Here is a 72,089-nt window from a genome sequence, read left to right as displayed (position 1 = left end):
AAAAAATATTTAAAAGTCATTCTGATATTTCGTGGATGTATGATACCATATAAATTTATATAAATTAATTTAATTTCAATTTTGATTTTAATAATTTATTAACATAATTAGATATTAGATTAGTTAATTATATATAGTACTTAGTTACTAATTAACCACATATATTATTTTTATTTATTAAAAATTTAATCAATAATATTTAACAATAATAAGATTCATCTATATAATTTTGAGTTGTATGAATAAGTAAATATTATTTGTGAATTTATTAACAATTTAAATTAAATGAAAAAAGTATACAATTAATAAATTATTTAAAATAATACCCGATTAATTGTCTATAATTAAAAGATATACCATAATAGTAGAATACTATAATAGTATTCTAGCAAAATTCAAAATGATTTAAATATTTTATCAATTTTATTCTTTTAATAAAAAGTTTCAAATATTTTATCAAGATGTGGGATATGCGGAGAATTTGGGACAATAAAATTACCTGCAATCAATTGAATATTGGCATAATGGCGGACATGGAAATAAATCCTACAAAATAAGAAAGAGAATATTTTCCAAATAATTTCAATGAAAATTGATTTTGCTAATAATTAACAAACAAAGCAATACCCATCATTTGCCTAACTTTTTGAAGAGTATATATCATTTTCACCAAATATTTTATGCATATGAAATAAATTTCTAGTATAAAACTAGTTAATATTTGAGGAAATAAATATTTTAGCCACCAAAAAAATTGGGAAAATTCTAAATAAACCAACCACGTTTTAGCTTAATTAACTAATAGAATTAATTCAGTGAAGTAATTATATTTTCGTGATATTATATATTTTTTATAAATTAGAAAAAATTAACAGATAATCAGTTATTTTTTATTTTAAATTAAACAGATAAAGTTTAATAAATTTATAAATCAATAAAAATACTTTTATTTTAAATAGATTAATAATAAAAGGAAAAAAATACTTTTATAATTCAAGGTAAAATCAATGTGGGGGCCAGGATTCTCTATTAAGACGTAAATATCCTATAGCGCTAGGAAAAAGATACTGCTGTCTATAAGAGAAGCCACTAAATACATTATTTGGAAGGCACTTTGCATGCCATAGAGGTTAAATACATTTTCTTTTTTCTTGGGTACAATACAGAGACTAAATTCAATTGGTCAACATGTTCAATGCTTCACATGCAAAGATTTAGCAATGTATATAGATTGCTAAATTTGGTTACTCTTTGTAATCATCTCTCCTTCTTGCTGTCATTTTGGAGAACCCTTCAATCCCATGACATATATAAACACTTGACCTAGATCGTATATCCTTTAAAAGACCAAAGCCCTAAAACATTCTCTCAAGAAAAGAGAAAAATGAAAAATAACCCATGTTTCGTTCTTGTTTTCTTTCTTATTGTTTCTTGTTTCATAGATGAAAGCCATGGTAAGAGACAAGGGGATGCACTTAATAAACTCTTCAAAGCAAAGTTTTCTGGTAACTCAAACATTGACACAAGCTCTTATGAGGTATTTGACCAATTCCAGGCCGAGAAAATTAGAGGGTTAAACAAGACAAGTATTAACACTGTTATTGCATCATCAGAAACAGGATCAAAAGAAGCAGATAGGATTGTAAGATTGCCTGGACAGCCTCAGGTTAAGTTTTCACAATATGGTGGTTATATTACTGTTGATAAAGTAGCAGGCAGGGCTTATTACTATTATTTTGTTGAAGCTGAAATTTCCAAATCATTGCCTCTTCTTCTATGGCTTAATGGAGGTATATTTATCATTTTACAGTACTCTTTTTTCTCGAATTCTTGTAATTCCTTTATGTCAAAGATTTGTTTCATATGATCTCTATTTGGAAAATGGAACGATGTATGTGAAAGAAATGTTAAAAATTTGAATCCTTAACAGCAAGATTTGATATTTTAATTATTATACACGAAAGATGATACTTGGTTTTGTTAATTGTAATTCTAATTTAAGTTCTTAGAAAATGGTTAATTGTAGCATTTAAAAGTCAAAAAAACTTGTGTAAGTTTTTTATTATCATCAATGTGTGTCAGCTGTTAGTTAAAAGATCAATCATAATTACAATAATGATGAATATATGTTGGGGATAATAATTGATTTGATATATTTGTTAGGGCCTGGCTGTTCATCACTGGCATATGGGGCAATGCAAGAGCTTGGTCCATTTAGAGTACATAGTGATGGCAAAACACTTTACAGCAACCAATTTGCATGGAATAATGGTATGTCTTTCTTTTACAGTTTCTTTAAGATTTTAGATTTTGTTATGAAATAATTCTCAAAACTTCAATTATTATAATTAAATAATTCAGTAGTTTCTAATATCAATTCTCAATTTCTGGGTTAATTACTTCTTTTTCTTTTGATTTACCCTCTTATTTTTTTTATACATATAATTAAAACTTTTGCAGTTGCAAATGTTTTATTTCTGGAGTCTCCTGCTGGGGTAGGATTCTCATACTCAAATAGGACATCAGATTACAATAATTCTGGTGATAGACACACAGCTGCAGATAATTATATGTTCTTGTTAAGATGGCTTGAAAGATTTCCTGAATACAAAGACAGAGATTTCTACATTTCTGGGGAAAGTTATGCAGGGCATTATGTGCCTCAGCTTGCACATAACATTCTTTATCATAACAGAAAGGCTGGAAAAAACATTATCAACCTCAAAGGAATTGCAGTATGTCCCTTCTCTCTCTCTCTCTCTCTCTCTCTCTTATAAGAAATGGCTCAGCCCTGTCCAACTTCGGTTCTATAATAATAAATTATTGATATTGTGAAATCATTTTTCTTATAGCTCAGACCAACTTCATTACCCATTAATAAAATTTAGATGGGTCATAAAGTTTCCTTTATAAATATAAGTTTATAAACTGTTTCGGTAATTGAGTAACCGACACTGAAAAATAAATCTTTTAAAAATAATAAGCAAACAATTTTTATATTTATGAGCCAAAGTTATAATGACACGTACGGAAAAAATTTAATATATAGGACTAAATTAGGACGTCAAGGTTTCAAATTAATATCAAATCCAACAATTTTCATTCTTATTTAGGTTTGGTGTATGTTTCCAACTATTCACCAAATCGATAGATAATTGACATATTTTTATTAATTTTAAATAATAAAATGTGTCAATCATCTAATACTAAAATATAAAATATTCATACATGTATATCATTCTCCTATTAGTTACGGTGTATGCAATAAGTCTAGTCCAATTGCAAGATTTTAGTAGACTTAATGAGTGAATTTTCCTTTTATTAATCTACTAATTAACATTCCATATTTTTGTGAAAAATGCAGATAGGAAATGCTGTGATCAACGATGAAACAGATAGTATAGGGATGTATGACTACTTCGCAACTCATGCTTTAACTTCACCAGAGAATGTGCAGAACATCAAACAACACTGCAATTTCTCACCACAGTTTAAAAACAACCAGTCTAGTGAATGCCTTGCAGCTACTAGAAAGTCTGATAGAGATACTGTCAATATTGATATTTATAATATCTATGCTCCCTTATGCCACAACTCAAATCTCGCTGCCAAGCCAAAGAGAGCTTCAGTAAGTTTGTTACCCAGTTCCTATTTATTGTCAAGCATTTTATTCTTTTTCATGCATACATTTTAGGCTACAAGTACTGCAGTCATCTTCAGAACTGTGAAACTGCAACTTAAAACCCAATTGAGTATTATGCTTAAAAAGATTTTTAGAAAATTTTTGAATAGGTCTGGTGTATGTTTCCATTTATATATAAAACTGGTAGATAATTGACATATATTTATTAGTTTTAAATTATATAGTATGCGTCAATCATCCAATATCAAAGTAGAAAATACTCATACATATGTATATTCTCCTATTAGTTGTGGTGTATACTATGTCTAGACAAGAATTTTCCAAAATTTTTAGTTGATGTAGTAGGTAGAAATCCCTATGTGTGTATATATAATGTAGCATGAGAGTAACATAAAATTGGTTGGTGTGGTTTTGCAGTTGACGGAATTTGATCCATGCAGTGATTATTATTCGTTTGCATATTTCAATAGAGCTGATGTTCAAGAAGCAATGCATGCCAATGTCACAAAACTTAATCATGTTTGGGACCTCTGCAGTGTTGTCCTTGGTGACTGGAAAGATAGTCCCTCAACCATTCTTCCCTTACTCCAAGAGTTCATGTCAAGTGGACTCAGAGTCTGGGTATATAGGTAAGTTTTACACTCATTATTCTCCTTAAAACTATCATCATTAGCATCATAGTTATTATTTATCTTAGTAGTATAGTGACCCAAATTACTTTCCAAAAGTCTTCCATATTTAATATATGAATGTATACCAATCACTTGCATACAAAGATCCCTCACCTGGTTGTTCCTGGAAAAACAGTGAAACCAATTTTATTACTTACAATTACTACTTTCTATATAATTATAATTTTTTGTTACTTAGGGGACACTTGTTTACTTTTATAGGTATAAGTAATTGTTAAGCGACTATATTGAACATTAAGAAAGTGATACGTTTCTGTTTATATTAAAAAATCTCAAGACATTTTTAATTCTCATAAAGTCAAAATATCAATCAAATCACTCCTAATAGACGCAAAAACAACAATTTTAAACTGTTGTTATAGAGTTTTATAACTAAAACATATTCCATTCGCTTCACATTAAAATAGTTTTTGGTATTTTCTAATAAGGACATCAATTTAGATGACATTTTCTTTTCTCAATAGTGATTTCGACACAAATAGATCATGTACCTTAGGCATACCTGGTTGTATAGACCTAATGCAGATCTCCTTTTACAATCCCACGCAGTGGTGACACAGATGGAAGGGTACCTGTTACATCTACTCAGTACTCAATAAACAAGATGAATCTTCCTACCAAAACTCCATGGTATCCTTGGGCTCTTGATGGAGAGGTAATTAGTTAAAGAGGTCTACATAGAAACCTTCATCTATCAGAATTATACAGAAAGTGAGAGTTTTACTTATTTATTTATTTCTCTTCGGATGCTGCTTGTATTTCAGGTTGGTGGGTATGCACAAGTTTATAAGGGAGACTTGACATTTGCTACAGTAAGAGGAGCTGGACATGAAGTACCTGCTTACCAGCCTGCAAGAGCACTTTCTTTGATCAAGAACTTCCTTTCTGGCCAACCTCTCCCACAGGCTGCATTTTAGTAATTAAAAAAAAAAAATCCTCATCAATTCTGTTGGCATTTTTATTGATCTATTATGAAACTATCCATGTTAGATTTTAGATGATTGTATTAAATAATTTGTAAATGCCTTCCATGTAAAGAAAGAAAAAAACAAAAGGCTAATTCTACGGTACACCCAGTTTATCTATAAGCTTGACCCTTTAGGCTTTATCTTTAGTATTAGGTAAAAGTTTTAACTTGGTAAGAAGGATGCTTTAGATTACTTATTTGATGTGGATCCCGCTGTTAATTTATTTTACTTTTGTTATATTTAGTTAGTGTAGGTTTCACTTAATATTCTAATTAATTATTTATTAGAATTAAGTGCGCTAAATTATGTAATAATATGGAATTCATGAAACTAGTGTGGACTAATATTAATAGTGTTGTAATAAATTATTTAGGTTTGAAGTTTATTTATTTATTTGTAGTTAATTAGCATAATACAAAATAAAATTCAGATTGTAAATAACATATATCGTCAAATTAGAGCTATAGAAAATTAAAAATATCGCAGGAAGATGAAATATAATTGTAAAACTCAAAAAAAATATAAAAACTATATTTATTCACTACAACATCAAATGGAATTTATATATATATATATATGAGCTCATTAAAAAAAATATTTCATAAATAAATAATAAAAAATAAATAATAGTTTGAATATGATATTACAAAGTGTACTTGATAACTGTCATGAATTGGCTATCAATATAGATTTGTTTATCTAATTCTAGCTCCAGAGTATTTGCAAAAAAAGTTAGAAAGTGCTAGATGAGATCATCCGACCACTCACTCTGATTGCTAAATCAGTAAAAGTATTAAGGTTACAGAAAAGTATCTTAGTTGTAAAAGATTGTGTGTATCTAATATGTTGTATCTCAATCCCTTATACAGTAAAGTCTCGATAAATTAATATTCGATAAATTAATAACCTCGAGTAAATAATAATTTTGCTAAATTTATAATAAATAATTTTTAAAAAAAAATTTAAAGCCTATTGAAAATATAAAATAATAATTCATAAAATACATATAAAAATTACATATACTGTTTAAATTCATAAAATAAAATACTTTCTATATAATTTCTATTTTTAAATTTTATTCTTTCATAAAATATGTAAGTCAATTGTTTCTTCTTTACAAGTGAATTTAGTTCAATTTCATTTTTAACCTTTTGCAAAGCATAAACCATACATGGTATATTTTTCTCATGTTGAAGCAAGTAATTTTTCAAGATCTCCACCGCAAGAAAAGCCTCTTTTGGAGAAACATGTGGTAAAATATTACTATCATCTGGATCTTGATCGTCATTAGCTGGCACACCCCATTAATCCTTCAATAATTTCTTCATTTGTTAATGATTCTATTAAAGCTTCATTTTTATTAGGATAATTCAAAATCTGCTCAATGTTCATAGCATATCTATAGTGCATATTAGAAATAACTTATTCAAGTCCATGAATCCCTTCAACGTCACCAATTTTTTGTTCTAGAGGCATACTTTCCTCGGATTGAATTTTATAATATTTGAAACAATTTGTAATAGTTGTTGTCTTCACATCAATATTCCAAGCAACATTAATAAAATTGATAACATCTAGCACATTAATTTTTTTAGGATTTATTGCTCCCATCTCATAGCCTTCCAAAATGCTAAAATAAAAACGATGCCAATAATAAACCTTAAATATTCGAATAATTCCAGCATCACATGGTTGAATTTTTGATATTGTATTTGGAGGCAAAAAGAATAATTCAACATTTTTCAAGCCTTTGATAACCTTGGAATGGACTGGGCAATTATCTACGATAAGCAGCACCTTTCTACCGATCATTCTATTGTCAAACCAACGAACAAATTCTTGAAAAAGTAATCCAGTCATCTATACTTTCTTGTTGACTCGATAATGACAATTAAGATTGATAATATTCACATTCTTAAAATATCTAGTATTACAAACTTACCAATAATCCACATAGGTACTTTATCTGAACCATCCCTGTAACACCCCCATCACATGTTAACCAATAAACATTAGCCAGGAAGCATACAAGCGTCGTAGAATATATACTACAGGTAGATAGGTCAATATGTAGGTTGTTAAGAATCCAGACACAAGGTTATTAACATATAAACATATGATTATACTTAAACATCATTTAACAAGTATTACAAACATCTTCTTATGCCTTATAAGGCATACTTCCATATATATCACATAACTGCATACAAATATGCATCAGGAGGAGACTTCACAAAACTGGCCCAACTTGACAGAACTGTTAAAAGCTAGAGTTCGCATACAACCAACGGATGCACTACTATTTACAAACCTGAAAAGAAAAATTTTGGAGAAGGGTGAGCCTCCAACTCAGTAAATAAATAATCAACATAATCTATATCACATACACTTAATACAATTTCCACCCAATCACATAACTTTTCATGATATTCATAGTTTAGGTATAAAGTCATATCATTCTACTCAATTCATTACAACCATCATAGAACAAATACAATTCAACAATTATGGTTAGTTCTCACGGCTTGTGGATCCCCTTTAATGTGCTGCTCCACCTCATCCTCACATATCACACACGTAAGCTGCTCCGCCTCATCTCACATTATACACTTTTATAGTCTCTCTAGGCTTTAGCCTCCCAAGGCTATATATATATATATCTTTTTTTTTCATAGGGGAATCCACCATTCACATGCACATATGCACTTAACATCACAATTCAATCATTTCACTTATATCATATTTCAGCAATAACAATTGTTCCACTCAACACCAATCATTTCCATCTCAGTCATTCAAACATAAACAATATTAAGCAAACGCAACCATTTGCGGAACATTTGATTAAATATATGAACATAGCAAATATTAACTATTTACTTACTCAAAATATACTTATTCCTTTAGCATATAAGAACCTCCTTTCTCCACAACTTCCTTTCCAGGCCTTTGAGTACCTGTCAACACATTCATCAATTCACATTTCATGCATATTACAAATATTCATGTAAATGCGAGTTCTAATGCATTACAAGATCATCCCCTCTCTAATTCATAGGTCTAACTCTTCCTCTAAGACTCTCAATTACTGTTTTAATATTCTATAAACATTTTCCATCTAGTTAAATACCAATTTAACTCAAATTAACATCAATAAATTGCATAAAACTAATCTCCAACATTTCTGTTTTCTAGACAGAATTTAGTACCAAGGTATATTTATTGCTGGGCAAAATTGGCTTAATACAAAAATCTCATATTAAATAGAAATATCCATTTATGCATCTAGTTTCATCTCCAAGAAGAATTACTTAATTCCGACTTCTATAGATTTAATTATTTTCAAATTACTGAGCAAGGGTCATACAGCTAGTTATACCCGAGCAGCAATCTGTTTGCTCAATTTAAGCAACCAAAACGGCAAAAATAGCAAAATCACAAAACTACAAAGTTATAGAGGACTCTTTAAAATTTCCATAGACACCAATTAAGCTTAATTTGGACTTATATAGCCCATGTTATGCCTAAAATACAGAACATCAAGGTTGCTGGAATTTTGACAATTTTCTATCTTAACATACTTAAACTTAAATCAAGCTTAATCTTTATGCAATCATTCAATACTCTACTAATTCATGATAATCAGACCTTTAATTAATCAATGAGAGCATCAAATGAAGTTTTTCCAATTTGTAATCATGAACCCTAATGACAAATTAATAACACTCAAGTAACAACTTACCAATTTCAGCTTTTAGGTTGCTAATATGCTTAAATCCTTTAGCTTTAGCTTGGCTCCTTCAATAGTTGGCAAAAACCTATCTTAATCTTAAGTTTTTCTAGGTATTCCACTCCTCTCTCTTATTCCAAATTTTGTGTTTTTGGCCATGAACGAATTTTAAAGAAATGAAGAGGTAAAATGAGCTTACTCATGGTTCCAATTTCCAATATTCCTCTCTTAATGCCACCACCTACTAACTTTTAATTGTATCTTTTAAGTCCAATCTATTTACCCAACCTTCAACTATTGGTTCAATTAAGTCTTAAGGCTTAATACACATAACCCAAGTACTTAATCAACTTATCTAAATTAATAATCTAATATCATGCTTCTTATTCTCTACTTATAATTAATATATATATATATGTTCTCATAAAATAAAAATATCATTGATATACCATAATGTGCCCAATGATTAAATGTAAATGCACATAACATGGATGATGAGAAAATGCAGGCGTTACAATCCCCATTGTAACAAACAACAACAGTAATTTTTTCCTTGTCCTTTTTCCGTCCTTCTAATTGCTTTGTAGCTAGTGAATGATCAACTTGCAAATGATAAAATAATAATGTTTCATCCATATTATAAATATCCTTCCAATGAAACTTGTCCAATTTAGCTTGAATTTCAGGTAAAGCATTTTCAATATTTCCATGACAACTGAACCACTTTCACTGAACTTTCTATAAAACTTAATCCCATGTCTCACCTTGAACCGCTCTAGCCAACCACTTAAGAAGTTAAAGTTTGAATCTGCATCACCACATATTTTCTGTAGAAACTGATATTGAAGAAACCACTCATACAATACCTTTTCTAATTCTGGATATTTAGCTGATTTATGCCTTTTAACATTGCTATTTGTTATCTTGTTTGACAAATATTTTGCTGACCTTTTGATAGTATTTGATATTGCTCATTGGCTGAGAAAGAGATCAAACTTTTGTTGAACCCATTGTTGCAAATCTTTTTTACTTGAAGATGGATGCTCATTTTTGTACTTACATAATGCTTTTCGCATCTCATCTGTTAGTGTAGATGTTTTTATACCTTTCAAATGAGAAGCCACGGAGGAGAAGATATATATGAATTCTTATATTTTGATATATGAAATTAAAGTGCATATTTCTACTTATAAATATTTTATTATGCACTTGAAACACTTCATATTCTAATGTACGTACATGCATGCATTGCATTTTAAACTACATCCTTCCCAAAATTAGCTCTGATATAATGCATCATCGTCCATCATGCATCTAGAATATCAGAGATCATTTCTAAATTCTTTAATTCTTTCATTAATTTTATACGAATTTAAAAAAAATGATGTATAAAATATTAATTATTCTCTAAAATAATAAATATTAATTTATTGATAAAATAATAACTTCTATAAGAAAATAATTTTTTCTGATCCCAAGGTTATTATTTATAGAGGTTCTACTGTATAGGGTTTGGAGGTCTTCTAGTCTTATTAGAAAAAAGACTATATAAATGTATAATCCCTTAATCCTACTAAGATTAATCTTCTTAGTCGTACAATAATGTCCTATATCAACTACTCAATTAGAATCTGACTATGACTTGGTCTTTAAGACTTGTAGTTATACTTGAACTCGGATTTAAATAATTCTATCTTTCTCAGCTATTTTTACTCGGAATCGCAGTACTAATAGTTTGACTACTCATTCTCTAGTATTTAAAACATATAAAATAAAACCGCTCTAATTGACATCAATTGTGAAGATAAAACATTAAAACTTAATAAAATTGAGATTACTTTCTTATTTAGATTAAGATAATTAATATAATTAGTTGGTTTATTAAGAAAAAAATGCAGTTTTGTTCTTGTTTCAGTAGTAATTGGTCATTAACTTATTCTTAATTATTTTATTCAAATAATTAGTATGCTTAAGAATTGTTGTTCTGAAGCGCTAAGTTTGAATTAGTGAGTTAGAAAAGAAATATGTCGAAGATTAAATGGTTATAGATTTAAAGGCCATTCAATATAGTTATAGCCAATAATGTCCATGTTAAGAAGAAAATTAAAGTTGAAGATTAATTCACAGTGATTACTTTGTCGAATTATTATATAGAAGAACTTCTTTTATCATAGAATAGGTGTGGAGTAATATAATTAATCCTTATGTATTTTCTTGTGAAACATTACAAGAAAAGTAAAAAAAAAAAAAATTATTTATTCAATAATCCAATTTTAATGTGATGGACTCGGAAGACAATAAGATATGTTTTGGTCACAAAAGACGAGATTAAATTTATGATGGTCCTTTAAAGTTAAGGACTTTTAATTTAGATTTTATGATGAGTAAATGACACTCTTAAGAAAAGAATTTAATAATTTAATAGTGTCTTAGAGATTATTTACGTGTCTAATATTTTGATCAAGTACGCATTTTTTAGACTCGTTAGTTTAGCGGTTGTTTGGTTTATAATTTTTGTTATTACTATTATTTAATTATAAATATTTTCAATTCATAAAGTTTAGATTAAACTTTTTATCTTAAAAAATATTTATACATTAACTAACACTAAATTCGATACATATAATAATAATAATAATAATAAGGCATAATCAATAATATATCGCATTAAATTGAGAAGATAAATTTTTAATTACATTTATATAAACTAATACTACAAATATACTATACTAAGAATGATTATGTTTTGTTAACAAATAGGGGATTCCGGGTTGGAGTTTTTTATTTGGTTGTGTCCAAAGACCGGATAAATTGAGATTTTTATACAAAATCTCGTTTTCCTTTTAGAAAATTTGCTAATTATTTCAAAGTAATTAATATTATGTGTGGTTAAGATATAATAAGATATATTAAAAAATTTATTTCATTTCATAAAAAATCATAAGAGATAAAGTAAAATAGAAATAATAAAGTTGAAAGAGACTTTAATGTTATGTATTATATTGACTTACTAATGTGGAATTAATTTAAAATTTTTATTTATTTTATTAGAATTTAATTTAACTATAATCAGTTATACAAAAATCTAATTATATAGAATTATAAATTAACTCTCACTTTATTGAAAGCATGTACACTTCAGATTTAAAAATAAATTTTATAAAATTTAACCAAATACGAAATAAAAATAGATTTAATGATTTATTACAATGAGTAGGAGAAAACACCCAATTAAAAAGAGAAGGAGAGTTGGGAAATATGTAATCTAACATCAAGTGAAAAAGATCAAAGATAATCAAAATGTCAAAATTTGAAACTACATACTTAAATCCATATTTAAATTTAAAATATGTGGATTAAAGTAGTAGTTGATCTTATATTTATTTGCTTTCTTTTCCTCTTTTGACTACAATGTTTCTATTCCCTAAAGAACCCGATAGAGTTGTCGAAGCCACCCAATCCGCCGCCTGATTACAAGTCCTGCTAATATGAACTACGGAGTGGGAACCAAGAGCCTTAAACTTGTCCAAAATAGCTGAGATAATAGGATCAATCTCTGAGAAAATAGAGGCTCCAACAATAAAAGAATTAGCAAGAACTAAACAATCTGTTTCAAAAATACAATTGAGGAACTTCTTAGAGGAAGCAAAAATTGTAGCATCCAAGAGGGCCAGAGCTTCGGCCACCAGAGGAGATGAGGCCGGAACAACCCTAGAGCAACTATCCACGAGATTCCCCCGATCATCTCGAGCAACAACAGCAATCCCAACCACACCTCTCTTATAATCAAATGTCGCATCAGAGTTTAGCTTGATAAACCGCAAGGGGCTTCCATGCAACCTGCACAGAACCATCATCACCTGAAACATGTACATTATTAGAAGCAGGGCAGATGGCCAAATTACATTCATATGCATAAATAGAGGCTCTCCGACAGGTTTCCTCAGGGTTAGGATTAATGCCATTAAAAACAAAATCATTTTTGGACTTCCACAAGCTCCAACAAAGACTAATAAATTTCAGGGCCCATAATTGATCTGCAGACTTTTTGAATAGTTCCAGAGCCTGTAGCCACCAATTCGCAAGGGAACAAATAGGTAGGGGTTAGGAATAAAGCCAATATTTAGTCTCATCAACGAAGCTCTGGCGTGGTCATAGAAAAAGATCACATGCTCCACAGATTCAATCTCGGGACAGCTAATAGTGATTAGGACATTAAACAGTTCTAGTTTACTACAACTCAAACTTTTCATCAACAATTCTTACAATTCTTAATTTTAAAATAAATAGACTAAAGTAAGTTAACTAATTTTTTTATTATTTTAAAAAAATTACAAATTTGATATTTTAGCTTTTCTATATTTTTGTATCTAAGCTATTTCTTTTGTTCAATTAAGTGTCTGAACCTACTAAAAAACTGAATATAGTATATCTAACCGGTTTTACAAGTTAAAAGTGCTTTATTTTAAATATATAATTTATTTAAATTCCATCATTTAAAATAATATCGTATTTTCTTTCTTTTTTTAATCTATTTTCAATATTATTTTTTAAAGATTTTGTTTGTTTCTCAAGAAATTAAAAGAGAAAATAGTAAATTTCTTTCTTTCTCTCATTCATTCAAATAAAAAGAATTTTAAAATTTAAATACTATTTTCTTATCTTTTTATTTTATGGCATTCACCTAAAAGAATAAAATATATTTTTTCGTCTAAAAATAATAAAAAAAAGAGAGGAATGTATTACGTGTTCTTTAAAAAATAATTTCTAGAAATAAGAAAATCATAAGTAAACTTTTTTTTTTAACAAAAAAGGAATAAAATAATTAAAAATTACATTAATCCAACATTTTTGTTTCTATTGCTAAAAAGTGATTTAATAAAAAATTAAAAGAATAAGAAATATAAAAAATAAGAAATAAAAAAATTGTAAATAATAATAAGTAAGGATTTTTATATCATTTATTGTGTAAACTGAGTTAAATTATTACTTTAACCTGTAAAAGACACCGTAATATATATATTAGTTTCTGATATTTAAAAACTTTTTGACATGTGTGCTTAATTTTTGACACATAGAATTTTTATTCTAACATGTGTACTTATTTTTGACACATGAGATTCAAGCTTATGTGTAATTTTATAATTTTTTATATTAATTTTATGGATTAATAAGTTATATTTCTAATTAAATACTGACTCTAATTCTAAAAAAATAACATATAAATTATATTTTAATATTATATTAACTAATAAATAGTTTCATAATCAGATAATTCTACTAATTCTATCATAAAAAATAACATATTAATTATTTTTTAATATTTTATTAACTAATAAATTAATTTTATAATTAGATAATAATTCTACCTATAGAAAATAACATCTTAAATTATATTTTTAATATTATATTTAATAATAAATTATTTCTTAATTCAATAATAAGTTTTTAATCTTAAAAATAGTAATATCAATTATATTGATAGTATTAATTTATATAATATCAAAACTAACTAATAAATCTCTTTACAGAAATTTATATTATTGCACTAATTAAGATTTTAAAATTTTTAAAAAAATAAGAAGGACATTTGAAAATAAGTAGCTTGCTACTATTTTTTAAAATATTATAAATATAATATTAAATATTAAGAATATTAGTAAATTGAATCTATCAACTTGATTATATAATCAAAATAATAATAACGGTCATGCATGGCATGAATAAACAATTAGTATACATAAATTAGTAGCTCAAATTTTGATTGAAAAAAATAATTCAAATACTGAAATAAAAAAATTAAAAAGTTAAGATATTAAATTTATAATTATCTCTATTATCTTTCAAACTTATTTATTATTCTTTAATTTCAAATTGTTACAGTTTAATTTGAACTTTTACAAAAAAAATAACAAATTAAGTTATTCCTAATATCTCTTAAAAATATTAATTTAAATTCTTTAAAAATAATTGAAATAAATATTTTTACTTTATTTATAAAATTAAAATAATATATGATACCATATTTAATATCTTTACTTATTAATATAAAATTTTTGGTAATGTACTTTAGGTTTAATATATGATTAACATAAATTATTAAAATTATATATTATATATTATTGAAAATAAGAATTTAATATGATGTTATTATCAGTAATTGAATATTTTATTAGTAACATCTAATAATAATTTATTAAATACTTAACATTAATCATCTATAAACTATTAGCTATCAATGATCATCTACTAACAATAATTGTCAGTTATCAATTACAATTTAACTAAACAAGTCCTAAGATCATATGTTTGGGGTTTAATAGAATAGCAATAGTATTATCAACATGGAGTGAAGTAGGATTATATTGAGAGAAACCAAGCTCCACTAGAAGTCAACGGAACTAAACCATCTCTGAACAAACAATAACATAGCACGATGTTGATATTTAGTTGAAGATTTAGAAACACGAGCTTGCTTTTTACTCTTCCAAGAAATCAAGAAATTGCCAATAAACATGCACCAGCCCATGACAGATCGTCGAGTATCCGGTCAGTCAACTAATCAGTGTCATTATAGGCAAAAAGATGAAGAGAAGAACCAGCTGGAAAGAATAACCCAATAGCTAAATGTAAATGACGGGGATGTTGCATGAATTGACTTACTTGTTGGACGACAAAGGAAATCTTTGGCGTCATAATAGTCAAGTAGTTTAAGTTGTCCACCAATTATTGATAAATAGTAGGATTAGAAATAAGATCCCCGTCCTCACTACGATATTTTATGTTGACTTCTAGTGGAGTATCCATGGGAGAGGCATCTTAAAGACCTGTTAATTTAAGCAAATCCTGTATGTATTTATGTTGATTCAAAAAAATACTAGAAAAATTAGAATGAACTTCCAAACCCCAGAAGTAAGTAAGAGGATCAAGATCCTTCATATGAAATGAGGCTTGAAGATGTTGTAAACGAGCAATTAAGGCAGAATCTATCCTAGTAATAACAATATCATCAATATAAACTAGAAGAAGAACAATACCGGTAGTTGTCTTGTAAAGAAATAATGATGAGTCATATTGCCTTTGCTTAAATGAAAATTGAATCAAGGTGGATCAAAATTTATCAAACCAAGCTTAGGGAGCTGGCTTCAACCTATAGAGCGATTTTTTCAACTTACAAACATCCAAATAAGAGGAGAAAGGCAAGCCAGGTGGTAAAACAATGTAAATCTCCTCTTTGAGATTATCATAAAAAAAAAAGCATCTTTAACATTCATCTGATAAAGTGGCTAGCCTTATGAGGCAACAATCTAGATAACTATATGAACCATAGTCATCTTGGCAATGGGAGCAAAAGTCTCTTCATAATTGACCCTATACTTTTGTTTATTACCAAGGGCAACTAGACGTGCCTTATAGCGATCTAGAATACCATCATAACGAAGCTTGATTAAATAGATCCATTTACAACCAATGGCTTTAACATTAGCCAGACAATGAATAATATTCCATGAGCTTGAAGTTCTTCTTTCATAGCCTCATGCCAAAAATCATATTTAGCAGCTTCTGAATAACATGAAAGAATAAAAACACTGGTTAAAGTAGTATGAAAAGATGTGTAGGGTAATCCATACCAATAAGGCAGATGAGTGATTCTGGAAGAGCGCCACATAGTACTTGAGAACTAATTGTCCGCGAAAGAAACATTTTGAATAGGCTCAGATGTCCTTAATAGCATGAATAACTAACTCATTACCATTAGCAAACATATATTTTTAGAATATTTTTGAACATTGCTAGAATTGGTCATATCATAGGATGCGTCAGAATCAACAAGCCAAGATAAGGATGGTAGAATGCGCTTACCTTGAAGCCCTAAGGCTGAAAAGGTTTAATAATCATTAGTTGAATCATTTCTGGAGTAAGAGCCAACTTATCAACAGTTGTTGAACCAACAACAACTAGATTAGCAACAACAGCCTAATTGGCTTGACAATTTTAGGGACGAATAGGACACTCTTTAATAGTATGCCCAGGTTTTTTTACAATAGTTGCACCATTTCTTTGCATAGTAAACAACAATATGTCTGCATTCCTTGCAGCTAAAGTGTTGGACTTGTCGCCTGTCTCTCCCTTTGCTTTTCCCATGAGTTGCAGCATAAGCAATTGTATTATCATGCGTTTTATTTTACTGGAAAATATATTGTGTTGCAAGACGTTGTTCTTCACAAAGTAATTCTCTAAAGCATACATCCAAATAAAGAGAAGGATCATGATTCACCAGAATGGAGCGGGCTGCCTCATATTCAGATGTAATTTCATTAAAAACTAATCTTGCTTGCTTTGTTCATGAACTTTTTGAATAATAATAGAGATTTAGTTGGTACTTGGATGTAAATCATGTCAACATATTCTACCCATAAGTTTTGAAATCCAAAGAAATAATCTTGGATGGACAGATCACCTTGAGAGTACCTAGCAATCTTGTACTTTAATTGAAAATATTTGGTTGTATTTTTCTAATTATAAACCTTTTTAAATACTCCCACATGTGCTTAGTTGTCTTCAATGGCTTCAGATTGGGAACAAGTGACTGATCAACTGATCCCAAAATCTATATCATGACTTTAGCATCTTTGACGTGCCACTGAGCCAATTTAGGAGGTTTAATAGGAGCTGGATCGCTATCATCGATATGACACCCAAAGTTTCTTTCCCTTGAAAAATAATCAAAACTGTAATCCTAGGTAAAATAATTCTTACCCATGAAACGCACACTAAAAATATCCATATTGCTAGTTGACATGATACCCGTAACTCACCAAATGCAGCAAGAAGTAAACAAAAACAACTAATCCAAGAGTTTAAAGAAAAAAAATACCAAAAATTAACACTCAACAAAGAATACCAGAAATATACCCAACACCAAGATCTTAGACTTATAAGAAAACTCTTTAAAATTCTAAATTATACTTTGACACCATATCATTTGGATTGAATGTCTTTCATGATGAGAGTTCCTCTCATTATATAGAAATTATAGAGATTTACAAGGCTGATTTTCAGCCATTACATCAACTAACTCTAGGCTAATTTCTAGTAATTAGATCTATCTAAATAAGGAAGTAATGGCTAATTAGATCTATCTAAAAAAGAAATTTACATCTATACTACTTAATTACAATATATATATAGTTGTAATACATGATTTATACTTTGATATATGCCTTGATATATAATGTCATGACAGTGCAAAAAATGAATAAATAAAGAGAATTGAAACACATATTTTTTAGAGAAGAATAAAATAATATTGAAAAATTGTCTCATGAAATGCAAGTAAATGAAATGAATATAGAACTATATAAGCATGATTATACTATCAATTAGAGGAGAAAAGGGAGGTAGAACAAGAATGGCAAAGAGAAGAATTGAATAGTTAGGGTTTGTGTAAGAATTGGGGTTGGTAAGATGAATGATTAGCTTTGAGAGAAGGGAAAGGGAAAGTGGCATTTCTACATATATTAAATGGTGTTGTTTTGTTATGTATTGTGGATCATTACTTTCAAAACATTCTCTCTCTATCGTTTCTCTCTTGTACCCAAACTTAAGATTTTCAAAAGCCACCAAAAGCTAACTCCTCCAATCGGTTTTCTTGTTCTTTAGACTGTAAATTTAGTGATTACATATCTTTTTTACTGAATTTTCAGTGTTTATGCTTATCTTTTTTATTATTGCTGGTATATTTTTATGATTTCGGTATAGGATTTTATTGTGGTGGCATTGTTTGGCCAAATCCTAATACGACGATTTCCGTCTCCTTTCATCAGTTTTAGACTTGTAGGTTTCCATCAATAAACATAAGTCAAAGAGGGACGGGAAGAGTTGCTACCTTTAGTAGAAGAGACTCAAATGTTTCTGTGCTTGGACTCAGATCTCCTATTTTTACTCATCTCTACCATCATTAATGGAAGCTTGAAGATTGCAAGGCCATAGATAGATGGTGATAGTCTGTTCTATAATGCCTTAAGTTTAAGTTTATATTGAGCTTTATTTATTGTGAACAACCTTGCAAATCAAAGGTGTTAGCTTTTGATTCAATAGTTTAGATGTGCCATCTTTTTACTTCTGATGGGTTTGGTTGAAGTCCCTACTCCATCTTGTTGGGTGGTGCTGCTAATGGGGAAGAAGAACAATCTTTTTGGTAGGGAGAAATATTAGTAGGGATGTTTCATTAATTTTACAAATATTGCAGGCTTATGGGCCAAGTTAATTTTTGGCTTTAAGTCCAATTTCTTGAATTTAATGGGTTGTTACCCATTTATTTAAACCCTTTTTTTTTGTTATAAGTTGGGTCATTGGCCTATTGTCTTAATTTATATTATGAAATGTAAGTTTAACCATCTTACATTGTTTTGCGTTTTAAGCTCTAATAAATGCTAGCAAAGAAAATTGTTGCTACACCATATCTTTAGATTATTGATACGTATTTATTAATTTTAAAATATAAATATGGGTCATTCATCTAATTTTAAAATGTAAAAACACTCATACGTAGATATCACTCTCCTATTAGTTATGGTGCATATTCTAAGTTTATGTAAAAATTTCCCTGCTAGCAATCTCTTTTAATTGTTCGAAAAAATTATGGATTGTTGATTGCAAATCTATTTTCAAACATTATTTATTTCTCTTTTTTACTTTTTGATTTTTCTATCGGTCTATTTTGTATTATGAGATCACGTCTTAAAAACATTAATTTTACTCTACTGTATAAAATATTATTCTAAAACCCCTTATTCTTCAATGATAACTATTAAAATATGAAATTACAATTCAAAACAACGGATAACTATTAATTTCCAGTAAATCTTGATAAAATTAGATAAAAATATTTAATTTTAAAAATTAAAATTCAACAATTTTTAAAGAGGGGTTGAAATTTTAAAGACCTTGATAGGATAGACATTTGTATTTAGGGCTAAAGAGCAAATTACCCACCAAATATACAAAAATAATTTTTGAAAAAAAAAATGCCATATAGAGAGAAAACATGGTTGGAAATTTGGAATATATAAATTTGAAAAATCCATCAAATAGGACCTGTAAAAAGAAACCACCACCTGTGAAAACCTGTAAACCGTTCAAAATATGGTTAGCCGGTCTGACAGGATTCCGGTTCAAACAGAATTGCTGAACCGTCCAGCCCGTGAGCAGCTCTCCTTTGAAAAATCATGTAATGGAAACAGAACGTCTCTCTCAACATCTGCTATACCACACTGCACAATCACCTCTATACTGCTCACGCCACAAATTACTCCCTCACAGTAATGAACCATACTCAATCCAGCAACCGGTCTGCGGACAAGAAGAGGAGGTGGTCCGGTCCAGCCACAATCCAATTATTAGACCATGACATCCTCTGCATAATCTTCTCCTTCCTCGATTTCTTCGACCTTGTTCGCTGTTCTGCTGTTTGCACATCGTGGTAATTTATTTTAATGTTAATTTTACAGTTCTATTCACTCTCTATTAACCAACTTAAGTAAATAATACTTTCTTTTGAAGGAATGTATTGATCAAACGATCAAAGTTGCTGCAATCACTTTATCTGAAGCAGAAGAAGAAGAAGGAGGGTGATAGTAATCTGGAGGAGTCATTAAGTGTGTATTTAGAGGTGTTAGCTATGAAGCATCATAGACAAGCTCTAAGTGAACCTTCTTCTGTTTATATTGACAAATGGAAAGCCCATTCACTTGGGTATAATTCTCTTCTTCTTTTACTTCATTCTTTTTGTTTTGATCGCTTGTTAGTTAGCTGTAAATTGAACAGTTTTGCCTGGGACTGTTGTTTGCCTCCATAAACTTACCATTATCTGATGCTTGTTTGTTTGTTGTTTGTTTGTTTGTTTGTTATGAATAAAAGACTGTGGTATCTGTTAGGGAAACATCATAAACCTAATGGTAGGAATTAGAATCAGAATGGAATGGATGTCCACATCTCAAGAATCCTTTTCCAAGTTTATTTTTTGATAACTAAAAATAGTTCAATGACAATCACAAGAATTAGACTTTGTATTAGATGTCATTTTAACATAAATTCCAAGTAGTTGAAATATAAGAATTACAATCCATTCCCAATTATAATGCCAACCAAACATGTGCCTAAGGCTTTTTATTTGAAAATTTCTTATTTGTTCGAGTTTCTTTTGTGGGCGGTGGATATATGCAGAAGTGTGCAGCTGCTGTATAATATTGTCTAATCTTGGATTTTACTAGGGTTGATCAATGCCGTATGAAGATGGGCTTGCTTCTCACTGGTGTAGGTGACAAGGTATGTTCCCTTTTTGAACTAATTTTAGTGTCTGATAGTGTATTTTCTTTTATTACGAGACACATTTGCTGTTTATTTTTTTGATTGAAGTAGATTCCACTTGAACAACATGCGAATTACTTCTCTAATTTTTTTGTGGTATTATAGATGTTAAGTTCTGCTGGTCTTTTTGTTTTATTTCTTGGATGGACTAAATGTGGCGATCTCATTTAGTTTTAATGATATCATGGCTGTGACCACCTTTACACCTCAATGGAATTGGCACAGAATGTTGGTTAGTACAAGCCCTGCTGGGTGGGATTTTGCAGTATTTAGATACTGGCTTCTGGATATCGCATTTTTGATTGATGCCTATTTTCTCGAACCAGACTGCTGATCTGAATTCCAGTAGCTGGTGGATGATGTAACTCTCAATAATGATCCTGCCAATCATCATGAATTCTTTTGTATTTAAATCTTATTGTGATTTAATTGGGGTTTTTTTTCTCTACGAACATAATATTTTGTTGCACTGATTGGGAGGTTATGGAAGCTGACCAATTGTTTACCATTGTATAGACATAGGGTATAGATGTAAAATGTAAATATGGATGGAACATGCTATTTTAACACATGTTTTTGTGCTTCCACATTTCTTTCTTATCCATGTTTCTTGTTTATATTTTTTATTCTTTTAAATGTTATTACTAAGTATAAAATCAAAAGAGAAGATATGAACACTCCAGAATCAGCACATTGTACAATACAAAATAGTCTTTCTTTTACTTTTACATTCCTAGGTCGTATAAAGGGAAAGTATGAAATCCTAAGATTTAAGGCTTGTTTAATGCCCTCTAGACATAATACATGCTAGATGCATTTATGCATCAAGATATTCGTTTTTGGATTGGGTGGATGTGGAGAAATTAACATATATATATATATATATATATATATATATATATTATAGTGCTTGAATTTGAGCTCTATATGTCTAGTATACTTTCTGGCAATATGGTTTCACTTTTAATTTTAATGTGATATTTTTGTGGTATTTCTTTTAAGTTTTCCTATGTAGAGGATATGACTCTGTTGTATAGTACAATTCTGCTGACTTTTGCATAGCAATTATGGTAGGCCATGCGTCTCTGGTCATTGGAAAGCTACAAATGTATAGAAGAATATTCAATCCCAAATGCATGTTCCTTAGTTGACTTTGATTTCGATGAAAGCAAGGTAACTTATTGAAGTATGATTACATTGAAGTATCTCATGTTGAGGGACCTTGACTTAATACTCATGTTTTATCCCAATTGCTTACCACATATTCTTGGAGATTGTTGGTTTGATTGGCACACAAGTATGCTTATGGAGGCGCAATGGGCCAATGAGTACATTTCCTCCACGTGGAGGCACATATATGAAGGGTTTATGCATGCGGTACAAACATACAATATTTTCTTCTAATGCTAAGCTTTCTTTTATATAGTTATAGCAGATTTTAAGTTCCTGTGTATGTCAGCATTAGATTGCTTCAAGAATTCATTTTGTGCAAGGTTGTGCAATTTTATTTCAAGTCAAACTAATTTAATCTAATGTCTCCTCAAAGCTATCTTGATCCCGAAGCTGTGGTTGGATGCGAGGATGGGACAGCTCGTATTTTTGACTTGTACAGTAAGAAGTGTTCTAAAATCATTAGGTGTGTGCTGCTAAAATTTTCTTTCATTATTCTTTCCTTCCCCTGCTACTACCTCACAAAATTAAAAATCATGATTTTGACCATAGTGAGTAATCTTCATTATTTAACTGAACATCCAACAGAAAGTGGTCTGTCATGGTCAGATTAGAAATCGGCTGTCATGGTCAGACTAGAAATCTTTTTAATGCTTGGAAAGCCATTTCAACTTTTAGAAGTGCACATAAACTGAATAGAGATTGGTGAGAAAATACAATATTTAAAAAGAGCCTGGTAGTAAAAGGGAAAACAGTAGACAAAATTATAGTCTGTTGTTAATGTGTTTGAACTTTGTGTCTTCCATTATGTTTTCATTTCTTAACTGCAGGATGCATCCTGAGCCTGTGACGTGCTTGTCTTTGGGTGATGAGCAGATAATTCTTGGTGGTTCCTCATTAGGAAGGATCACGGTATCTGATTATTCTTCTGATCAGTGTATAGCTACACTGAAACCCACTGATTCTACAGGTTGCACTTTCTTTTCCACTTTATGAAGAACTACTCTGTTTGTAATTGCGGTCTAGCCATGTGTCTGACTATGTGTTAACCATTCTTTCCGATTTTTCTTAGTATTTCCTTTTTAAGTAATTGATTTCTCGTCTTTTCGTTACTACAGAAAGACAAAAGTTTTGAGAAAAAAGAAAAAAAGAAAAGTGTTATCTCTGTAGCTTCTTGTTTTAGAGTGTTGGTGCCTTTCCTAATTTAAGACATGATTTTGAGACATGATAAATTTGCCACTGATTTTTCTTCTTTGATCAATCCATTGAGCATTGCAAGTCACTTGACATAATTCTAATTCAATTTCCTGTCCCAGGCATCAAGACTTTGTGTTTCAACCCTCGTTCCCATATGGTGTTTTCTGGAACAGCCGCTGGATATACATCTTGTTGGGACCTTAGGTATACAATTCAGTACTCATTCTTTTGCATCATCCAAATAAATTATAGTATCATTTAGCTATGTTAGCAAACAAAAATTGTATTACACTTGGCCACAATATATTAGTCATGGTGGAAGTGGGCATCATTCAAGAAAAAGCACAGACCCCTACTATTTGTGTCATAAAGTAACTGATGAATGACACCAGGAGAGGGTAGGGCATATCAATCACTTTTGGCTGCTCAGTTCTTATAATATATCTCTCCCAGAGTTGAGATGGGGATTTCTGGACAGTTTAAAAAACAGGCGATACGTATGTAATGGGATTTTAGGCTTCCAATACATTATTTGCCAATAGTTGTAAGGGATCTGGAAACAACTAACCTTTAAGTTTTTCAAATTCTACTTGCGTTTTTTAACTCTTATCTCTTGTTTTTAGCTTCTGAGATGGAGACTCTTCAATAAAGAGTTTTAGCTAATATATTTCTAAATTTACTCATTTAAATCAGATTGTTCTTAAAATTACAGTAGGCGGTGCTCATTCCCATCTGATATCTTGTGATTTGGTTTGATACTGTTGCCCTGTTTCTGATACTGATATGCTTCACAATACCATCATTTAGAACTTTGTTTCTGGTTGGTCAGCATGCCTAATATTCCGTACCAGTCGTTGGAATTAGATGGCGTTTTCGATTGCCCTCTACATGTATGCACAATGGGATATGTATAAAACCCCTTTTTTGCTCCCTTCTGCTGTTAGCACATTGTTTTTTGTGCTTCATTTCATCTTTTTCAGAATCCCAACCATAATAATGAGTATTGAGCAGTAAACAAGGCATTCTTCCGTAGGCTTGGTTAGTGAAACAAGATTACGCTCGTCTTTTTGTGGTATTGAGTAATGATGAAACGCTAACAACATACATTTCAAACGACAACTAGACCACAAAATGCATTTGTTGTATAAATTCCTGTGAGTAATTGTTCTTTGTTTTTCTGCAGGATGATGAGACGAGTGTGGGAGACACGAGTGAGTCCAAATGTTGTGTATTCCTTGCAGCACCTGAGTAATGACAAATCATCATTGGTAGTTGGTGGAATAGATGGCGTGCTGCGGATTCTGGATCAGAACTCTGGAATTATTCTCTCAAGCTATGTTATAGACCATGATGCCGGATCGAGCTCCTCTGGATATTCACACGGAACAATTGAAAGGAGAAAAGGGAAAAGTCTACCCAGTGAGACCATCATCGACCAAATTCCTAGAAGTTCTCGACCTTCCATAACATGCTTGGCTGTTGGGATGAAGAAGGTGGTCACAACCCACAATAGCAAGTACATCAGAGTGTGGAAATTTAAGAAGTGAGAAAAATTTGTCATCTCAATAGACTAATGATAATTTTGTAGAATAATATGTGATTTTCCGGTTGCTTTACAAGAATGACTTTCTAGTTCCTTTGCAAGAATTTCTGATAAATATAAGCAATGTTTTTTTCAAAAGATAGTTTCTTTATCATTTTCTTTTAACAGGATTTCTTTTATCCAGAGATTTAAATATTCTCCTTATTAGAGAATCATCTGCTTTTGTTTTGGGTTGTAGAATGAGAACCAGCTATGGTTGGGGTTCGATGATGCAAATGACCAGTCTAAATAAAGAAGGCCTAAATCCAACAAAAGCTGCTTATCAGCTTATATATTGGACAAAGTGTCAATTTTCCTTCTAAATTTAAATACGTTCAATTTAAATTTTTTTTAATAATAAAATAACATTAAATTTTTAGATTTTAATTAAATTATAAAAATTAAAAATAATATTTATTTTATTAATTTACTGATACAATATTTAATGACGTATTATATAAGATCGTGTTTAGCAAAATTTAAAATTCGGATTTAATTGACTAAAATGACAAGTTATGGACCTATTTATTAAAAAAGTTAAAATTTAATTTATTTAAACCTTAGAAAGTTAAAATCTAACTTATTTAATTCTGAAAAAGTTGAACTTTAACTTATTTAATACTTTTTATTTTTGAGTCAATTAAATTAAATTTTTAAATTTTGCCAAATAAGCTTTTGTATAGCGTGTTGCTAGATATTATATCAATAAATTAACTAAATAAGTATTATTTTTAATTTTTATAATTCAATTAAAATTTAAAAATATAATATTATTTCACTTTTTAAAAAAGTTTAAATCGAATATATTTAACCCATAGACACAAGTGCAGGAGGTTATTTACTAAAAAAGTTTAAATTTGGTGTATTTGACTTTTGAACATAAATTTAGAGAACTATTTTAATTGAGTGTATTTGACCCTTAAACATAAATTCACATGGCAAATTGAACCTTTGTCCCTTATATATTTGATAGCTTTCATGTGTTTGATTAACACTTGAACTTTTAAAAATAAGGCTTTTCAATGTGAAGTTAGCATCTCTAATGACGTAATTTTTAATTTAAAGAGTATCATTTCATAAAACAATTTTAGTAATATTCAAATAGAAAAAGTAAAAAAAAATATTATTTAACATAAATAAATTTTTTATATTTTATATTTTATTTTATTTTTATTTCTATTAGCATTAATGGTCTTTTCTTTCATTTTTATAAATAAAAGAATTTAAAATATCAATAATAAAGTACAAAGAATTTTATTATGCATTTATTAAATTTAGAATAGAAAATGATTGGAGAGCGAAATAACTTTTCAAAAATGATTGGAGAGCGAAATTTAAAGAATAAAGAGTTCATTAGAGTTTTACTTTATGAGATAACTTTTCAAAAATTAAAATAAAGAATTTGATATTACATAAAAATTAAATTAAAGATGCTCCAAGTGAAAGTGTTGGGAGCAAGCAATTTTTTTCAACAACAAATTCTAGAGTCAATTTATGCATTAAGCCAATGAATAAAAACCAATAAGTTAAATATCACTTAAATTAATCTTGATTCTTAATGTTTTCTAATTTTAGTTAATAAATTTATATTAATTGAAGAAGAAGAGCATGTCCCTAGATGAATACTTTTAGATTTAGAGAGAACACATGAAAGTGATAAGAATTTTTTAATCAGCTACTGAAGAAAATGTAACTGCCTCCTACACAACTAATAATAATCCTCTAACAAACTAATGTTGAATCAGCTCCTGACTAATTAACTCATTCATAATAAATATATTTCTTCATCCCCCCTTCAAGTTGGAGGTTAGTGAATGTCAACTAATCCCAACTTGGATAACAGAAAGTGAAACTGAGAAGCAGCTGAAGATTTAGTAAAGAGATCAATGAGCTGCAACTTGGAGGAAATATGGTGAGGAGAGATGAATCCTCCCTTGAGTTTGTTGTGTACTAAATGACAGTCAATCTCTAGATGTTTCTACATTCATGGAATACAGGATTTGCAGCAATGTGAAGGGCTGCATGATTATCACATCAAAGTGCAATGGGAAGAGAAAGTGGGATATGTAAGTCCTGAAGCACATAAGTCACCCGCTGCAATTCACACACCGTGGCAGCCATGCTCTGATATTTTACTTCAGCAGAAGAACGAGAAATAGCATATTATTTCTTTGTCTTCTAGGACACAAAGCACCACTAAGAGAAATACAATAGCCAGTGAGGAAACACCTTGTGTCAACGTAGGAGGCCCAATTAGCATCACAGTAGGCTGGAAGCACAGTCATTGGAAGAAGGGAAGAAAATACCTTTGGAAGGACAAGCCTTAAGGTATTCCAAAAGATGAAGTGCAACATCCCAATGAGCTTGAGTTAGCTGATTTACAAATTGGCTAAGTTGTTCTACTAAATAGGTAATGTCGGAACGAGTAAGATTTAAATATAAAAGTCTGCCAACAAGTCTTCGGTACTTATCAGGTTCAGCAAGGAATGGATCAAAATTTGAAAATTTAGTCCCTCAAGGAAGTGGAGTAATAACAGGCTTAGCGTTAGTAAGTCTAGCATCATGAAGAATATCTAAAACATACTTTCATTGGTTCACAAACAAACCAGAAGCATTTCCTACTATTTCCAACCCCAAGAAGTACTTAGCGAAACCGAGACCTTGATAGAGAAGACCTTGTCCAAATACCTCTTAACTGCAACAATTTTTGTCTTATGTGTTCCTGTAAGTAAAACATCATCGACGTAAACTAGCAGTGCTAGAAAAGAATGACCAGATTGTTAAAAAATAAATGGTGACAATGAGAGAATTGAAGAAAGCCATAATCCTTTAATTTACTGAAAAATCCATTATTCCATTGCTCTGAAGCTTGCTTTAGGCCATACAAACTTATTTTCAACAAATAAACTTAACCTGGTGTTGCTTTCATATATACTTCTAGAGGTAACATATAAACTTCCTCAGATATCCATGCAGAAATGCATTATTGATATCTAAATGATGTAAAGGCCACCTTAGTAGTAGTTATTGCTAAAAATAATCGAACAGTGACGAACTATGCCACATGAGAGAAACTTTCAGTATAGTCAATTCCAGCAAGCTGATGATATCCTTTAACCACAAGTCAGGCTTTAAATCTATCAACTAAGCCATCTAGCTTTAATCTTATCTTATAGACCCACTTAGATCCAATTGGAATCTAGTCTGATGGTAAAATGGTCAAGTCCCATGTGTGGTTAGTTTCTAAAGCTGCAATTTCCAAATCCTTAGCTGTAACCCACTCATAATGTTTACTTGCTTGAGAATATGATTATGGTTCCTGTATATTAGACATATTGGCTAGAAAATACAAATATGCACAAGACATATGTAGTGAAGTAATATAAGGAAAAGTAGGGGGAGTATAGGTAGAATTGTGAGAAAGCACAAGACAAGAAGAAAAACTAGCTGTCGTGGTTTTAGCAGCAAGAACCATGTTTGTTACAAAATCCTGAAACCAAATAGGTGTTGACTTAGTTCTATTACTCTTTCTTACTGCTAAAGGAGAGTTCTCAGTAGTAAGAGGAATAACAAAATCATCATCAGCTGTAGGATAAGTATTGTTTGATTGTGCAAGTTCATCAACATGAGAATGTGGATCAGGTAATAAGGTATTTGTGATAATGGGCTTATAATCTAGATTATCACAGGCAACATGTAAAGAATTAGTAATAGGAATAGTGGGAATAGAAAGAAAAGGAAATACATGCTCATAGAACTGCATATCTATGGAAACATGAAGTTTATGGGAATCAAGATCATATAATTTGCAAGCCTTTTGACATGGTACATAGCCTAGAAAAATACATTTTGAGGCCCTACTTTCAAATTTGTCCTTGACAAGGTGTGGGTACTAGAGGCATAAAAGAGACAACCAAAGGGTTTAATAAGAGAAATATTTGGTTTATGTCCATATAAGCATTCAAAAGTTGTTTTCTATTTTAGAACTGAGCTAGGTAATCTGTTGAGAAAAAAAGTTGCCATTAAAATGGAGTAAGGCTAGAACTTTATAGGAAGATGGATTGAAACATAAGGCTCTAGCAGTTTGAAGTAGGGATTTATGTTTTCTTTCCACTACTCCATTTTGCTATGGAGTATAAACACATGATCTCTAATGTATTATTCCTCTATTACTTAATAATTGTTGACACTCCAAACTTGTGAACTTAGTTTCATTATCACTTTTAAGACACTTAACCGTTTTTTCAAACTGAGTATAAACCATACCAAAGAATGTTTTTAAGATTTTTGTAACCGGAGTTTTACGGACCAACAAGAAAGTCCATGTACAACTACTATAATCATTTAGAATTGTCAACATATAAGGTGTGCTTGTCATAGAGAATTTTCTATAAGACCCTCAAACATCCACATGAATTAAATCAAAGACACATTTTGTATGAATAGAACTAATAGGAAAAGCTAATCTTTGTTGTTTTGCCTTATAACAGACTTCACAAGCCTTTAAACTGTCAATAGCATTTTTAACTAAACTTTTCAAGAAATCCAAATGCTGTAAAACAGTAGGTGAGGCATGACCAAATTTGGTATGCTATTCAATAAAAAAGAGCTACTACAATCCTTTTTATTGGTATTATTAAAAACTCTAGGTAATGCATCTGACATCATATGTTTCATACTAGAAATATCAACCTTATTCTGTAACAAACAAGTATCATTAAGAACATATAAGTTACCAATCATTTTACCAAAAGTTAGAGTTTCTTCATTCTACAGGTCCTGCAGGAGACAATAATTTGGATAAAAAATAAACTTTATTTGAGTTGTTTTGGTAATTTTTGGTACATATAACAAGTTAAATTTGAAACTAGGTACATGTAACGCTTGTGTTAAGCATAGATTTTGATTTAGGTGTACATCTCTAATGTTTTTAATAGTTTTAAATGAACCATCTGGTAGATAGACAAATGTGAAAGATTTAATAGGTATAGGTTTATGCATTAAAGAGATGTTTATGCACATATGATTACTAGCGCCAGTATCTATTATCCAAGTCTCATGTTTCAGATTCTCAAGAGTAGTGAAAGCATAATAAGAAGGGATAATACCTGCAATATCTCCCAAATAAGTAAGGTATACATGATTATCATTGTTGACTGCCATCTTATCTTTTATCAACTTAGCTAACTCTTGTTGTATCATGTTTGACCACTGAATTAGTTTGTAAAGATTGTTTCCTTGCATATTTCCTTTCTCTTCCTATTCTAAATCTCCAGTTTCCATATCTAAAGGTGTGTCTGCCATATTTGCTAGAGGACAACCTGTTTGTGAGTTTGCCTTCTGTTCTTTCAATGTCTTATACCAATCTGGATAGCCATGCAACTTGAAACAAGTTTCTCTCGTGTGACCATGCATATCACAATAATCACAATGTTGATTTGTCTTTTCTTCAACATTCATTCTTATATAATTACCTCTGCCTCTTCCAGCTGTCCAATTGTTTCTTCCTCCACGACCATATCCAGCTCTTCCATAATCTAGAGTTCTCGTCATCATTGCGGTATTTTCATTTGATTCTGGAAATACACGATGCACATCTCTTTATTTCTCAATGCATAGAATTATTAAATACGTCTTGTTTACACTCGGCAAAGGATCCATCACAAGAATTTGATTCCTTACATTGTCATATGTTTCATTTAAACCCATAAGAAATTGTATCAACTGATTTCTCATATTCAGATATGCTATCTCTTTAGTTGCTCCACACGTGCATATAGGAATCGAAATCAAACAGGCATGTTCATCCCAAAGCTTCTTGAGTTTAGTAAAATACTTAGCTAGACACAAGTTTCCTTAAGTAATGGTAATGATTTCTCTTTGTATTTGATATTCAAGGGGTCTATTGCTTTCCCCAAACCTCTTTTCAAGTTCATCCCATAATTCTTTTGCAGTTCCTACATATAGTAAAGCATCCACAAGATCCTTCGCTATCGCATTTAAAATCCATGAACTCGCCATACTATCTTTTCGCTTCCATAGGTCATATAACATTATATCTTCATCAAGCGTTTTACACTTTCTATCAATAAAATAGAGTTTTGCTTTTGCTCTCAGTACTAACTTCATAGATCAACTCCAGCTTAAGTAATTGTTTCCTGTAAAATGTGAAGTAACCAAAACCATCTTTGGATGATCTGAGTTGTGAAGATATATAGGATCTCTATTGTTATTATGAGATTGTTCCCTCAACAACCTTATTTTGTCTGATTTGATCTTCCATTCTAGCTGTAACTATCAATCTTCAAGTTTGATCTTTCAAGTAAAAAAAAATAAATTCAGGTCCTTTATATCTAGTGCTCTAACACCATGAACACTTTTAAATTCAGATAGAACATGTAAAAGTGATAAAAATATTTCAATCAGCTATCGAAGAAAATATAAGTGCCTCCTATATATATGGCACGAGGAAAGAGAAAATAAAACTAACAACTAATCACTAAATGCCAACACACCAACTAATAACAATCTTCTAACAAATTAATGTTGACTCAGCTCATGACTAATTAACTCATACATAATAAATATATTTTTTCCCTTAAACTCAAGGGACATCTCTTAATATTGTGTGTTTTAGTAAAATATAAAACATATTTTATTCAAATATATTACTCACATATAAAATGAATTAATTTCTTAGCAAATAAAATTTTTTCCTTTAATTTTTATTTGTAAATAAAATAAAATCGTTTTTAACTCTTGAAAATATATTATATTATACTTTTGTCCTCTAATTTTAAAATAAAACTCGTACTCTAATCTCTCACATATTAAATAAAATAAAATTTTGTTCCCTTATATTTTAACAATTTAATTTTGTAAAATTCAAAAGTAGCGTTATGATTACAGAAGGACTAAAGTGTTCTGAAAATAAAAACATGAGGCTGATTAGCTTCAATTTTAAATAGGAAGGATTGAAACGAAATTAATCTTAATTTTCTTTTAGCAAGCCCTTGAACAAAAAATGTTAGTCAGTCAAGTGCCAGAGCAAAACCTCCGTCTTCTCCGAAACAGACCAAACCCTAAAATTGAAGACGATGGTGTGCATAAGGAAAGCAACAATAGATGACCTACTGGCGATGCAGGCATGTAACCTGCTATGCCTACCGGAGAACTACCAGATGAAATATTATTTCTATCACATCCTTTCCTGGCCACAGCTTCTCTATGTCGCTGAAGATTACAACGGACGCATCGTCGGTTATGTGTTGGCTAAGATGGAAGAGGAGTCAAATGAATGCCACGGCCACATCACCTCTCTCGCTGTCCTCCGTACTCATCGTAAGTTGGGCCTCGCTACTAAGCTCATGAGCGCTGCCCAAACTGCCATGGAACAGGTCCCTCTCCCCCCTCTTTTTAATTTCTTAAAGAAAATATTATTATTACAATTTTTAGGGATTTTTTTGTTTAGTTTTTGATTGGTTGTGTAGTATTTGATACTCTTTTACTGATTTCGAATATTTGTTAGCTTTATTATTTCCAGGGATATTATTTGTGATTGATAGCTTGACTTAGGGCTCTACTAGAGCGTGTTTGAAATGTCTGTGAGGTTACAATTCAAGTAAATTGTGTTTAGTTAATTTTCTCTTTTTTTTTTTAGAAAAAAATGTTTGGGAGTGGTTAATTTTCTTCTTTTTTTTGAAATGTTGGGTAAGTTTTAAGTTGTTATAGAGTTCTTGTTCACACACTTTGAAAGAAATATGATTTTGCAGGAATTGAACTGAATTGAATTCTTGCAAATGAGTTTCTCCAAACAAGTCAATTTGTCCTTGTGTTGTTAGGTTGTGAACAATCTGTCCCAAACGGGAAAAGACATTATTATGCAAAAAAATCGGATAGAATTTGTAAACAAGTAGTTCGATTGACCATATTATCTGCATTGTGTGACAGTTTGGTAAATAAACTTGAGGAGATTTTGATGTTTAATTAATATGATTGTAGATATCAAGGTTCCCATGTGATTCATTTTACTGGACTACTTTTGTTTCTGAGAGCAAGTTTTGAACAAATTTTCACTTCTGGAAAGGCAACATTTACTGAGTAGGTTTCTGTGTCAAATAGTTAAATTTGTCTGAAAACTAACCTACTGGAGTTGAATTTTAATTAAAGTTTTTTTCTATCTATATACTTACCAAGGTGTGTGGAACAGGTGTTTGGTGCCGAATATGTCTCATTGCACGTGAGGAAGAGTAATAGGGCAGCATTCAATCTGTACACAGAAACATTGGGCTATAAGATTCATGATGTGGAGGCGAAGTATTATGCTGATGGAGAGGATGCATATGATATGCGGAAGCAGCTTAAGGGGAAACAGATTCATCACCATGGGCATCACCATCATCACCATCACCATCATCATCATGGTGGTGGGTGTTGTGCAGCTGACATCAAGTCTGTGGAAGCAAGACCAGACTCGAAATCAGAGGCAAAAGCTAGTGCGAAATCAGAACCAAAAGCAGGATAATGGTGAGATTTCAACCAATATTTGGAGAACTCGGCCATGCTCTTTTGTTATATGATTCTGAAATACTGCTAGCTTGTATTGAGTAATGTAGTTTGTTTTTGGTGGTAAAGACAGGGAGTTGCATGATTATTACTGCCATTACTATTCTCATATATTATGATGAGCATTGTTGTGTCATGGTTGCTGCAAAACTTTTTTTTAGGACACTTCTTCAGTGCCAATATTTTCTTTTTGGTCACTTTATCTGTTGTTATATCGAGTGTCAATTATTAGGCCATGTAACATCTTGTTATTCCTCTCATTCCATGTTTGCTTCCTTACGAAAAGAATTTCTCAACATTCTTTCATTCTGGAATCAGCGAGCCTGGTGCTTTAATCAAAATCAAATGATTGTTGGATCATGGGGGAGTTTCATGTTTGCAAATTGCATCTGATTTTCCAGTTGGTTTGATGCAAGCTGCGTTTGGCCAGCCTCAACTGTATTCACATGAATTTTATTGGCTTTTACACAATTATCTCATTGGTGAAATTGGAGGGGAACATGGCATAGGCTTTCTTTTTCAGGCAGATTTTTATTTGCATCCATTTTATCCCATTTTCAGGTGCATTATCTGAATGAAATTTGTGTTCAATGTGGCGAGCTTAGAGTTTGATAATGCATTCCTCTTCAAAGGGCATTCCCATTGAGGTTAAAGTGTCAATTTGCTCCTTGAATTTGCAGTCATTTGTCAATTCACTCAGATTTTAATTTTCTAGCTAATTTATCCAACAACTTGCAAGTAGTGATCAATTCATTTAAATCCATAAAAGAATTCAATTTGGTCCTTGAATTTTACTTTAAATGTCAAATTGTATAAAAAAATCTTTTATTGAGTTATAATTAAAAACATTTAATTTTATCATAATCTAATTCTAATATTTAACATAAATAATTAAAAATATTTATATTAATATTTTTTAGTTAAATGATATGACTAAAAATTCATATAAGATTGTGCTTTTACAAAATTAAAGAAAAAAAAATTGTATTTTAGTAATATTTAATTTCTAATAAAAATAATTTAATAATTGTTGCAGTCTTAGATAGAGTTGGTTCATTTTAAAACTTGATCTAGTGAGGATATTGTATATGATTTAATGTTTCTAACCTTAATTTAATACGACAATAGTTATTTGAAATAATTTTATTATAATTGTAATATTTATTATTTGTGAAATTTTTACAATTCTATTTAATTTTTATAAATATAAATTATCACAATATTTAATAATTAATCATCTTAACTGGTAATTATTAATTTGAATTTTTATTATGGGGTAAAAACTTTGGTTGGTATAAAAGGCCTTTTTTTTTTTGCATGTTGCTAGGTAAATTGTCTAGAAAATTAAAATACGAGTAAATTACTCATTGCTTCTAATTTCAGGGGCCAAATTGATCCTTTTCCGTCTCACTGATGTCCAATAATAAATTTTGCACAAATTGTAATCTTTAATGAACTTCATGGTAGGAAAAAATTCTTAGGTGAAAATTATTTTCTTATGTAAGATTATGGACTTTCCGCTACCATGATGACATGTGGTATTTATTTTTATTTGTTGTATTTATATTTATTAGTTTGTAATCATAAATGGTTAATGATAATCATATCTTGATCAATATAACTGCGACACGTTAAAAAGAGCCTTATGAACTTAACATAATCGGTCAATTTGCCCTTTATTTTGTTTTGAAAAGTTATTTAGCCATTTTAATTTGTCTAAATTATAACTTATAAAAACTTTTTATTTGTTGGACTTCGCCCACTTAACATACTTATCTGTACAAGGGACTCATCACTCTTTTTTATCTATTAATTGTTTTTCATTTATATCCTTTTTGAATTTAAAAATAGCATAATTAAATTAAAGATCCAAACTTAAAATTTAAAATTAATTTAAAAATATCATATTGACATTAAAAGCTTTATTTTTATTTTTATATTTATTTTACATTTTTATTTTTAAAATTTACTAATCACAAATCACTCGGCGTTGCCTCCGTCATCACTGCACCCACTGCCATCAATACCCAAGTGAGAGAACTTTGATTTTACATCTAAACAATAACATTCAAACTTTATATCATAATCTTAAAGATCTTTATTATTAACTCAAACTAGCTAAAGTCTATATATAATTATATAAGAATAGGAAAAGGATAGGTACAAAAAAAAAAAAAATCATATAGTTTCACAATTGAACAATGTTTTGTATGTGATTATCTTTTTAGATAAAAAGAGATATATGATAAAAATTATGGTAAAAGATGTATGTAAATTTTTAATTTACAAGGATTCAACAATTTAGACTCCGATCAGTCATTATTATCATATTTGTGAATCGAGATTTTTTAATGGTGAAATGATTTGTAACCATAATATCTCTTTGTCCGAAAAAAAAAATACATGCTAAAAATTATAAAATAGTAAAATTACATTTACATGATTCTCCTTTATATTTATTTTTTAAAAGTTCCAACTGAAAAAAAGAAAAATTGCAAGTTATTAGCAGAGTGGAGAACAAAGACAATTCTATGGCTACTCATGATTGGAGAAACGGAGGACCAATCCTCCCATCTTTTTGCTGGAAGCACCAAGCAACCTATTTTTCTCACTTGGTCATTTAACAAATAAACACCTTATGATGACAATAACAAAGAATTTATAAGTTTTAAGGAAGAGAAGGAGCAAGACACAAAGAAGAGGGCAAACAGTGAGGTTCTTGATGAGTTTTTTTTTTTTTTTTTCTTTTCTCTCTTTATCTTGATTTAATAAGAATACCTTTGTTGGGTTTTTAGATTTACTAATTGGGTGATATTAAATTTATATTTCAATGAAATATAAATAAATATAATTATTAAAAAATTTAAATTATTTTCTATGTTAAATGAATATAAAATTTCTTTTTCTTCCAACTCTACCAACAAGGTAAAAGTATATTTATAAATTATAATTTAAGCAAGTTGAAGTCACTAAATGATTTATATAAAAATATATGGGTAAAATGAAGACAAGGGGGATTAAGGTTCAATTTGGCCATTGAACTTTATAGTGAAATTTAATTTAGCACTTTTTGACCTTTTGAATTAATTTAGTCCAAAATTTTCCTTTTTTGCGCAAATTGCCCCATTGAAAAGAGAGTGCAACCCACTCTCTATAAAAGAGAGTGAGTTGCTAAAAATTAATAAATTAATGATTTTGACTAATTTAAGAAAATAAAAATTTTAGTATTTATCTAACATGAATTTTTAGTTATTAAGTTGAATCCAAAAAAATATTTTAATTTTTTAATTATATATTTAACTTTTTAAACTATAAAATAGTTTCTTTTAAGATTAGTAAATTAAATTTTTTTCATTTCATTTAAAAAAAATTAGTTTTATAATTTCTCAAGGAAGAGTGACTATTGTTCTCTCATGTAAGAGCTTTTGAGCTAAAATAATAAAATTTTAGATAAAAGTTAGGAGCCGAATTGAACATTATTCCAAGTCAAGGGCACAGATGGATTAAGTCCATTAAAAGATACACCACATATTATCATCATAATGGGAAGAGAGCTCCCTTTAAGTTTCTGGTCCTTAATTCTTTAAATATTCTTTATACTCGTTTTCTCTTTTCCCATCTTTCTTTCTCTTTTATTGTGAACTTTCATCTTTTATGGATTTACTAAATTACTATACTAATACTTATATTATTAGAATGTATAGTTTAAATTATTTAATTCTATATATTCTTTTAATTTTGACATTCTCATTATCTCTTTTAATCTTTAAATATTTTTTATATCCTTTTTATTCACTTTCCTTCTCCATTTCCCTTTTTTTTTTTTTCTTTTACAATGACTACAACAAATATTTTTATCTATTGCTTTGTCTAAACTGAAGTCTTCTATCATCAAACCACTTGACCAAATTATTAAGCTAACCCATAACCAAACCCAATTTTGATAAGAAATCCTCTAATCTTTAATAATAAATCTTAGTTCGTTTATTTTCTTTTTCTGCTTTTTTTTATTATTTATTTATTTAATTATTTTTATCAAAATATTATTTTTAAAGTAAAAAATATAATAATAATAATAATAATAATAATAATAATAATAATAATAAAATAAAAAATAAAATTTAGAAAAGTGCTCAGCCATTAAATTAGTAATGTTTTTACACTTGTTTATCATTTACTTTCTCTTTCTTATATATCCACATGTTTATATGATAATGTGCCATCAGTCTCTATTTGGTGCAAGAACTTCAATATTAAATGAGTGTCCAACCACTAAATTAATTTAATATGAATGCTAATTCCAAAATAACGAGTATGTAGATAGGTATAAAGAATTTACTGTATATGAGTGTATTTTTTCTCCCAGTTGTCTCTAACGTTAATGCGTTGAAATTGACTTTTGAGAATTGGAATTTCTTAGCTTCACTTCAAGACTTTAGAATTAGAGATTTTATTTTACAATATCAAAGATTCTATATTGTAAATTTAGTAGACTTAGGAACTTTTTCTTTTCTCTGACGAATAAATCACTAGATTTTAGACAAGTGGCTAATCTGCTACCCAATTTAAAATTAAATAATTGTAATGAAACAAAAGAAAAAAACTATATAACTAAAATGAAATTTAGTGTAAGTTAAATAATCATTGATATAATTATTCCAATAAAAATAAAAAGGGAGACTCCTATTGTGACGCATTGTTTCCTTATTTTGTCGTTATTTTTTAATGGTTGAATTAAGTTAATATCACCTATCATTTCTGATTTCAATCTCGTTTTTATAGTAAAACTTTTAGATTTGAATTCATCCCTTATAGAATCTCAATACTCCGATTTTATTCCTCAAAAAATTGGTAACACCATCTCCAAGTTGAAATCACATACAAAGATATCATGTCATTTAAGAGAATCATGTATGGATAAGACATTGTTTTAAAATAATTGATCTAATTTTATTCATCCTCCTTTATTTAAGTGAATGTTTCAAGATTTCAATTTCTTCCTATTCCCTTGTCCGAAATGTCCAAGCTCGAATCTTTTAATATATATATAAACATTACCAACTTTCATATGGAATTGTAATGATTTGAATTAAACAATAATTCAAAAGTTCTGTACAGTGTGGTGCCATAGTTGGTGGCTGTTATATCCAACTTACTACCCCTTTGCCTTTTCATTGGCTACACACATGGGTTTGTGTTTTTGGTAGAGATTTATAACATCAAATATCAATTAAGTATATAATATAGAAAACAATAGACACATGTGTGTTTAGATTTTAAAATTAACCTATCAAAAGCAATAAAATTAATAATTTTGAGACTTGAATTTATTTATCAAGATAAACACTTAAAAATATATACTGTGAAAGAAGATGAAATTGTGATCTCTTGTGAATGTTGATGGAGATAGTAATTTATGGTGAGTAGGAGAGGGGACACAAACAGAGCTTTATTAATATGGGAAAAGCCTGGCCAGTTGTTGTGTGACTATAAGGAAGAGTTGTGTTGGGGTAGGCAAGAGAATGTAAAATAGATAATAGAAGAAAGAGACATGTTGAAGCATACATGGGTTTCTTTTTTCTTTGGTTTTATTCTATAAAATAAAATAAAAAATTGCATTTTTCTTTTATGGTGCATCTGATCTATTGATAAATTTGGAACTCAAGTTCCATAAATTGGAAATGATAGAAATCTTAGAAACTCTCTCTTAAGAAGGGTTTTTTTTTTTTTTTTTCTCTTTTCTTGTAAAGATATGTTTAATCACCAAAAGTTTAGTATGTATTAGAATATTCAGAAAGTTCACATCATGGCAATTTGAACAGCCAAATTGAGCTTCCATCCCTTTCACATTTTCATATAAATAAACACCAAGTGGGTACTTCTTGATTCCAACAATACCAACAATAGTGATATTTCCACTCTTTCATAATTTATTATTTTCATGCTTGCTACTTGTTACATATCCAACCAAAACCTCCCACCCGGCCATCTCTTTGTCCTTTTGTTCAGTTTTGATTTTCTTTTTTTATTAAGTTTGTGCTATATTTTAATGAAGGCAAACCTAACCCCAATGCTGTTCTGAGAGATGTTTTAAAAAAGAAATTAGGATGAACCCATTTTTTAAATCCTTAACTAAGATGAGGAAGTAAAGTGCCAATAATTAATGCACTAACTCATGGGGGATACTTGCAAGCTACAAAGATTGCATAGAAGGAAGGACTAACACTAGAATCAAATTAAATAATGGTGGGTGTTTAACCAAAAGAAGGGTAATGAAAAATTAAATAATGTGGTGAAGCTATTTAAACTAAGGAACATCCTAAAAGTATATGCAATATGATACAAAAGGGCAACCGCAAAAAGACACTTTTGTCATTGCAGAGTTGTTGATTGGAATCCTAGTAGTGGGGCTCTCCACAATATCACTTCCCCCCTCAGTTCAAGAGCATCCAATAATAGCTTTAGCTTTCACATTCATGTTCATCCTTTATCACTGCCAGCACCATCACCACCTTGAGTACGAAGGATAAAGTCATCTTGAGCTTGATTGGATCAATCCGAGCCTTTGGACCCCTCTTGAAAGTGATCATAGCAATGGTACATTTTTGACATTATCTTTAAATTGTGACCACCAGGAAACAAGTCTTTGCTTTAGCTTATGAGCTAAGATGCAAACCGATGGGGAACCCTAGGCGTCGGAACGACTACGTCGTGGCCGGATTTTATCCGTTCCTGACGATCTTTGATGGTTGTGTCAAACAATCTGTTCTCAGGATTTTCTGCATAGCAAACATAGTAGCAGCTGACACAGGCGTGTGGCACTGCCATAGCAATCCTGGCCTGGCAAATCACATTATTAACAGAGTTCATCAACTGGCTAACTCACAGAAGATTCTTTATGAGAGATTTTAAAAATACCCAGTTGGCCACATGATCTAAACACGCACATTAATGATTCAGATAAATTAATGTTAGTCTAATAAGGCTACCAACCATGAGGTATCCGATGAAGAATGCCAGGAGGGAGAGGGTGGCTGTAAAGGGTTCATGGACTGTATGAGTCCAAGCAGCCACAAGAATGACACAAATGGAGCCGCTGCAAACTCCAGTAAGGAAACAAATTGAGCTGGTAATGTCAGAGTCAACAATGATTTCCATATTTTGCCTCTTGAAGAGTTCCCAAGTGTCTTGAGATGCCTGCACAAAACCTTTTCCATATGCAGCTATCTGCAACAATGGTTTAAGAGATAACTGAGCAACAGTATTGTACATTTCAGAATACGTTAGATACACACTATTGACCACATTTGTGTCCAATCTATGAACAATTTGAAAAGAAAAGAACAATTTGGAACAAGCAATAATAATCAATCAGCACAATAACATTGGTGACTGATGATGCTTAGATAACAAGGTAATTTGACAATGAAAATAAAATGTACCAAAAGAAAAAGCATGTATTGTGTACATTACTTCCAGCACTATTTAAAACTATCAAAACAACTAGAGAACCCAAGATTATGGAATGCTTGAAAATGAGTTCTGCAGTATAAATCCCAATAAAATCATACTAGAGGTCCTGATCAAGAAGTTGCAACAAGTTGAAAACTTCTGAAGGAAGAGATACTTGAAAGCTTTGACAAACTGAAAAGGACTGATAAGTAGCAAGTCATTTTCAGATAATCTCCCTGGCTCTATGGGAGGATATCCAGCTGTGTTCATATGCGACAAACTATTCAATGAAGTGAAGTAAAAGGGAAGCATGTTTCTAGGGTCTCAAGGTTCACCAGTGTTGTTATCTTACCTGTACATAGGCCCAGCTATTGCCATTTTTGAAAATGGAATTCATGACTCCAAGGCAGCAATGAGCGCAAGAAAACATGAACTCATCTTCTCCCTCAAGTAAATTCAGACCCCGAGCAACAATTCTAAGTGCTTCAATTGATGGCACAAATACAGACCCTAGACAAGCACTCCCTAGGTTTCGAGTCACAGCTCTTTGGAAACAAAATTGAGTACTAGCTTGCATTCCTCTCAGATAATACAGAGAGATAACTCTACTAACTGTCAAATTAACCACATTCCTCATAACCTCTGTAACCCAAGCCAAGCTCAATACTAATGCAATAATGATCAAAGGTGGATAGTGAAAATTCGACGCTCCAACCACAGCTAAAATCCACAGTGACATCCACACAAACCCAAGCCCAAGCATCCAGTAAGTGGGTTCATTTAAATCCCCAAATTTTGGAACAGGTTCAAGAGATTTGATCAAGATTTTGGTTGAAAATTTAATTCTCTGATTAACCCAACATGCATATAAACCATTTCCAATTGCAAAGGCAATAAGACAAACTCCAACACCATCAGTTGAAGCCTTCTGGAAGCAAATTAGGAGAATCCCAGCTGATAGTGACATGAAGAAAGAGCACCATAATATGAAATGAACCATGATTCTAGGCCATACTCTGACAGCCTTTTGCCATACACAAGCAAGAGTGATGCTCAATAAAGCTGCTGCTTCAACTTGAGGAAGGAAATACTTTAAAATCCTCTTCTCTTTTCTTTTAACAGAATCTGATGCTTCCAGAAGTCCTTGAATTCCCTTGAATATAAGAAAACCTACTAACCCAATAGCTAGAATCATATGTAGAACAAACAGGAACAAAGATATTTTGTTTGTATACCTTCTTGAATTGAGTGTTGTTATTGATGGCTGGTCAAACACAAAGCAAAAGAAATCCCAAATACTTCTGTTAGTAATTAACTACCTTGAAAATCCAGAAAAAAAATTATATCTTTTCTAGAGAGAGAAAACTCAGGAAAATTTTCAACTAATCAGTGAGAAAAGGGCAAAAATAGTAAATTCTTTTTCATAACTAACATTCAAGGCGTTAAGAATTCAAGACAATTTTGTATAACATGCTAATTAATAGCCTTAAAAGTGTTTTGACTTCAAACTATTAAATAAATGCTTTACCAAATTTGTTAACATAACTGATAAAAAACTACTTAAAGAAGAAGAAGAGGAGGAGGAAGAAGAAGAAGAAGAAGAAAAGCTGAAGCAATATTCTATAATCACAAAAGCTGATTAAAGAAGAACTTACCTGTGGGTTTGGAGTAGAGCGAGGCAAAGAAGTCTGAGAAGGAGAAGGAGAAGCAACTCTAGTTGAATTATTGATTACAATTCTTAAAGGGTTTGATGGGTTCAATCTTTGCAACATTGACACATGAAGATTATTTCTTTGATCATTTTCATGATCACCATTATTATTATTATTACTATTATTGTTATTATTAACATTATTTTTGTCCTCTATCACCTTTTCTTTAATACCCAATTCTTCTCCTTTCTCCAAATCTCTCTCTTTCCTCTCATTAATTTCCTCTTCTTGTTCTTCTTGTTCTTCTTCTTCTTCTTCTTCATGCTCCTGGTCTTGTTCTTCTCTTCTTTCACTCTCTCTCTCTAGCCCCTACAAGAACAAACAAATTCTTGAAACTGTTATATAGCAGCTAAAACATTTCAGGAAAGATAAAACAAATAAAGGGTATGTTTCTCTTACAGGTTCTGCAGCACCCATGATTGCTGGTGGTGATGACGGCAGCTTCCGATGGTGGCTGCTGTGGTGGTGGAATGGTGGTGATGTATGCAAACCGTTGTTGGATTTTGTATGTTTTTGTGTGTTTTGTTAGGTGATGTTATTAAAATCAGTGGTGGCTAACGTACTTTTCTTGTTTTTATTTTCTTTACAATTAATTTTTAAGATATTCCTGACGTTTTTCTTGGTACGTATTTTTTAACCCCTATAATTTTAAAATTAGTATTTTTAATCCTTACATTGTTATTAATTTTGAGAAACTTGAATATAACCAAAGCATGATGTTTTTCCTTCAAACAAGGCTTTAAGAGATTATACAAGATAAAAATTCAAAAACTTAAATAAGGAGAAATTTTATAGAGAATTAAAATGATGGTACAAAAAGCTACAAGAGTTAGAAAATTAAATGATTTCAATCTAAATATATAGCTTATAATAGAATTTGAAAAAAAATAGAGTTATAAAAATATTTAACCATAATAGAGTTTTCATGCATATAGAAGATGTCAAGAAAGTTAGTATTTCACAACACAAACTAAATTTTATATTAAAACCTGAAAGGTTATGAAATCATAATTAATTTATTTTATTTTGAGATAGGTGAACTTAAGGCTTTAATATCAAAAAAATAAATGTCTTTAAAACTTAATTTGAAAAGTAAGAAAATTATAGTTTTTTTAAGATTCTTTGGTGAGTAGATGAGATCAAAAAATCCTATAAGCTATTTATAATAAGTACACTTTTCAAGCATCAAATCTTGTTCAAAATTGGACTAAATTTTTTGACAAGAGAAGTAATAGTTGGAGTTGCAAATCAACTGACCTGCTGCGCGAGCTACTCGAAACTCAGCTCGGTAAAAGCTCATTCAAGTTCATTCGTCAGGATAAATGAGCTGAGCTCGAGCTTTATTTTTAAAGGATTATAACCATTGGTAAAGGTTATAACTATTGGTAAAGGTTATGACTATTGGTAAAGATTATGATATGAAAGGTTAATAACCATTGGTACTTTGATGGAAATCATCCATTAGTCTATAAATAAGAGTTGGTCCTCTCTATATCTATATCATCAAAAATTATAGCAAATACAAAAACTAAAAGATTAGAGTATCCATCAATAAGATAAGGGAAAAAGAGAGAGAAATCACACTCTATTAAACATGGATCAATGTATGTTTTCTTTTTTCTATTTAATGGTGAAAAACATAAAGTTCTAGATCAATGGAATATTATAGTTTATAGTTACACCCTTAGTCTTGATCGAATTATAAATGGATTTGGAATGAGTTTGAAATAGAATTCTGTGGAGTTTATTGAACTCCTTTTTGTATCAAGAATTTAATTTAATTATTTTGATTTTTGAATTAATATGTATATTTTACTTTTATGTATAATTTATTTATAATTGTAAAATTTACAACTACATATTTAATAAAGTTGAACTTATTTAACGAGCTTGAAATCGAATAGAGCCCGAGCTTAACTCGTTTACATAAATACCGAGCTTGAATTCAGTTCGTCTATATGTACTATCGAGCCGAGCTCGAACATATCAAGATTACAATAAGTCAAGCTCAAACTCTAAAACATGAAAAATTATCGAGCTTAAACTCGAACTCAATTAAATTTTTACAAGCCATGAGCTCAACTTTATTTATAACCATCCCTCTAATAAACAAAAGGCTCCCCGTAAAGGAGTGAGTAAAGCTTCAAATAGTTATAGAAACTAATACATTTAGAAGTTATTGGAGTAAAACAACCTCCCACCTAAGAAATTTTAAGATCTTTTTTGAAAAGCAAGAAATATTATTGATAGTAAATGATTATAAAAAATAGCCAATCATTAAAATAATAATAATAATAATTTAATAACTAAATTAAAATTAAATATAATATTTTAATAGTCAATTCATAATTAAGTTTATATATCTATAACAGAAATTTTCTTTTATTGTTCTTTTTTCAACTAGTCTTAAGTGTAAAGATGTTAATAAAAGAGTGAAGTGCTAAGTTTTAGAATAGTAGGGATCAAAATGTATACTAAGTAAGCTTCAGGGGTGATTTAGCATGTATCATTTTCCCTAACAATTCTTATCCCAATGAAGCAGATTACAACGCGCCATAAAGCACGTATAGAAAACGCACCAATAGAAAGGAATTACAGTGAATGTGTGTCCGGAAAGGACAAAGCACGTGGAAGAAATGGGTTAAGCTTACGTGTTTATAAGTTGCACGGTACAAGGAGTAAAACGGTGATGATTAACGGTCGAGATTTTTAGTTTGGATGATAAGGTGGTCTTTTTGTAGGAAAGGGACAGACGAAATGGCAATTCACAAAAATGTTTGGAGGAAATGAAATAAATAGAGAGGTGGTCGTGTGGGACACTGCATGCAAAGATTAGAATATTGAAAATAAGTGATTTTATTATTTAAAATAAATATTATATTAATATTAAATTAAAAAGTTAAAATATTAAAAATAAGTAATTTTATTATAAAAATATGTATTATATTAAATTATAACAAATAATAAAAATATAAAGAAATTAAAATATAGAGAGTTTGTCATAAAAAAATTATAATTCCTTAAACATAAAGTGTTAAACTTCAGAGCACTTTCTTTATACTGTTATCTTAAATAAATAGAGAGGTCGTCCTGTAGGACACAGTGCAAAAGATTAGAATATTAGGAGTGTCTTTGGTTTTTAGGGCTTTTTCATGCCATTATTGACCGTTATTTTTGGCAATTTGTGACCCTTTTTAATCATTAATATGGGCACTATAATAAAAGTTAAGACCATCTTGACTTGGCTTTAACATTGGCTAGTCCTCTTTCCTTGCATCCCACAATTATTACTATTATTTTTAAATATAACTATTTCTTTTATAATTTTTTATATTATACAATAATTTTTTACATCATACATAAATTAATAATTATAAGATTAGTATAAAAATATATTATAGATTAATATATATTATTAAACTCATTTAACTATTTTATTTACTGCAGGAGTACATTTGGAGCTCATGTAATTATAGCAATACCATAAAAGTTGCGACATCTTGGCTTGACTTTAACATTGTCTAGTCCTCTGCCCCTACATTACGCACCTACAATTATAATTATAATTATATATGCTCTCCATTTGTAAAATCTAGATTAAATACAAATTTAATTAATATTTAATTGATGAAAAGTTATTAATTAACAAATAGATTATATTTATGTAAATTAAAATTAATATATTTTTATATTAAAAATCATTATTTAACTAAATTTTTTAATTAATATATTATTTTTTTAAATTAGAAGTATTAGTTAATTAAAATAGTAACATAATGTTATATTTTAATTCAATTAAAAAATATAAAACGTATAAATTAGTATAATGCTTATGTGCTACAAACAAATGTATATATTAAAATTATTCTTTTATATATATATATATATATATATATCAATCATTAGATATTTAGGGAGTTGAATTCTACGAACTAAAATATGGTTATGTTATGAGATTCTTTCTTATAAAAATATTTCATTTGCCTTGTTTGAGAGTTTAATAGCTTCGTGCGAAAAAATTTGCTAATTCTAAAGAGTCCACACCATCTTAACTTGAATTTTTGTGAAAAAAGCTTATGTCTTGGATTGGAAATAAGCACTAAATCTCCTTTTTGAAGCTCTTTTTTCATAGATGCTTATCGTGATACTTCTTAATTCTTTCTTTGTAAATTTTTGCATTCTCATAAACATCCATCCTAAGCTCTACAAGTTCACTAAGTTGGAAAAGTCGCTTAGCTCTCGCATCTAGATTGATGTCATCTTCTTTTGCATCATGAACTAAACATGCTTTAAATGGATCGCTAGTAAATTGTTGCTCGAACACTCCTTCTACATAACTATCTTTCACATCCACTCTAAAGCATGACCCTATTGTTGCAGTTTGCTTTGCCATTTTGATGACATCTAAATCTATTGTTTCTTCCCCAACTTCAAACTTAATCTTACCCTTTTACATCAATTAATGCTTTAGTTGTAGCAAGGAAAGGTCGTCCTAGAGTTATAGGAGTTTGAAGGTCTTTTTCCATCTTTAGAACCACAAAGTCATAAAGCACATAGAATTTCTCAACTTTGACAGGTACATCTTCTAAAATTTCTTTGGGACAAACTATGGATCTATCGGCTAGTTATAAGGAAATATTGATGGATTTGGGTTCTCCAATATTCAATTTCCTACAAAAAGACAAAGGTATTAAAGTTACACTAGCTCTTAAATCATAAAGTGCTTAATCAATAAACAATTTACCAGTTCACGGATCACGGATCACAACAAGTAGTAAAGAGTAAATATGAGTATCGTTTCCACGATAAGATTGATACCAAGTATCAACTCTAATTGTATTTTCATAATCTAGTATAATCGAATAATTGCAATTGAATAAATAACTAACAAAAAAAGATAACTTGAAACTAGAATAATTCTTTTAAGAATCTAATAATTAAAAACTAGAGCTCAGATTTGCTTCACTAGCTATTACTCGAATTATAGTATCTTTTCATAATTCAACTTATTAACTTTATCAAGAGTAAATCACTCAAATTACTTAGAGTCTCTTTTGAGCTCATCTAAGAATACCAAAATCAATTACAACCTATTTTCATGGTCATGCCAATGCCAATTAACTAGTTTCATTAAGTTTCTTAGCAATTTATTACTTCCCGAAAGATTCATCTACTTTCGTGATCGAGGTTCCTAAGTTTTATAAGTTTATGAGCTGATAAATCATGTAACTTTCGTTGTCTCTAATTTACCCAAAAATATATATTTAATGAAGCCTAAAATCAAATACAAGAATAATTAAAAACAACTCATAAAACTGACTGAGAATTCATTCATTGAAAGAAAATAAAAATCCAAACAAGTAATAGACTAGCTATAAAGATTCAAACCTTAAGAAGAGTTTAGCCATGCATAATTGCAGCACACATAAATATCATTAAAAAAATAAAAAAATAATTGACCTAAACTTTTGAATCTTTGCACAGATGAGTCTTCAAAAGCTTTGTATTTATGATGGTTGTCCTTTTAAAATAGCTATCGTGTCCCCTTTTTATATTAAAGACTTAAAGGAACTTTATTTTGCTCTAAATTTCAAAGTTTCATGTGAAAGGAAAGTCTCTTTTATTTGACACAGCTTGGCGCACAACCATGTTACGTCCTTCACCTTATGGCACAGATTGGCACACGCCCATGTGTGATCCCATACTGTGCTTTCATAATTTTTCGATTCGGCAGAAACAGTCACGGTTTCAAGCACGTCAGTGTGATACCTTTGCGTCATACTCTTTAGAATGCAGAGATAGACATAGCTTCTACTATAGCTGTATGTCAATCTATGCTTCTTCATCCTTCTTCCAGCGTGCAACATGAGCACAAGCATGCTCATATACAGTCATGACATAGCTTTCTTTAATCATTTTAGGATTCCTTTTTAATCTTTCCTAAAAAAAGAAAAAAAATTATTAAAAATGAATATAAATTTCTAAATAAACTAAAAATAAATAGAATACTAGAATAAATGTGCAACTTAAATAAATTTCTAATTAAATGTAAATTCTTTCTAATTAATACTAACTATTTATTCAAAATTCATTAAAATTCAACTTAAAAATATATGTATAGTAATATGCTTTTTGCATTTAATATAGTTATATTTCAATCTTTTCGTGGATTAGTAAATATATATATTTTAGTTAGTATCATTAATTTTCATTACTAGTTTTTTAAAATATTTTAGTTAGTATTATTATAATACTTATGATTAACGAAAATATTTTACTTAATTCTTATTAAAATAATAATAAAAAGATTATATTTTAAAATGAATGTGTCAAATTAAACCCCCGAAAGAAATAAATAAATTTCAAAGATCTTTGAGGGGTATTCCCCAGAAGTGGGAATGCTCTCCCGAATGGAAATCTTTTTCCTTTATTACTAATTCTCTACATTAAATATTATTTTTTCAAATGAAATAATAATATATATTATAGCATGTGCTGATGCGATTAAAATATATTAAAATAATTGTCCTCATTAGTTTATTTACTACCGTCTCTTTTTGAAATAGAGAAATACTTTCCATGTTCTTGTTTAAGATGGATCTAGAAACTCACTTTCTAAATTTCTTATTGTTGTAATGACATCATTAATAATATCCAATTCAAAGAAGGGTCTTAACAAGTCTTTTGATAGAAACAGAATATGAGAGGTTATAAAGGTAAATAAATGTTTAAAATAAACAAGTTTAGAGGTAGAAAGACAATTGACTGTGAGGAGCCAAATGAGGAATTCAAATCTTTGATTTGCAGACTGGAGAAAAGGAAAGAAGAGTCAGAAAAGGATACTTATCCAATAACAGAAAAGTTAAGATTTATATTTAAGCCCCTGAACTTATACCTTTTATCAAGTAAACCCTTGAGCTTTGTTTTCTTAAATTAAGCTTCTTAAACCTTTTCTTTTTCTGAATGAGGTCTTATTTTAGTTTTAATTGGTTTCATATAAAAGCTTTAAGCATGAGTTATTCTTAAACTAAAGTAAACAATTTTCATTTCTCTTCTTTTAGTCAATTTTAACCATTAATTTACTTTGTCCCACAATTTCTCATTCTACAGAAAATTTACATGTTATATAATTTTTCAATATATTTATATTTCATTTTTCTTAAACACCCACTATACTTTTTCAAAATAACATGTTTTTAATATTTTAAATTTGAAAATATTTTTCTATTTCAAAATCTAACATCTTTTTTAGTTCTTAAATAAATCAAAGTTTAGTAAAAATGTTTCTTACATTTTTAATATGATATATAATTAGTTATACAAAGTTTTTAAACAAATCTTTAAGGGATCAATCAATAAATGCAAAAGGTTTAGGAATTTAAAAGATAAATTCTTATTTTAAAATTATTATTTAAATAATTCGGACGCTTTAAATGGATATAGGTATCTGCCAATAAAATAAAATAAAAAATCGAATTTGAGATCTTTCTTCCAATTAAGATGAAAAATAAATTAAAAAATTAGTTACAAGAGAATTCAAGAGGGGCGGCAGTGGGTGAGCAAAGAGTTGGTTGGTTCCAAGCAAAAAAATAAATAAATTTTGACTCTTCAATTTTCTTAGAAAAGAAAATAATGTCGAATAGAATTAAATAAGTTTGGCCCAATTCGTTTAAAATTTTTAAATTTAATTTAAAATATTTTATTTCAATATTAGACTCATATTTTTACATACATGACAATAAATTAAATTTTCTTTTAGTTATAAATACATTAAACTATGCAAAAAATTTCTTTAAATATTAAATGTAGTATATCAAAATATCTTATTGATATTAAAAACTTTCAATTCAAATTGGTGCTATCAAAACTTTTAGTCGAACCGGTACAAAATAAAAAAAAAATTAAATTTTTAAAATATAAAATTTAACTGAACTGCACTTGTTGATTTGGTTTGTGATCTCCGTTATTTCAATTTTACTCAGCTAATCTTAAAAATATCTAGGTTTTGTTTTTTAAATTGATGTTTTGGTCACATGTTCCCTTATGTCTTTTAGTAAATATTTTCAGCATGGTAGTTTATATACATTATTAAAGAATAAGAAACACAAATAATTTATAAGAGTTAAAATCCAACTAATCAAATAACTATTTTTAGTCATTTAGTATTGATTGGACTCAAATTTAAATCTATTAATTTGACTTTACATTTTATTATTCATTTAATGAAATTTCTCAGAAATATTTTAATATCAATAAAAAATATTATTTTTACTTTATAATTTTTTTAAATATTGATTTTTATTTATTTTTTAAATACGGTAATAATTATTTTCAGTCTTTAATTATTTTTTGATTGTTTTATCTAAAAACAACCAAATAAAAAAAACTAATATCGTATTTAAAAAAAAAAAAAAAAAACCAAAAGACCGTACTCTTAAATTTTAACACAGTAAAAATAAAATAAAATTAACATTGTAATTTTAATAAAAAGATAAGAGTATTTTTGTTAATTTTTCTTCATTTAACTCCTACTTTAATTAAATTTATTTGATTTCTAATAGAGGAAAAAGATAGAATCACTCGCTTATCATGGGCGTGGTCTTGTTACACGGCGGGAGGTCTCGGATCGATGGGGGATTAAGGTGCCAAATTAAGAGTGGCACTTCAATCTATTCATTGCACAGCCTAAATGGCTGGCCCGCTTCCTACCGGAACATCTGTAAATTAAGCAACCTTGCGAGATCATCTCATGGGTTCCATTTTGGTATAGAAGGAGAAATTGGTTAGAGCTCTGCACATCTGAGGTAGTATCACGACGGGAGCTATGTGTCTCCAGATGACTTGCCCATATCAAATAGTCGGTCTTTTTGTGAAAATTATGCCACACACCTCTTCTTCACTTTGAGCTGCTACTGCAACAATGGTTCTCCCCTCCTTTAAATTTGTGCAAAATTTCCTTACATCTAATTCCTTCTCCCAACTTTGTAGTCTTTTACCAAAATTGCAAGATTGATATTTCATTTTTATTAAATTTATTCATTCAATTCAAATAAATTTGAATATATACATATATATATCCGGTCTATGCAAAAATAATAATATAATAAATATTTTAGTAGTCATATTTTCGAACCAAATTAGTTCTATTATCATGAAGATATTAAAGTTCACTAAAAGTGTAATTGTCATTATTGTAAGTGTTAGACTTTATTATTTATAATAGTGATCGGTGTATGATCCATGAAAACACATATGAATCATAGATATCAAAACTCATTATTGATCATCAAATCTTAATATCCAAAACTATCATATCATAATTATTAAGGAAGTTTATCCATAGATACATGTCTCCATTATAGCAATCAAATCTTTTGCAGAATGAACGATGACGAGTGCTTTAATTAATAGGTATGACTTTCTTCAGTCAAATTTCTGAATTTTTTAGAGTGTTTTGCCTTCTTTGTCTGATGGATAAAGAATAGAAATTGCCGTATGATTTGACGTATTGAGAACCATAACTTAGGAGTCTTTATATACTAACCTAATTGGATACTGTTAAGCCTATATGGGTTAGAATACGGTATCCACCCATTTAACCCATACTAAAATCTAAAAGTCTATGGGGCTCTACATAAATGAATCACTTTGAATAAGCCTATAATAAAACAATTATTAATATAATTGTTATTAAATACATAAGCCCACATAATAGAGATTAAAAATTTAACAATCTCCCACTTGGGCTACATATGAAACTTGAAATAATTATATCAAATGAAATTCCTTATATGTATACTATCTTGCTATTTCTTTAAACTTCCCCTTAGGTACAATCTGGTCCATTTTCTATATCAATTTGAGATTATGGAGACTTTCATCACATACAGGCGTGACTAAACCTTCCATGCTCTCCATATTAATATATTCAATGACATAGATAAAGTATGGATGACTGCCATGGAAATTATATGTAATGTGATCTCAAAACATGCCTATTTCCAACTAGTTCTACTTTATTCTTTAGAAAGACTAATCCATAATCACAATCAAATTCAGAAGTATAAAAATAAAATGAATCATATACTTTATTATGCATAAGTATAACCATGTAAACATGTATTAATCCGTAGAACATCCAAAAGTAAAATCCCACTAAATCAGGATATCACTAAATATGCCCACACCTATATGAGTAGTGTTCTCATGAAAGGCCTTAGGTGACAAACCCTTAGTCAACGGATCCGTTATCATGGAGATTGTCCCTATATGTTCCATATAAATTTGACCACTCTAAACTTTCTCTTTAACAGATAGAAACTTGATGCCAATATGTTTTGACTTTATGGAGCTTCTATTGTTATTGGAATATAAAACTCCATATTTATTCTCACATAATACCCTTAATGGCCTTTCAATGCCATTAACTACAGGCAACCCTACAACAAAATTTTACAGCCATATTCCATGATTAGATGCCTTAAAACAAGCTATGAACTCTACAGCCATGGTTGAAGAAGCTGCGAGTGTCTGTTTGACACTTTTCCAAGATATAGCTCCTTCAGCCAACATAAAAACATAGCTCGAAGCGGATCGTTTACTATCTTGGCGTCCTGTAAAATTGAAATCAGAATACCCTATAATCTCCAAGCTGTTTGATCTTTTATATGTTAGTCCTTTGTTCTCTGTAAATATGCATAACCCGTTTGGCTACTTTCTAATGATCCATTCCTCGGTTATTTAGGTATCTACCCAACAGTCCCACTATAAATGCTAATATCGGGACGAGTACAAACTTGAGCATATATTAGACTTCCAATAACCAAGGAATAAGGAATCTTTTGCATCTCCTTTATTTCAAGGTCACTCTTGGCATTGCATAAGACTAAACTTTTCTCCTTTAGCTACAGGTGTATCTCCTGGCGAGCAATCTTTCATGCTGAATCAAATTAGCACCTTTTTACTATAGCCCCTTTTATGATAAGTCAAGAATACTTTGAGAGTGGTCTCACAGTATTTGTATATCTAACACAAAAGAGGCATCCCTAAGATCCTTCATCTTAAAATTCTTAGTGAGAAATTTCTTGATTTCATGCAGTAAGCCTATATCGTTACTAACCAACAGTATGTCATCAGCATATAACACAAGGAAGATAAACCTACTCCCACTAAACTTGTGATATATAGAATCATCAACTATGTTTACCTCAAAACCATATGAGGTAATCACTTGATGAAATTTGTGATACCATTAGCGAGAAGCCTATTTGAGACCATAGGTGGATTTCTTTAATTTACACACCATAGAAGTTGAACTTTTGGATTCAAAATTTTATGGTTGAACCATATAAATCGTTTCATCAATCAAGTTTTAATACCCAAAATTATCATGCCAAAATTATTAAAGAAGTTTAGCTATAAATATATGTTTCTATTATAACAATTAAATCTTTTGCAGAATGAATGATAAACGAGTGCTTGAATCAACAAGTATGGCTTTCCTCAATCAAATCTCTAAATTCTTTAGAGTTTCTTACCTTATGTCTCTGATGGGTAGATAATAGAAATTATTGTATTGATTCGACATATTAAGAACTATAACCTAGGAGTCTTTATATACTAACCTAATATGATTCCATTAAGCCCACATGGATTAGAAAACAGTATCCACCCATTTAACCCATACTCCAAAAGTCTGTGGCTCTACATAAATGAATTGCTTTAAATAATCTCATTAATAGAATAGCTATTAATATGATTGCCATTATATATGTAAGCCTACATAATAGAGATTAAAAGTTTAATAGTAAGTAGTATAAATAATTAATAATGAATATATCAAGACTACAATATATGTCCATGAGAAAAATAAATAAATATAAATTCAGACAACTAATGTTCTTTTTGTCGTAAAAATTAGTTCATTTTCAATTTACATGTAGGTTAAAAAAGTTGATACTTTTATACTTGATACTATGAATTTTTATTTTTTTAACTAAAATGTCTTTGTTAGACATTTTAAATGTCAATTATTTAGATTTAATTTTTTTGGAACTTGCCAATTCATCAATTATTACTATATAATTTTTAATGACTGATATTCAAACAAAAAGATCTACTATTACATTGAAACTCAAAACTATATTCAATAATAATTTATAATTTTGAAATAAAAAAATTAAAATTTAATGTAGCTGATAGTATCTGTTTTAATAAATAAGGAAATTTTTGACTTTTAATAAATATTCAAATAACAATTAAAAAATGAAGGCGAACTATAACTTGAAATGAGCGAGAGAGAAAAAAGGACTATCTTTTGAGATAGACACAATACATTTATATATATGGTTATGAAAATATGCAAGTTTATCTCCAAAGTCTAAAAGAAAAAAAGTTAAATTTGTTTATACTTTTACATTTATACTTTTACACAAATATTTTATTTCATTTAAAACCTTTAAATGTATCATGGATTTTATTTTTTTGCATTATATATAGATAATTTTTATCACACAAAGGTAAATTTTCTTCAATCGAATCTAAAAATTATAACTATATAAAATTTGTTTCTATTTACAACTTATTCATAAGAAAATACTTTTATATAGAGTATCATTATTTTAGAGATTTTAATATAGAAATATTTTATTCAATTTTATATTACTAAATTCATCTATCAATCAATAGAAGTATTTACTAAGCTAATATATATATATATATATATTAATTTCCGAGATCTAAAATTTTTTTGACATGTATCCTTAAATCTTAACACATAAAATTTTTATTTTAACATGTGTACTTATTTTTGATACGTTGGATTTTTAAATTTATGTGTAATTTTATAATTATTTTATTAATTTATTAATTAATAAGTTATATTCCTAATTATATACTAACTCTAATTCTAAAAACTAACATATTAGTTATATTCTAATATTACATTAACTAATAAATAATTTCCTAATCAGATAATGATACTAATTCTATCCTAGAAAATAGCTTACTAATTATATTTTAATATTATATTAATTAATAAATTAAACTTTTAATTAAAAAACAATTCTAATTCTAAAAAATAACACATTAATTTATATTTTTAATATTATATTTAATTATAAAATAAATCTTTAATTTAAAAATTAATATCAATTATTTTGATGGTATTAATTTATATAATATTAAAATTAATTAATTAATATTTTTAAAATAATTTTTATACTATTGCGCTAATAAATTTTAAAATTTTAAAAGAATAAAAAGAATATTTAAAAATAGTTAATTTGTTAATATTTTTTATAATATTAAATATTAAAATTTTTATTAAATTATAAATTATAAAATTAATTTTATAATTATAATAATAATATCAATCATAACTAGTCCCAAATAATTTATAAATAGGTTCGGCTTATTTTACAGCCACAGTAAGAGCCAATAACTCTTTGTGTGCCAGAAAGTTGGTGAGGGGCTTAATTAGGTAAAACTATTGGAGGCCACAAGTGGTGTCAGATAAACGTGAGTGATTTGGGTAAGGGTACTATAGGATGACTAGGATCCACCTCAAATTTATCCCACGAGTCTCTTTCACATAATGACTTCACCATGGCCTCTATCATCAATCTTCTCATAAGATAATATGTTCTATCAAAAGGATTCTTCTGACCAATTTTATCAAAATAATTGCTCCTTAGGTTTACATCAACTGGGTACCTTGCATACTATTTGATATTGATATTTGGAATCATCCCAACCTAGTAATTATTATTGGTACTAAAACTTCATATAAATCTCTAGAATTCTTATGGTGAAAAACAAGTATAGTTACCTTTTTTTGGTGTAGCCCGTGACTCACTTAGCAACCAATAAATTAAGAAAGATTAAATGATACTCAGAGTGGGTTGACTATTTGCTCTTGTTTTGTGTTCTTTACTAAGATCTATTATAGACTGGAACAAGAAAAAAAGAAAAATACAGTGATCAAATTCAACTCAAGTCCTTAATATGCTACACAAAATCCTATGTTTGACAAGGCCGCTCTAAGGTGTTAATAGCCTAGAAGACTTTTTATGCTCACTTGTGAAGGAGGCCAACGTAAAACAGTGAGGGAAAAAAGGAAAAGAAATATAGCAGCCATTGCTATTCTCATATTTGCTCTCGTGAGTGCAAAATATGATTGGCGTCTAGGGCTAAACCAAGGAGCACCTGGACCAGTAAAGATTAGTACCCTGATAGGAAAACAGTAAACTAGAGCTTTCAAATGGGCTTGCGACTCAAAAACAGAAAAAGAAAAAAAAAATCCACGAAATGCACGTCCATTGATCAAAAGGAAAGATAAGATAATTTTGTTCTTCATTTTCTTTAGTGCACATACATCAACAAGTGTAATAGTAGGATAACAGTGGAGGGAAGAAAGGAGGAGAAAACCCAAAACATTCGTGTGAATTGTTTAGTAAACATTGACACTAATCACCTTCCGTCAGGGACTAACTGGCAACAAAACAAATTTCAGGAGAGGCAAGTGCTCAAGTCGCCATTACAACTAATTTCTCGTTTCAGCAATAAATGAGATGATCAGACGAAGAGAAAAGGAGTATGTTGTACATGGAACATAAAGCATCAATTTATAATATGCATTCTGGGAAAGCCTATTTGATTGAATCTGCTATACTGCCAAAATTTGAAAGCCTAGACCAACTAGATAGGAGAATACAAAAAAGAAATAAGAACCAAAATAGCAGGTTCTAGACATGATTTGAGATAATTGTAAATTTCTACATCATGTTTTTGTGGTTTCCTTAAAACTTATTTCTTTGAAGCGCCAGCAGGTTCTGATGGCAGCTTCACAATACTTAGTTGACCACCTTCCTTGTTAGCAATAGTGGCTGCTTTGACCTCGTTGCAGTGGTTAATGAATTTGCTCAGCTCCTGGTCACATTAGATACGAAAAAAGGGCCATCAGAGAGTTTAGAATCAAGATTCTCAACACTATCATACACGAAGAGCCAAATTATAATAATTTGTAAAGGGCATTCCTAGAGCACAAGGCTCCCAATTTAGCAAGGGTTATGAGGGTTGTCAGATGTTCACGTATAATCAAGATTCTAGACACTATCTTATTATGATTCGTAAAAGGCATTCCTAGAGCACAAGGCTTCCAACTTAGCAAGGGTTAGGAGGGTTGTCAGATGTATGCGTACTGTTACTGCAGCCATTATTTTCACCTAGTGCTCTCCTTAGTTATCTACAAGGCCTTTTCGTTTCTCCTACTTCATTTTTCCATTTCCATGCCAAGTAGAGCTCCATAAGGTTCAAGATGCCTAGGTTCTCATGAGCTTTTGCATGATTAGATCATCATACAGCGCCAGCTAAATATAGGGATTTTTTACAACTAAAACTCATTTCATCACAATATCTCTGTACATTGAGAAACTCATATGAGTAAGCAAGACAACTCTAAGGAATGTTTAACAAAAAGGCAATAAAGTACCAGTATTAGACTATCATATTAATTGATTTTACAAAGTACTGCATAATGGAAAAAAATGTGTATATAAGAACTTATAATTTTAATGCAAGGACTGAAAAAGAATGAGATGTAGCACACGTGGGATTAATTTTGATCATGAGGAGAAAGAAGTCTTCATCCTCTTGTAATCCTCCCACATTCTCCTCAGAGCATCAGGATAGCATAGAGCAAATTATTAAAAAAAATAAAGAAACATACAAAATTATGAAGTGAAAAAGATGCAGATGGATCAGAAGACTGGCTTGGATTCTCAAAAATGAGTAAAATCGCACAGTATAATCAGCGTCGATCATCTGGGGAAATAATCATCATTTCCATCTCACAACACATAAGAATTTGCAACCACAAACACTCAAAGATGACAAAATACAAAAGATAAAATGTATCCATATCTGCAAATTGTGGCTAGCTTACAGAGTGATGATAATAAGTTTTATGACGCAAATCATCCCTATTCTTTCTCTAACCAAACATGTAGTCCTTGCTCAACAAATTGATCAAAGAAAAAATCCAAATTCCACAGTTTACCATAATAGACCCAAACTACGAAACTTTTAACCCTATATATCATAGGCTGTTTGGAATCAATCAGGTATAAGAAATCAATTCAATTCAGTTCTTGCAAAATCATTTCAATTGTTGGCTGATTTCATTTCTTTCAAAATGCCTTGTTTCTATTTTTCCTTCTTTCTTTTCTTTTAAAGTTAAAAGAACTAAATTCTAGTACCTACGACCTTCCCGAACCTGAAAATTGACTAGAGAAAACTCAATCAAGTTGAATTCTTGCAGTTTTAAGACTTTCTAAACACTACTTTACCATAAAAGTGAAACAAAATTGAACTTACTCTATCAGCATCCATCTCCTTTGTCACCTTTGATGGCTTCACATATCTCTTCCCTATAAAAAGAAATTAAAAAAAAAAACTGAATTAAAAACAATTATAGACGCAAGGATATAAAAATATAAGAAGGATAAAAAGAGAAAGGAAGACCTTTGCGGGTAGGAGGGATTTTGCCGTGGCGATTAGGAGGGATTGTTTTCTTCTTTTGTTTTCCTTTGAATAGATTACCTTTCTGTGTCATTCTTTAGGGTTTTAGGGTTTTTTCTTTTCAGCTACTGCTCAACTTCTTTCGCTGTATGTGGTTTTTAGGGTTCGCTTGTTAGTTTGCATATATACATTACTTTTTTTTTTATCAGGTAGTTTTCTTTTTCCAAAACGATGTCGTTATGCAATTGAAATTGGACCCGCCAAACTTGGATCTAACGATATTTTAATTACTATGTGCATCCTATATTCCGTACTGTTATAGTTTTTCTTAATATTTAAAACATAACATTTTTATTTTATGATTTTATACTAAAAAGTAATTCCATAATTAATATTAATTTTATACTATTTGTCTCTTAATTTTTAGTGTAATATATAAATTACTCTTTATATTTTATTGAAAAAATTTCATTAAACTACATTATGATTTAACGCATTTTCACTTTAAAATTTGTGACTTTTTTTTTTCATTTTAGTAGTATGTGAATATGATTGTTAGCAAATAAAGATCAAATTGTATAATACCGTTAAGAAATTTTAACGTGTCATGCAATAACTATTATTCTTCTAATTGCCACGTTAGTCCTTGCTAACAGTATTATACAATTTGGTTGTTATTTGTTAACGATCAAATTCACAAGGTGCTAAAGTGAAAAGAAATAAACCGTAAACCCTAAAATAAAAATACATTATAATTTACTGAAATTTTTCTAATTTTATTTATTATATTAAATTTTAAAAGTTAATAGCAATTAAAAAGATAAATTGATAAAAAATATAATTTGCTCAAACTTTTTATCGAAGTTACAATTTTAATATAACAAATTTAATAATAAGAATAATATTTATTTATTTTAATAATTTAAAATTAAATTATATAAATTTTTAATATTTTATTAGATATAAATACTTTTAAAATGTTTGTTTTATTAAAATTAAATTATGCTAAAAATCAAAACAAGTAAAAGATTTAATAATTAAGTTGAAATTTTTTTATCAATTTGATATTTTTACCATTTTGACTTTAGATGAAAGAGATAATAGTTAATTTTATTAAAAAATAAAATATTTTTAACATAATATATAAACTATATAAAGGACAATTTATGGATTGCACAAAAAATAAGAGGCAAATAATATAAAAATAAATTTAGCTAAAAAGGATTAAATACTATTTATCCCATGTGATTTGATCTAATATATGAGTTAGTCCCTGTATTTTTTATTATATTAAAACTTCTTTGACTTTTAATAAAACTAACCACTTCCACAATAGTAGAAAGATTAAATTAGTAATTTAAGATTACAATTTGATTCTTGAATTTATTATCAAGTATCAAACTCCTCCAAAATTAATTTTATTATCAAATTAGAGTAGAATCTTATTTTTAGCACAAATTAGTTTTAGTGTTTAATTAAAATAATAAATTTAATATTCTTTTCCTACTCTACTTTTTTGTATTTTTAATACAATTTTATTCAAGAAAATTTAAATATTTTAAGACTACTTATATTTATAATAATATTATTAAATTACTATATAATTTAATTCTATTTATTAATATAAAATAAATATCTTTTATTAAAAATATAATTCTATTGTTATTTTCATTATACATATTATAGTTAAACTATATAAAAAGTAAAAATTAAATTAAATAATTATGTCTTAATATAGTGAAATTGTCACGACCCCACCCGTGGGCCCGTGACCGGCACTAGGGAATGGGTAGGCTTAAGGCCACCGAAACCCGTAGTAAGCCTGACACTCACTGATTTAAACAAATCTCATCTCAAATTAATATTATTAAAGTCACAATTTATCTTAACAGCTACATTCTACATAAAAACTTGATGCGCGGGAAAAACTAGGCGAGACCTGAAACTCAGAAAATTTACAACTGATACATCTACTATTACTACTGCGGAGAATCTAAGATTTACCAATTTACATACCAAATCAAATACATCATCCGATGATGAAGGAGTTGGAGTTCTTGAATAAGAGCTGTGAGAGGACTATGATCCGAATTTGAAAAAGCGATAAAAATGAAACCGGGTCTAGAGTGAGTTAAAATCAAATAATCTAGAGACTATTGCTTCTTCTCAGAAAACATAGAATATTCAAATCAGTATATCAAACCATGCACGTAAATACAATCCACATTATAATCATACCATAATAAATAAATAAATAAAAATATATATTTACTTTTACGGGACGAGTGGCTCAGTAGAACCCTAACCCCAAATTCTAATAGCCTTTCGGCTCTCTTAATCCAACAGGTCTGGCGCCTAGAGAGCAAGCTCGATCAGGGTCCTTACCTCCAGCCTGAACACTTGAATTCCAAATAGGCCGGCGCCCAGAGAGCATTGCTCGATCAGGGACTTTAACTCCGTGATCAATCGAACTCGGCCAGAGAGCAATGCTCGATCAGGGCAAACAAATCCATAATAACCTTATGTCCATGATCATTACCGGTGCGCACGCGGTCCTGATGCAACCCACCAGGTGGCATGTTCTATGAAAGCCACATCCCCAAATCGAAATCATCACATATAATAAATATCATTGTATAATAAATATCATTGTATAATGAAATCATTCAACCATATCAAAATAACAATTAACAATTAAGAGTAAGACATCAGGCAACTCATGTGGAAAACTAATTATATTTGGTATTATTATAACATTACTAATAATAATATTTATATAATTTTCAATAATTAATAGTCTAGTGAAATTATTTATGTTGCGATACTAATAACCATATTATGCATAAACTTTCAAAATAGCATATTAATTCAGACTTAGCAATAGTGCAATGATTAAATGACTTTAACTCACAGAATTGGGCGACCTCCTAGCTCTGCTCCGGTGCCTCGGTAGGAGCGAGCCGAACGAACTGACAATCTAGTCACGGAAAATAATTTATAAAAACGATGAAACAATTACAATAGATCCTAGGTCTAGATTCCTAGGACTGACTGTCTAAGAATCTCGACTCAGGAGAATTCTATCGGAAATCCGGCAGAACTTCCCTTACAACATGAACATTACCCCCCGTAAAAACGGGTCCAGGACCTGCTAGAAAAACACTCCAAATATCTAACAATTTAAACAACGGGAGTTGGGTCCCCAAACTTCACTATTTTCCGACTCCGCCACACAACACAAAATACGAGGCAGGCAAACTGACAGACAATTATTTTTGACTCACAAAATCATCAAATACTCAATATAATCCAATAGACACAATTAAACCAAGAATTCCAAAATTAACGGGCCAAAGATAATTACCGAGACGCTCGATCGCTCGGTCGACTCGCCTCCGGCCGCCGGAGTCCGATCGACGATCTGAACACATCATCGAACTCATAACGACGCGTTGAAGACGATCCCCGCTTCCGATTTTCCGATCTGACACCCGATCATCCGGAGAGATTTACGGACGATCTCGACCGTCGATTCGCAAACGAAGCCCGATCGCCCTGGCCGGTGCCATTTGAAGCTTGGTGAGGAGAGTCGGGATATGTCCTCCGATCTTCCAAAGCTCGCCGGAGCTCGCCGGAAATGCCCAAAAACCTCGGCTGCCTCTATTTTCTCTCTCCACCGTGAACCTCCGATTCCGGCCACCACTGTCGACACCACCGCCGCCAAAACAAAGCCAAGACCGAGAGGAGTCGATCGGCACCAAGATCGACCACCGAAAGCGCCCGCCTGGCGGCAGGAAGCTTTGGCCATCTTCCTCCTCATGCAGGCTGTCGTCGCCCGATCTGCATTGCCGACGCCTGACCGCGCCCGGACGGACCAGGCCATGACTCCTTCCTCCGCTCCTCTCTCTCCCCGACATCTCTCTTCTTCTTCCCTCGACTTCCATTCCTTTCAATATCGACATTAGGCCCCCGAACTATTCCTTATTACAATTTGGTCCCTCAACTTCCTTAATTACTTATAATCTCATCCTGCGAATTTCAATTTAACCCCGAACTTTCCTTTAGCCTTTCAATTAAGCCCTTAACTAATTAATTTGGGCCAAATCCGAATTATTGAAAATACACAATTACAAAAATACCTCAATCGACATATTTATTTACAAAAATACCAAGCTCACAAATTTCCATTAAAACCCCATAAAAATAACATTATACTTTTAATCCTTATTCCAAAATAATCCTCCAATTAAATTCTACACACAATTAAATTAAATAATCAATTTCCAACTCAAAATTTAATACTACTAATCAATTATAATACCAATTTTCCCAAAATTCTTTTATAAAAACATCCTTTATAATTTCTTCCAAAATTTTTCAATATATAATTTTACTTATATAAATATGCATTTGGGAAAAAATTTTGAATAACCAAAATATAATCATTTCTCAAATAATTTACTTGAATAATTTCTTAAAATTTTAAACTAATTGGGTATAGAAAATAACTCATTTATTTGATTAATATTAAATTTTTCATTAAATCATTTCAATTTAAACCCAATAATAATGAAGCTAAAATTAACTTAAATAAAAACTCATTATTAAATATATAAAAATTCCGGGTGTTACATTCTTCCCCCCTTAAAAAAAAATTCGACCTCGAATTTTAAAAGAAAAGGGGCTACACTCTAAGACTGAAACTAAAGAAAATAGGAATCTCTCATCTCCAACTCGGCTTCTCGGGAACTTTTCCTCGGCAGAAATAAACCACAAGACTCATCGACAAAACCCTTAAATAAAACTGGCGAACCTGAAAATCCGCGATCCTCACTTACTACTCCTTGGAAACCAAATCTTCACTTACATTCACACACTAAGGGTCCAACACGAGCAAAGGATCGAAAATATACTTCCTCAACTCAGACCTACGAACAACTGGATTTAACCTCAGAGAACTTTACTAATACTTGGCGGCAAGTCCAACTTACATTCCACCTCACCAACCTGCCGACAAAACCAAGGGTTCTCACAACCTTATTTTCTTACCAAACCACATCACTTATGACATACCATCCATCTAGTTTCCATAACCGACACAACTCATGCCATCCTGACACAAGATTCCTCTTTGACTGAAATCCAAAAGCCTCCCTTATAATCTAACATGGGGCCTACAGCTCCACAGACTTACTCTCTCAGCAACTCAACTCGTCATCCAGAGAATTCTCAAGCTAACACTGTTTACTTTGAAAATTTTACTTATTTATTTACTTTATAATCATCACTGATAAAAGCTTTATTATCTTGGAAAAATACTTTTATAAAATCATAAAATCTAGCCATTTTTCTTTATATAAAATTCTACAATATCGCGCGCCAGGGTGATGATGCCCCCTATCACCAAGGGTTGCAATGCACGATGTATGATGCATGTCCTAAAATGAATTAATGCATGCCTAACAGTGAAATGCCATAATGCATTCTTACGGGACTGGGCGCAATATTGTATTTTAAAACACTTGTTCTACTTAGTAAAATAAATAATGTTCGCTTAAGTTTCTCTGGATTCTGAGCGTCCGAAAATACTCCTACCACATTTCTTAAGCTTCTTACAACCACAAAACTCAACCATAAAGCTCTGATATCTACTCGACTTCCCAGGCACTAACTTCGGCGCTACTCAATAAGGCGATGCCTGATGCGATGATGAGCCAGCTCATGACACGACTGCAACCACACTCTACACTAAAACTGACTGCGGTGCCCACCATCGAAACAACAATCAAAGCTTCTAAAGGCGGACTGCACTAATCACTTGAAGAAATAGCACGAGTCTATCGCGCTTCGGATCTTCCCATCGCTACAAGCTCATTCTCAGCACAGCATCCAGGACAAGCTCACAAGAAAGGAAAGACTGACTCTCTAACAGTGAAGGCTAAGACACTGGAGTCAATGAAAACAACAAGACAGACTTGATCCTAACTCCGCAGTACCAAGAAAATTTTTAACTTAGGTCGAAGGAAATCTAAACCTAAGCTTTGATACCAACTTTGTCACGACCCCACCCGTGGGCCCGTGACCGGCACTAGGGAATGGGTAGGCTTAAGGCCACCGAAACCCGTAGTAAGCCTGACACTCACTGATTTAAACAAATCTCATCTCAAATTAATATTATTAAAGCCACAATTTATCTTAACAGCTACATTCTACATAAAAACTTGATGCCCCCGGAAAAACTAGGGCGAGACTTGAAACTCGGAAAATTTACAAATCGATACATCTACTATTACTCTGCGGAGAATCTAAGATTTACCAATTTACATACCAAATCAAATACATCACCCGATGATGAAGGAGTCAGATTCTTGAATAAGAGCCATGAGAGGACTAACGATCACGAATCCGAAAAGCAGTAAAAATGAAATTTTGTCGGGTCTAGAGTGAGTTAAAATCAAATAATCTAGAGACTATTGCTTCTTCTCGGAAAACATAGATTATTCAAATCGGTATATCAAACCATGCACGTAAATACAATCCACATTATAATCATACCATAATAAATAAATAAATAAAAATATATATTTACTTTTACGGGACGAGTGGCTCAGTAGAACTAATGTAACACCCGAAATTTTTATATATTTAATAATGAGTTTTTATTTAAGTTAATTTTAGCTTCATTATTATTGGGTTTAAATTGAAATGATTTAATGAAAAATTTAATATTAATCAAATAAATGAGTTATTTTCTATACCCAATTAGTTTGAAATTTTAAGAAATTATTCAAGTAAATTATTTGAGAAATGATTATATTTTGGTTATTCAAAATTTTTTTCCAAATGCATATTTATATAAGTAAAATTATATATTGAAAAATTTTGGAAGAAATTATAAAGGATGTTTTTATAAAAGAATTTTGGGAAAATTGGTATTATAATTGATTAGTAGTATTAAATTTTGAGTTGGAAATTGATTATTTAATTTAATTGTGTGTAGAATTTAATTGGAGGATTATTTTGGAATAAGGATTAAAAGTATAATGTTATTTTTATGGGGTTTTAATGGAAATTTGTTAGCTTGATATTTTTGTAAATAAATATGTCGGTCAGGGGTATTTTTGTAATTGTGTATTTTCAATAATTCGGATTTGGCCCAAATTAATTAGTTAAGGGCTTAATTGAAAGGCTAAAGGAAAGTTTGGGGGTTAAATTGAAATTCTGCAGGATGAGATTATAAGTAATTAAGGAAGTTGAGGGACCAAATTGTAATAAGGAATAGTTCGGGGGCCTAATGTCGATATTGAAAGGAATGGAAGTCGAGGAAGAAGAAGAGAGGAAGAGAGATGTCGGGGGAGAGAGAGGAGCGGAGGAAGGAGGCTGCGGGGCCGTCTGTCCGGCGCGGGCTGCGGCGTCAGCACCAGACGACAGGCAGCTCGCTCGAGGAGGAAGATGGCGAAGCTTCCTTCTGCCGTCGCGGCGTTCGGTGGTCGTGATCTTAGTGCCGATCGACTCCTCTCGGCCTTGGCTTTGTTTTGGCGGCGGTGGTGTCGACAGTGGTGGCCGGAATCGGAGGTTCACGGTGGAGAGAGAAAATGGAGGCAGCCGAGGTTTTTGGGCATTTCCGGTGAGCTCCGACGAGCTTTGGATGATCGGAGGATGTATTCCGACTCTCCTCAGCTCAAGCTTCGAAATGGCATCGGTTTCGTGGCGATCGGGCTTCGTTTGCAAATCGACGGTCGAGATCGTCCGCAAATCTCTCCGGATGATCGGGTGTCAGATCGGAAAATTGGAAGCGGGGATCGTCTTCAGCGCGTCGTTGTGAGTTCGATGGTGTGTTCGGATCGTCGATCGGACTCCCGTGGCCGGTAGTCGGCCGGCGATCGAGCGTCTCGGTAATTATCTTTGGCCCGTTAATTTTGGAATTCTTGGTTTAATTGTGTCTATTGGATTATATTGAGTATTTGATGATTTTGTGAGTCAAAAATAATTGTCTGTGAGTTTGCCTGCCTCGTATTTTGTGCTGTGTGGCGGAGTCGGGAAATAGTGAAGTTTGGGGACCCGACTCCCGTTGTTTAAATTGTTGGATATTTGGAGTGTTTTTCTGGCAGGTCCTGGACCCGTTTTTACGGGGGGTAATGTTCGTGTTGTAAGGGAGGTTCTGCCGGATTTCCGGTAGAATTCTCCTGAGTCGAGATTCTTAGACAGTCAGTCCTAGGATCTATTGTAATTGTTTCATCGTTTTGATAAATTGTTTTCCGTGACTAGATTTTCAGTTCGTTCGGCTCGCTCCTACCGAGGCACCGGAGCAGAGCTAGGAGGTCGCCCAATTCTGTGAGTTAAAGTCATTTAATCATTGCACTATTGCTAAGTCTGATTTAATATGCTATTTTGAAAGTTTATGCATAATATTGTTATTAGTATCGCAACGTAAATAATTTCACTGGACTATTAATTATTGAAAATAATATAAATATTATTATTAGTAATGTTATAATAATACCAAATATAATCAGTTTTCCACATGAGTTGCCTGATGTCTTACTCTTAATTGTTAATTGTTATTTTGATATGGTTGAATGATTTCATTATACAATGATATTTATTATATGTGATGATTTCGATTTGGGGATGTGGCTTTCGTAGAACATGCCACCTAGTGGGTTGCATCAGGACCGCGTGCGCAACGGTAATGATCATGGACATAAGGTTATTATGGATTTGTTTGCCGTGATCGAGCATTGCTCTCTAGGCTGAGTTCAGTTGATTGCCGGAGTTAAGGTCCCTGATCGAGCGATGCTCTCTGGGCGCCGGCCTATTTGGAATTCAAGTGTTCAGGCGGAGGTAAGGACCTGATCGAGCTTGCTCTCTGGGCGCCCGGACTGTTGGATTAAGAGTAAAGGCTATTAGAATTGGGGTTAGGGTTCTACTAAGCCACTCGTCCCGTGAAAGTAAATATATATTTTTATTTATTTATTTATTATGGTATGATTATAATGTGGATTGTATTTACGTGCATGGTTTGATATCGATTTGAATATTCTATGTTTTCCGAGAAGAAGCAATAGTCTCTAGATTATTTGATTTTAACTCACTCTCGAGGCCCATCTCATTTCTTATTTTCGGATTCGTGATTGTTAGTCCTCTCATGGCTCTTATTCGGTAACTGATTCCTTCATCATCGGGTGATGTATTTGATTTGGTATGTAAATTGGTAAATCTTAGATTCTCCATGAGTAGTAATAGTAGATGTATCGATTGTAAATTTTCCGAGTTTCAGTCTCGCCTAGTTTTGGCGACCAAGTTTTTATGTAGAATATAGCTGTTAAGATAAATTGTGGCTTTAATAATATTAATTTGAGATGAGATTTGTTTAAATCAGTGAGTGTCAGGCTTACTACGGGTTTCGGTGGCCTTAAGCCTACCCATTCCTTAGTGCCGGTCACGGGCCCACGGGTGGGGTCGTGACAGAAATAATCGAGACACTAAGTTGACAAGTTCACTATCACTAAAGAAGCTCATGATAATCTTGTAAGCTAAAATTAAAACTTTTATTTTAACACATAAAGATATTAATCTAGTAGGCTATAAATGGATTTTTGTGCGTAAACGTAGAAATAAAAATGAGATTATGAGATACAAAGCAAGATTTATAGCACAAGGGTTCTCACAAAGACATGACATTAATTATGAAGAAACTTATTCTCCAGTTATGGATGCAATTATATTTAGATTTTTAATTAACTTGGCAAGTTTAAAAAGATTTCATATGCATTTATGGATATTATTACAACTTATTTATATGGATCACTTGATAATGATATTTATATGAAAGTTCCCGAATGACTAAAAATGTCTGAAGCATGTAGCTCAAAACCACAAGAAATGTATTCAATTAAGCTACAAAAGTCCTTGAATGGATTAAAGCAATCTAGACGAATATGGTATAATCGCCTAAGTGAATATCTTTTGAAGAAATGATATATTAACAATTCAATTTATCCATGTGTTTTTATTAAGAAATAAATTTTGATTTTGCTATAATTGCAATTTATATTGATGATTTAAAAACAGCATTGGGACTCGTGAAGAGTTGACAAAAATAGTAACTTATTTAAAAAATGAATTTGAAATGAAAGATTTGATACGAACAAAATTTTATCTTGGCCTGTAGATTGAACATTTATTTGAAGGGATTTTTATTCATCAGTCAACTTATATTGAAAAATACTAAAATATTTTAATATGGATAAATCTCATCCAATGAGTTCTTCCATAATTTTTAGACACCCGAATGTGAAAAAGAATTCTTTTCATCCTCAGAAAGATGGTGAAGAAATACTTGGTTGAGAAGTACCATATCTTAGTGCTATTGGAGCATTAATTATCTTGCTAATTGTACAAGACCTGATATAGTATTTTCTGTAAATTTGCTAGCAAGATATAGTATCTCACTAACTCGAAGACATTGAAATGATTTGAAACAAGTTTTCCATTATTTACATGGTACATCAGATATGGGTTTATTTTATCCACAAGACTCGAAGTCATAAATAATTGGATATGCAGACGTTGGATATTTATCTAATCTATATAAAGCTCGATCACAAACGGGTTACTTATTTACATATGGTGGCACTACTATATTTTGGCATTCTACTAAGAAAACTCTAACTGTCACATCATCTAATCATGCTGAAATATTAGCAATACATGAGGCTAGCAGAGAATGCATATAGTTGAGATCTATAATCCAACTTATCAAAGAAACATGTGATCTCTCATTCAATAAAAGAAGTCCAATAGTGCTATATGAAGATAATGCTGCTTGTATTGCCCAACTCAAAGGATGATATATTAAAGGAGATAAAACCAAACACATTTCGCCAAAGTCCTTTTTTACTCAAGGTGTTTTAGATGTTCATTAAAATCAATCTATTGATAATTTAGAAAATTTGTTTACAAAAGTACTCCCTATAACAACATTTAAGAAGTTGGTAAATAAAATTGGCATCGCCGACTAAGAGATTTTAATGAGGCAGTATTATGGTGCAGATTTCTACATGAATAATGTACTCTTTTTCCTTCATCAAGATTTTTTTCTACAGGATTTTTCTTAGTAAGTTCTTAACGAGGCATATTCATTGTAATAGGCATCCAAGGGGGAGTGTTATGATAAAATTAAAATGTTTGAGTTATATTGAATGTCTATCATTATATCTATAGATAGATTCTCTTATGTAAATAGAAACTCTATTTATGTAACTCTTTACACCTATAAATAAGTATTATAATTAATGGAATGATATAGAAAAATTACTCTTTCTTCTCTCTTTATTTTCTTTATTTTTGTTCTTTAGTTTATAATACTCTTTACTCTTCTTATTGTTATTTATTTTACAACAATATATATATTAATCTTAAAATTTTATTAAAATAAAAGAAATATCTACTAAATCAAATACTTATAAGCTATATTAATATTTGTAAATAATATTTAAATAAATAAAATTATTTATAAGAAATTAAAATATAAAAAATTAAGGATTATCTATAAATATTTGTTTTTATTAATTATTTGTATCTCTTATTCTATAGTAATACGGGATCTCTAATAATTAATGAGTATAGATAACATAAAATAAAATGGTGACCAAACAAAAACCATTGATGATAAGAGAGACATGATTGGAAAAGGAAACATAGATCAACCTGCTTTGATTATACGAAAAATTCTTTCTTTCTTTGTTTTTTTTTTTTAGAATACGAAAAAAAGAAATTCTTAATGAAATGAGAAGATACAAAACCACAAATAAACAAGAGTGGGTTTAAGATAGTTATAACGAAATTTTCTTTCTTAATAAAATGAAAAGAAAAATAGATAACTAATGGGAGAAATATAGAAGAGTTGATTTAGGGTGGTCCATGGACACAACACAAAAATCTCAATATCCTATATAAAAAAAGGGTAAATAAATTACAGAATAAATATTGCATTAATGTCATTAAATCTTCTCCAATCAAGGACTTGATTTAAGCTATAATTTGATTTGATATAAACAAAATATAGAAAGTTAATATATTTTTTCAATAGAAAGAATAACCTACCTATAGAAAATAAAGCCTCTAATTCTCCATGTAAGGTAATAATTAGCTGCCAAATTAATTCCTAGATACCCTTTGTCCCCCAATCCAAAAAAATAATAAGAAATAGTGGGAAAGAATATTAAACCCAAATCATTTAACACGAAACCAAAAAAGAAAGAAAGGGAATTATGCACAGCTGAGTTCTTTCCTATCAGAGTACAAAGATTGCTTGTTGAATAGCTATAAATAATGGAAATTGGCAATCCATTATCCATCTAAATCAATAAGAACAAGAATAATTAAAAACATAGAAAATGGCCCCATTGGAATGTCATTCTATCTTCTTCATCTTCATATTGCTTCTTTCCACAAGTAGCTTCACTACTGGTTCGGACCCTGCA

The 72,089-nt window shown here is 30.3% G+C and overlaps 6 protein-coding genes and 1 non-coding gene across 7 annotated transcripts in view; 4 read left to right on the top strand and 3 right to left on the bottom strand.

The window, feature by feature from the left end:
* The first annotated feature begins 1,259 nt into the window (after positions 1–1,259).
* Positions 1,260–5,648, top strand: LOC8259254 (serine carboxypeptidase-like 40). The gene is made up of 7 exons (XM_002517705.4): positions 1,260–1,790; positions 2,164–2,271; positions 2,461–2,735; positions 3,365–3,628; positions 4,061–4,272; positions 4,885–4,990; positions 5,100–5,648. Exons 1-7 carry the CDS (start codon positions 1,385–1,387, stop codon positions 5,250–5,252), a joined length of 1,524 nt encoding a protein of 507 aa, XP_002517751.2. The 5' UTR covers positions 1,260–1,384; the 3' UTR covers positions 5,253–5,648.
* Positions 5,649–20,232: 14,584 nt separating this feature from the next.
* LOC8259256 (F-box/WD-40 repeat-containing protein At3g52030) lies at positions 20,233–25,453 on the top strand. The gene is made up of 9 exons (XM_025157096.2): positions 20,233–20,518; positions 20,599–20,790; positions 21,309–21,363; positions 22,480–22,578; positions 22,679–22,782; positions 22,952–23,041; positions 23,406–23,545; positions 23,892–23,976; positions 24,956–25,453. The coding sequence occupies exons 1-9, from the start codon at positions 20,361–20,363 to the stop codon at positions 25,317–25,319; spliced, it is 1,287 nt and encodes a 428-aa protein (XP_025012864.1). The 5' UTR covers positions 20,233–20,360; the 3' UTR covers positions 25,320–25,453.
* Positions 25,454–32,368: 6,915 nt separating this feature from the next.
* On the top strand, positions 32,369–34,116 carry LOC8259257 (N-terminal acetyltransferase A complex catalytic subunit NAA10). The gene is made up of 2 exons (XM_002517708.4): positions 32,369–32,751; positions 33,564–34,116. Exons 1-2 carry the CDS (start codon positions 32,452–32,454, stop codon positions 33,876–33,878), a joined length of 615 nt encoding a protein of 204 aa, XP_002517754.1. The 5' UTR covers positions 32,369–32,451; the 3' UTR covers positions 33,879–34,116.
* A 6,010-nt stretch (positions 34,117–40,126) lies between these two features.
* On the bottom strand, positions 40,127–43,656 carry LOC8259258 (protein PNS1). Its single transcript, XM_002517709.4, has 5 exons — positions 43,483–43,656; positions 43,027–43,392; positions 41,724–42,635; positions 40,913–41,146; positions 40,127–40,759 (listed from the first exon to the last, which is right to left on the bottom strand). The coding sequence occupies exons 1-5, from the start codon at positions 43,498–43,500 to the stop codon at positions 40,583–40,585; spliced, it is 1,707 nt and encodes a 568-aa protein (XP_002517755.1). The 5' UTR covers positions 43,501–43,656; the 3' UTR covers positions 40,127–40,582.
* Positions 43,657–57,684: 14,028 nt separating this feature from the next.
* LOC8259260 lies at positions 57,685–59,783 on the bottom strand. The gene is made up of 3 exons (XM_002517711.4): positions 59,605–59,783; positions 59,458–59,510; positions 57,685–58,011 (listed from the first exon to the last, which is right to left on the bottom strand). Exons 1-3 carry the CDS (start codon positions 59,693–59,695, stop codon positions 57,889–57,891), a joined length of 267 nt encoding a protein of 88 aa, XP_002517757.2. The 5' UTR covers positions 59,696–59,783; the 3' UTR covers positions 57,685–57,888.
* LOC112534651 lies at positions 58,837–58,930 on the bottom strand. The gene has a single exon (XR_003078939.1). It is a non-coding gene; the product is annotated as a small nucleolar RNA Z103 (small nucleolar RNA).
* A 12,213-nt stretch (positions 59,784–71,996) lies between the features above and the next one.
* LOC125370345 (putative invertase inhibitor) overlaps positions 71,997–72,089 on the top strand; it is a 605-nt gene continuing 512 nt past the window's right edge. The window contains exon 1 of the mRNA XM_048375390.1: positions 71,997–72,089. This exon is cut by the window's right edge and continues 512 nt beyond it. Coding sequence (XP_048231347.1) covers positions 72,003–72,089 — 87 coding nt within the window. The 5' untranslated portion in view covers positions 71,997–72,002.

The sequence above is a fragment of the Ricinus communis genome, chromosome 6, assembly GCF_019578655.1.
Source record: "Ricinus communis isolate WT05 ecotype wild-type chromosome 6, ASM1957865v1, whole genome shotgun sequence".
Taxonomy (NCBI): domain Eukaryota; kingdom Viridiplantae; phylum Streptophyta; class Magnoliopsida; order Malpighiales; family Euphorbiaceae; genus Ricinus; species Ricinus communis.
This window is presented reverse-complemented; position numbering and strand designations above follow the sequence as displayed.

What these genes read in the sequence shown, in the direction of transcription:
- LOC8259254 (XM_002517705.4), top strand. Translation starts at nt 1,385, where the DNA reads ATGAAAAATAACCCATGTTTCGTTCTTGTTTTCTTTCTTATTGTTTCT. An exon ending in TCAACCTCAAAGGAATTGCA is followed by an intron (nt 2,736 to 3,364) that starts GTATGTCCCTTC and finishes TGAAAAATGCAG; the next exon opens with ATAGGAAATGCTGTGATCAA. An exon ending in CCAAGCCAAAGAGAGCTTCA is followed by an intron (nt 3,629 to 4,060) that starts GTAAGTTTGTTA and finishes GTGGTTTTGCAG; the next exon opens with TTGACGGAATTTGATCCATG.
- LOC8259256 (XM_025157096.2), top strand. Translation starts at nt 20,361, where the DNA reads ATGAACCATACTCAATCCAGCAACCGGTCTGCGGACAAGAAGAGGAGG. An exon ending in TCTGCTGTTTGCACATCGTG is followed by an intron (nt 20,519 to 20,598) that starts GTAATTTATTTT and finishes TTTCTTTTGAAG; the next exon opens with GAATGTATTGATCAAACGAT. An exon ending in TTGATTTCGATGAAAGCAAG is followed by an intron (nt 22,579 to 22,678) that starts GTAACTTATTGA and finishes ATATTCTTGGAG; the next exon opens with ATTGTTGGTTTGATTGGCAC.
- LOC8259257 (XM_002517708.4), top strand. Translation starts at nt 32,452, where the DNA reads ATGGTGTGCATAAGGAAAGCAACAATAGATGACCTACTGGCGATGCAG. An exon ending in CCCAAACTGCCATGGAACAG is followed by an intron (nt 32,752 to 33,563) that starts GTCCCTCTCCCC and finishes TGTGTGGAACAG; the next exon opens with GTGTTTGGTGCCGAATATGT.
- LOC8259258 (XM_002517709.4), bottom strand. An exon ending in ATAGCTGGGCCTATGTACAG is followed by an intron (nt 41,147 to 41,723) that starts GTAAGATAACAA and finishes CCATTGTTGCAG; the next exon opens with ATAGCTGCATATGGAAAAGG. An exon ending in TCTTCATCGGATACCTCATG is followed by an intron (nt 40,760 to 40,912) that starts GTTGGTAGCCTT and finishes GTGATTTGCCAG; the next exon opens with GCCAGGATTGCTATGGCAGT.
- LOC8259260 (XM_002517711.4), bottom strand. Translation starts at nt 59,695, where the DNA reads ATGACACAGAAAGGTAATCTATTCAAAGGAAAACAAAAGAAGAAAACA. An exon ending in AATCCCTCCTACCCGCAAAG is followed by an intron (nt 59,511 to 59,604) that starts GTCTTCCTTTCT and finishes TTCTTTTTATAG; the next exon opens with GGAAGAGATATGTGAAGCCA. An exon ending in AGGAGATGGATGCTGATAGA is followed by an intron (nt 58,012 to 59,457) that starts GTAAGTTCAATT and finishes TAATGTGACCAG; the next exon opens with GAGCTGAGCAAATTCATTAA.